Source organism: Lactuca saligna, chromosome 9 (genome assembly GCF_052625555.1).
Source record: "Lactuca saligna cultivar CGN05327 chromosome 9, ASM5262555v1, whole genome shotgun sequence".
In the NCBI taxonomy this organism is placed as follows: Eukaryota; Viridiplantae; Streptophyta; class Magnoliopsida; order Asterales; family Asteraceae; genus Lactuca; species Lactuca saligna.
Window position 1 is genome coordinate 124,383,435 of NC_136425.1, and position 72,089 is coordinate 124,455,523.

The window sequence follows — 72,089 nt, forward strand, 5'->3', positions numbered from 1 at the left end:
GATGCACAAAAACTAGGGTTTATGTGATCATATATAGGGGTGGAGGAGAGGCGGGTGGATAAGAGCCGTTGGATTTGGATTTCAAGTGAAGTAGTGAACGGTGAGATGATTAGTTGAGTTTAATTTTCATTTATGCCACCTAATGTATTAAGGTAATTCTATATATATCCCCATATGTTTTGACTTTTTTTTATAACTATCAACTCCAAATATGGTTTAAAATCACATTGAAATCCACTTTACCCTGTTAACATTCACAAAAAGCAAATGATTGACATGTTGACTAGAATCTTGTATAAGATGTAACGTCTGAATCTTAATTACTTGTGAACTTGGTTTTACCAAAGAATCAAATTGAGTGAAAGGCCACATTTCGTTTTCTTTCCGTGTATACAATGTGGTAAGTTTCTTCTGTGGCATTATCTTACTTTTTTGGAAGTAAAAGTGAATAGATATATAACACTAGAAAATCTTAAAATTAAACTAGAATCTAGTCACTTATTGAGTTATAATCTTCTGTAATGTTGTACATTCCTCTTATGATTTGTTTTCTGTGATTCTAAAAGTAATAATAAAGAACAGATAGCAATGGCAACGTATATAAATATTGGAAAAAGAAAGGAAAATCTTCAATGATACAATTAGAAAGTATCAAGGACTCAAACAGGGTACTAGCACTAAAAGTGACACCTTAAGCAAGGAGGTGTTGTTTCTTTTTTTACTTAATGGAGTTAATGAGGACATGATTTAACTCAGTATGCTATATATGGAACTTTTTTTGCTTAATGCATAAGGAAGAAAACTTAATAGAGAAATTCACGAGACTTTCCTTATTGAGTTCTAAATTAATAGAGTGACCAATCTGAGGCACATTCTAAATTGTCTTCACAATTTCAGTTGATGTGCAACCTTCTACAACTAGCAACCAAAATTCATAAACTCTCTGCTAAAAAGTCACACTTAAAATAAGGAAATTTCTTAAGCAAAACACAAGTAAAACATAGTGCACTCCAATAATGTAACATTGGGATCAAAAAGTACCTCACTGAATGCAAGAACTACAAAACAAGTATATAACTTTCTGATTTGCAAAAGCAGGTAAATCTAGATTCCCAGAAAAGCAATCACTCACCTTCAATCAAGTGCTCTCCAAAATTTATAATCAGGATTGAACATAGAGGAAGAATGTAGACTTTAAAATTAGCTACCTAACTGCTAAAACTCGTATAAGTTATCAATTCCTTTAATATATCATAACCAAATCGTACTTATCAGGTAACTTGCGCTTGATATAGAATCCATATGCAACAATTATGTTATAATTTAAATTATTTAAAATTACATGAACAAAGTATTTTGTTGAGAGTCACTTGAAGACATGATGTTCCTACAAAATCAAACAAATGTTCTCCTCCTTGAGTGACTTTTTCCTGATTGCAGTTTATCCTTGGAAAGTCTACCACAAATGATCACTCAATCTCAGAGTTCATTCCATTTTTAGTGGTAGAAATAAGATGAATCTTCATCAGTATTAACCTCCATTAGCATCATGAAATTCCATGCTTCACAACACTAAACCCTTGTAGTTGCAGATTTGTCTCATTTAGCTGCTCTATATTCAAAGTTTCCAATAGTTAATCTGAAGTATCCGCTGTGTAGCCATGGATCACACCATCCACCCATCGTGATCAGAGCTATGTTGTTGAAGTAACGACGACAGGTGTCCAATTATCAATGCCATTTACCTTACACACTAGATGGAAGGTATGAGGAGGAAACTTCACTTCCCTTTTTTTGTCTTCATATAAGACCCCTCCTTAAGTCCCATCTGCCACCTAACTCTTACTCGTTCTCATGGACGCTATGTTCGGTGCAGCCAGCAACGGCCATATTCGTGGTGGAGGACGCCGCACATAGACACCGCTGGCGCAGCAGCAACAATAGACGGTGGCTTAGATTGGCGGTGATCGCAGATGGATTTCACCGTCATTGAGAAGTTGTTAGGTGAGCCACAAACTAACATATTAATTGTATAGGAATTTGGAGCCAGATTTAGGGTTTGATCGTTTTTATAAAAATATGAATTTTGAATATTGTAACAATACAACTTAAATACAATTTTATTTGTTGGTAGCATTAAATATATTTGATGGGTACCATTTGATAGATAAATACATAAGATGGTACCACTAATTAAAAATTATATATCATCCAATGAAAATGCATGGGTTATTGACTTAAAAGTCGTTAAGTATATCATAAATCTGTGGTTTTGTCGTGAAATAATTTTAGATGTGTTAATGTCTAATACTTGTACTATTTGCATCATAGTTACATTTTCCACTTAGTTTTCTTCCCTAGACCTTCTTCTTGTTCTTATCTTCGCCCTTGCGAATCGAACCCCATAACATTCCTTCCCCATACCTCCACCCTTATATTTCCCCCAACCACCGCCATGAAACACAACTCTCACCTCTGCTTTTACTTGTTTATCACCACCCATGTACCATCCTAAAAATTTCGAGTAAAAAAATCATTTTCAATAAGTCAAAACATTCATTCATTATCCCAAAAAACGATTATAATAAAAGTATTTTCAAAACATCATAGTAAAATCATAAAACAATCAATGCGGAATAAATCTTCAGGAGATGCAGTGCAATCAACTCATTCTTTCCTTTTGAAATCAAAAGTACCTGAAAACATTTTAAGCATAAACTGTAAGCACAAAGTTTAGTGAGTTCCCCAAAAATACCACATATCATACGTACAATGGGCCTCACCCAGCATCAGGCCCCACCCGATACAGATATGTTAGTAACATGCAATTGGCCCCGCCCAACACATTCATCAGGCCTGACATCCCCCCCCCCCCCCCAATCCAATATACATACAAACACATACAATACATGCAAGAGTCAAACAGATAGCTAGCATCCTATAAACAATAATCATTGGGTCGGTATTGGTGCCTTCGAATCGCCAAACACTATGAGAAGACTCACGTAAACTACTCAACATAAGCCCAACTGCTACTTCAACATTAGAATAGCCAACCCAAACTTCCTAAAACCAGACTAAGACCTTAGTCAAATATTCAATTCTATCCAAGTTTGACCAAAAGTCAAACTGATTCAAAAACTTAAAGGATGTCAACACATACTAAGTACGCCAAGCGTACTCAATCACTAGCATAGTACATCCCTTCCTGATTACGGGGCTCCATCCTGTTACGCTCAGCGTACTGCCAGGTACGCCCAGCGTACTCGACCAGTTCCATTTTCCTTCATTAAGTGATTATCCCATTAAGATCTCATGTCCAAAGCTCAAATCTAGTCCCAAATAATATTCTAAGTCATAAAGTTTCCAACTTTATGACTTTCCATGGCTAGAAGGAGTCAACACACCAAAACCATAACTTAATACACAAACTAAAACATCATAACTCTTGCACGGAGGGAAGAAAGGGACCAAGATCACATTTTTATTGTTCCAAATAGCTCCATAAGGGATAAAGTTTCCAACTTTACCCATTAGGATGGTCCAAATAATCGAGATCTAGTATTTAAGTCTCAAAGGGACCAAAAATCCATCTTTCTCAACTTAATCCATTAAGTCCAAATCTCCAACCTACAGATCTGAATCAATATGATGTTTAGATGGATAAAGTTTATCCATAACAAGGTCAAAAACTTTCAAGATCTAAACTTTTTGCACTAAAGTGACAAAAAGTGACAATATGAAAATTAACAAAATCTATGAAACTAATGAGCAAGTTTGAAGTTTTTTACTCACAAAGGTCCAGAAAATGATGTAATCGTGTTGGATTTATGCTTGAATCCTTCTTCCATACACTTTGTCACCACCTTGTTCTTTAAGATCTGTAACATCCGGAATTCCAGGTATCATATTTTAATTATTTAGTTTGTGTCAAGATGAGGGACTCGACGAGTTGGTAGGTTGACTCGACGAGTCCGCATTATGGACAGAAACCCTAAATCCTCGCATATGTACCCTATTTAAGGGACCTTATGGCCCTCATTTGTGGCCACCTTCACCCTTGAGAGCACCAGAGAACCTGAGAGCATTGTGAGTGAGAGAATAAGCCATTTTCATCATTTCTAATGTGATTTTGCACGAAATAAGGAAGGAGGGCAAGCTAGGCAGATTGTGGAGCTCATATCTTCCACCATTTGATTAGAAGAGGTTGTTAGAGGTATAAATCTATGTTCATTCTCATGTATATGGTGACCTACTTGAATCTAGGGTTTTCTTATGCCTTCTTTAGCTTGAATTCAAAGCGTATGAGGTCCCAAAGTGGAATTCTTCTTAGATCTAGACCTTAAGAGGTCCAGAGAGTCATATCTATCCTGCTTTATGTTATTCCTTTGGAGATATGAACCTAGGATTCCATTTTATAAGTTAGTTCACCAAAAGAAGCCCTATGAGTGTTGCATGAGTGTAAAGGTTGGACCTTTACATGATTATTATGTATTGAAAGGTCAGATCTATAGGTTAGGAAAGCAGATCTGACCTCAGAAGTTCTTTTGAGTGTTGTCATGGAGGGAACTCGCCGAGTCCATAAGGGGACTCGACTGTAACATCCGGATTCCCAGGTATATGTTTATTCATATATATTTTTGGGTTTATGAGGGGACTCGGCGAGTTGACGCAAAGACTCGCCGAGTAGGGACGCGGATGTTTATTTTATTTCATGACCGGACTCGGCGAGTCCATTCGTGGACACGGCGAGTCCATGTTGTTTAATGAAACCCTAATATCTCGGGTTTGGGGCCTATTTAAAGGGCCTTATGGCCGTCATTTGTGCTCACCATCGCCCAGAGCGAAACCCTAGTGAACTTGAGCGTTTGGAGTGAGAGAAGGTGCCATTATCAACCTTGGAGGTGTTGTCTAGCAAGGGAAAGGAAGCTTTAGCCAATGGGAAGAAAGAGGGTTAACTTCCTGAAGATCTGAGGTGCAAAACATCACGTTTGAGGTACTATTTTCGAACCATTTTCTGTTGAGGTGATGTTCATGTTGATTTAGGGCTTATTAAGCCCTTTTGTGACAGATCTAGTGCTCCCATGGTCCCCTCAGCGAGTTAGGTTCTGGATTTAGACCCATGGAGGTCCAGAGTGCCTCTTTGTCCAGGATTTTTATGAGTCTATGGAGGTTTTGGTTTGGGATCATTGTATGTGAGGTTAAAACACCATTTATGAGTCAATAGGTTAAAACACATTTCAGGGATTTACAAGTTACCGAGATACGCAAGGTGAGTCTTCTCACTATACTTTACCTTAAGTAGGTAAATAGAGTTATGTGATACAGTCTTTTATTATATATATATATATATATATATATATATATATATATATATATATATATATATATATATATATTGCTTGTTGCACTGCGTTCTTCTATGTGATTTATGATGTACATGCTTGCAGAGTTAGAACATGAGGATTCACAGAGTTTTGGGTGCACGGACCCACAGAGTTAGAGCCTCGAGTGGCTAATATGTGTTATATGTGGTATTTTGGGGAACTCACTAAGGTTTGTTCTTATAGTGTTTTGTGTTATGTGTTTCAGGTACTAGTGAGGATCGCGGGAAGGCGTCGGCTTGATCAGTATACACACGGGATTTTTTATGATATGAGATCTTGGGATTTTTATATGTTATAAATTGAGTTTCAAACAATGATGTTTTTATGATTTACAAATGAATTATGTTTTTATAAATGCGAAACATTGTTTTGGAAATTTACAGTGTTACAAGTTGGTATCAGAGCCTTGGTTTGAGGGATTCGGGTACACCTTCGGGAGTATTTGAACTCAAACTGAGGATTTGGAAAATATTTTCAAAAGAGAACCAAGTTTTCTAAAAGAAGTAAAAGATTTTTAGAGAAACACAGAGCAGAGACGTGTGTACGATCAGTCAGCGCCCGAACGGTGATTTCCCAAAATACCCTTAGGTTATATGTTTATGAGATTGATATGATGTATTCACTTGCTAGAGAGGGCTAGATATTCCTATTAGGACTAGGGTGGCCTGATTTGTGATGCCTTAGCCTAGGGGAAGGTGAGCTGCTATGAGATGCTTGAGAGTGAGTAGGTAGCAATGAGGAGCTATGAGAGATCTATAGAGGGGATTATGCATAATAGAGTACTTGGGACTTGGGATCCTAAGAGGAGGACTTGGAGTGTACACTGATACAGTGTGGACAATGGTATTGGGCCCGTACTACTGAAAACACCGGGGCGGTGTACAATTCATGTAAGAATCTTCGGGGTGTCAGAGATCAAGGAGGGATGAGTTATCGAGTTTGAGTATGCTCGACTGAATTTCTAATATATCTTATGTTGTATTTCAGAGGTAGATCATGGTGAGGACACGACTTATGCCAGGGAGCAGCGAGGCTAGTGATGAGGAGATCCGCCGGATCATCCAAGAGGAGGTGGCTGCGGCCATCAGGGCAGAGATACCAGAGATGTTTGGGTCTATTAAGACCACGCTGATTGAGACTTTTGACGAGCGTTATGCCGCTCTTTCTGAGGCTGCTGTCGCAGCAGCCCCTGCAGCCGTCGCTGCTGCTAGGCCGCAAGGGGGTGACTCGTTGTTGTTTAGGGAGTTCAGCAACACGAAGCCTCCAGAGTTCGATGGGACGCAGGATTCGATTGCAGCGATGAGATGGGTATCTGACATTGAGGGATGTTTCTATACTTGCTCGTGTCCGGAGCACTTGAGGGTTCGGTTTGCGCTGAACCAGCTTCGCCTAGGGGCGCAGGACTGGTGGAAGTTCGCGACAACACATTATTCTCCAGCAGAGCTTGTTGCGGTGACCTGGGAGAGGTTCGCCACCATGTTTTGTGATGAGTACATTCCCTCAGTGGAACGAGATCGGTTGGAACAGGAGTTTTTGACCCTCAAGCAGGGTACGGAGTCTATTACGACTATTACCAGGATGTTTCATGAGAGGGCAGTGTTCTTCCCTGAGCACGTGTCTACTGAGCAGGCACGAATGAGCCGTTACTTGAGTATTTTGAGGAGAGACATTCAGGAGTTCGTGGCAAACTCCTCATATCGGACATTCACCGAGCTTCAGGCAAATGCTTGGAAGAGGGAGATCGAGCTAGAGACTCAAGCAACGGAGGAGGCGGAGTCTCAGGGGAGGGATCAACGACTGGCACAGTCTCAGCCGGCAGCCAAGCGGGCCAATCCCGCTGATCCCAGAGCAGGGATCCAGAAGGGTCGCACTTGTGGGAAGTGCGGCAAGGGTCATGATGGAGTTTGTAGAGCGGGATCTTGCTATAAGTGTGGCAAGGAGGGGCATATGGCCAAGGTTTGCCCAAAGGGGTTTGCAGTATGTTTTCACTACAACCAGACCGGACACCGGAAGGCAGAGTGTCTGCTGTTGCGAGGGACTACCCAGGGAGCATCACAGGGATCTGCCCCTGCTGCTATCAGAGCTACTGAGAGCCGGCCAGTGAAGGCCGAGGTACCGAAGGCGCGAGGGAGAGTCTTTCAGTTATCCGCGGAGGAGGTCCGCGCAGCGCCCGATGTCGTGGATGGTATGTACTCTTTCATTTAATTATTTAATGTTCAAAATTCTATGCTTATATTATAATATGCATAGGTACTTTTCTTGTAAATTTTCTACCTGCTTTGGTGTTATTTGACTCGGGTGCGAGTCCATCTTTTATATCATTGGGTTTCAGTCGGCACATCAGCATTAGTCGAGAGGCATTAAGTCGACCTCTGAGAGTTTCCATCACCAACGAGAGAGCAGTATATGCCACAGAGGTGATTCAATGATGTGTACTCGAGATTTTCAGTGTAGAGTTTCCAATTGATTTGGTCCCGATTGCGATGGGGGACGTTTGTGTCATCATAGGCATGGATTGGTTGAGCAGATTTGGAGCAGTTATCAACTGCGAGCGATAGCTGGTGACTATACGAGACCCAAGTGGGGGAGTTCTTACTGTGTACGGCGAGGGTACCGATCTCGATTCAGCGTTTTGTTCGGCTGCTAGAGCGAGGCAAAGTCTACACCGGGGCTATAGTGGTTTTGTAGCATATGTGATGGATACGAGGGTTGGTGAAGGGAGACCGAGTGCGGTTTAGGAGGTCCCGATAGTGTGTGAATTCCCGGATGTTTTCCCTGAGGAGTTACCGGGTGTGCCTCTCGAGAGGCAGGTGGAGTTTTGCATTGATTGGATTCTAGGGGAAGCGCCTATCGCAAAGGTGCCCTATCACCTTGCACCTCTAGAGATGCAAGAGTTATCCTCGCAGCATCAGGAGCTGCTGGGGAAGGGGTTTATATGGCCGAGCAGCTCGACGTGGGGAGCACCGATCCTATTTGTGAAGAAAAAGGATGGTTCGCACCGAATGTGCATAGATTATTGAGAAATGAATAAGTTAACGGTCAAGAACCGTTATCCTTTGCCGAGGATCGATGATTTGTTTGATCAGCTGCAAGGAGCATCTTGGTTTTCAAAGATTGATCTGAGATCTAGATATCATCAGATGAGGGTGAGCGAGGAGGATATTCGGAAGACTGCGTTCAGCATTCGTTATGGGCATTACGAGTTCGTGGTGATGCCATTCAGGCTCACCAATGCGCCTGCAGCATTCATGGATCTCTTGAACAGGGTATGCAGACCGATGTTGGATCGTTCTGTGATTGTGTTCATTGATGACATTTTGGTGTATTCAAAGTCCAGGGAGCAGCATGAGGAGCATTTGCGGGAGATCCTTAGCGTGCTGAGATCGGAGAGGCTTTACGCCAAATTCTCCAAGTGCAATTTTTGATTACGAGAGGTGCAGTTCCTTGGTCACCTTGTTAACCAGTAGGGGATTTTGGTCGATCCGGCCAAGATCGAGGCGGTAAAGAGTTGGGAGGTGCCGAAATCTCCTTCTGAGATCAGTAGTTTTCTAGGGTTGGCCGGCTATTATCGGAGGTTCATCATGGATTTCTCCAAGATTGCAGTTCCTCTCACCAGATTGACCCGGAAGGGTGTGGTGTTCAGCTAGGGCCCAGAGTAGCAGACCTCATTTAACACTCTTCACCAGAGATTATGCGAAGCCCCGGTGTTGAAACTTCCAGAGGGATGGGAGGACTTCGAGGTGTATTGTGACGCATCGATATCTGGGTTGGGCGCTATGTTGATGCAAAGGGGGCATGTGATCGCATACGCATCGAGGCAGCTGAAGCACCATGAGGCAAGATATCCCACCCACGATCTAGAGTTGGGGGCTGTGGTGTTTGCCCTCAAGATTTGGCGCCATTACTTGTATGGGATTCGGTGTACGATATACACGGATCACAAGAGTTTGAAGTATTTAATGGATCAGCAGAATCTGAACATGCGTCAGAGGAAATGGTTGGACGTGGTAAAGGATTTTGATTGCGAGATCCTGTACCACCCGGGCAAGGCTAATGTGGTGGCCAACGCCCTGAGTCGTAGAGCAGAGAGCGCCCCGATTCGGGATATTTGTATGAGATTGACAGTGATGACTCCGGTATTGGACATCATCATAGGGGCTCAGGCTGAGGTAGTGAGACCGGAGAACCGCTAGAGAGAGCAAGTTATCGGGTAGGTGACAGAGTTTGTGACCGATAGCAGAGGGCTTATGACATTCCAGGGTCGGATTTGGGTACCGTTTGATGGAGGAACGTGTACCATCTTGATGGAGGAGGCACATAAATCGAGATTCTCGATTCATCCCGGAGCCACTAAGATGTTTCTAGATCTTAAAAAGGAGTATTGGTGGCCCTGCATGAAGAGAGATGTAGCATGGTTCGTTGAGAGGTGCTTAACCTGTCGCAAGGTTAAGGCTGAGCACCAGCGTCCGCATGGCAAGTTGCAGCCATTGGAGGTTACTGAGTGGAAGTGGGAACAGATCACCATGTATTTTATCACCAAGTTGCCGAGGACTGCTAGGGGTGTCGATGCAATTTGGGTGATTGTGGACAGGTTGACGAAGAGCGCTCACTTCCTTGCCATCAGTGAGAGCTCTTCTACTAAGAGGTTGGCAGAATTGTACGTGAGAGAGGTGGTATCGCGACATGGGGTGCCAATCTCGATTGTCTCAGATCGAGATGTGCGTTTCACTTCCAGATTTTGGAAGAAATTCCATGAGGAGTTGGGTACGAGGTTGCATTTTAGTACCGCATACCACCCGCAAACTGACGGACAGAGTGAGCGGACGATTCAAACGCTCGAGGACACGCTTCGAGCATGTGTGCTAGATTTCAGCCGAAGCTGGGACACGTATTTTCCCTTAGCAGAGTTTTCCTACAACAACAACCATCGTTTGAGCATTGGTATGCCGCCCTTTGAGTTGTTGTATGGGAGGAGGTGTCGGACCCCCATTTGATGGGGAGAAGTAGGGTAGCGTGTGATGGGAAGTACAGAGATTGTGCTACAGACGATAGAGTAGATACAGCGGGTCAGACATAGATTGTTGACTGCTTAGAGGCGCCAGAAGAGTTATGCGGATAGACGACGATCTGAGCTTGAGTTCCAGGTTGGTGACTATGTTCTCCTGAAGGTATCTCCTTGGAAAGGAGTGATTCGATTCAGGAAGAGGGGCAAGCTAGGGTCGCGGTATATTCGGTCGTTCAGAGTAATCGCGAGGGTGGGCAGGGTAGCGTATCGCTTGGAGCTACCTATGGAGTTGGAGCAGATTCATAATACCTTCCACGTGTCTCAGTTGAGGAAGTGTATAGTCGACGAGTCAGCGGTAGTGCCGCTAGAGGACATTCAGGTGGATGCGAGCCTGAACTACACAGAGAGACCAGTTGTGATTTTGGATTGGAAAATCAAGGTTCTGAGGAACAAGGAGGTGCTCCTGGTACAGGTCCAGTGGCAGCATCGAAAAGGGTCGGAGCTTAATTGAGAACCGGAGCGTGTGATGCGTGTGCAGTATCCGGAGTTGTTTTCAGAGTGAGACTTCGAGGGCGAAGTCTGATTCTAGTGGGGGAGAATTGTAACATCCGTATTCCCAGGTATATTTTTATTCATTTATATTTTTGGGGTTTATGAGGGGACTCGGCGAGTTGGCGCCAAGAATCGCCGAGTAGGGACGCGGATGTTCATTTTATTTCATGACCGGACTCGGCGAGTCCATTTGTGGACTCGGTAAGTCCACTATGTTTAATGAAACCCTAATTTCTCGGGTTTGGGGCCTATTTAAAGGGCCTTATGGCCGTCATTTGTGCTCACCATCCCCTAGAGCGAAACCCTAGTGAACTTGAGCGTTTGGAGTGAGAGAAGGAGCCATTATCAACCTTGGAGTTGTTGTCTAGCAAAGGAAAGGAAGCTTTAGCCAAGAGGAAGCAAGAGGGTTAACTTCCTGAAGTTCTGAGGTGCAGAACATCACGTTTGAGGTACTATTTTCGAACCATTTTCTATTAAGGTGATGTTCATGTTGATTTAGAGCTTATTGAGCCCTTTTGTGACTAGATCTAGTGCTCCCATGGTCCCCTAAGAGAGTTAGGTTATGGATTTAGACCCATGGAGGTCCAGAGTGCCTCTTTGTCCAAGCTTTTTATGAGTCTATGGAGGTTTTGGTTTGGGATCATTGTGTGTGAGGTTAAAACACCATTTATGAGTCAATAGGTGTGATATGAGCGCCAAGACATAAACTTTACGTGATAAATAAGCTTGGAAAGACTGGATCTATAAGCTAGTGGAACAGATCTGACCTCAGAAGGTCGTTTAGGGTTATGCATGGAATGCACTCACCGAGTCCATTGGCAGACTCGGCGAGTTGAAGCGAGTTATTCCGTGTTTTCGAACCAGGGGTTGGGTAACCGAGTTGGGTGAGTGACTCGGTGAGTCGAAAGCGGTTCAGAGGAATTGGGTCCTTGTAGGGACTCGGCGAGTCGACGCCAGAATCGGCAAGTTGGGTTAACTGTTGACCATTAACCAGAGTTGACCGATGTTGACTTGATAAAGTTAGTCAATCCTAGTTGGGAAAGTGTTAATTAGAGATATATTTGTGTATAGGAGGACTATAGCTTGGGAGATCGAGCACTAGTGATTTCAGGGATTTACGAGTTACCGAGATACGCAAGGTGAGTCTTCTCACTATACTTTACCTTGAGTAGGTAAATAGAGTTATGTGATACAATGTTTCATATATATTGCTTGTTGCACTGCATTCTTCTTTGTGATTTATGATGTACATGCTTGCAGAGTTAGAACCTGAGGGTTCACAGAGTTTTGGGTGCACGAAACCACAGAGTTATATCCTCGAGTGGCTAATATGTGTTATATGTGGTATTTTGGGGAACTCACTCAACTTTGTGCTTACAGTGTTTTTTGTTATGTGTTTCAGGTTGTAGTGAGGATCGCGGGAAGGCGCCGGCTTGATCAGTACACACATGATTTTTATGATATGAGATTTTGGGATTTTTATATCTTATAAATTGAGTTTCAAACAATGATATTTTTATGATTTAGAAATGAATTATGTTTTCATCAATGCAAAAAATTGTTTTGGAAATTTACGGTGTTACATCGACGAGTCGAGTCGGGTTGCCCCGTAATTCGTGACAAGTGGTAACCCGTTGAGTGAAAGGTTAATTTGACGAGTCGAGTGATGATTCATGAGGATTAAAGGACACACATGGACTCACCGAGTCACACGAGTGCACTCGAGTTTGGTCAAAGTTGGCCGTTAACTAGAGTTGACTTCAATTGACCTTAGGGTTTTGGTCAAGCTGGTCCAAGAGAGGTCAGGGAGGGGTAGAATGGTCTTCTACCCATTCTTTATAAATGAGGACAAGAGAAAGTATTGATTAGAGATGTTATTATGTTGATAGGAGGAGGCTAGGTCGGGTTATCGAGCGAGAGGTTATCCAACATCGTACGAGGTGAGTCTTCTCACTATACTTTACTTAGTGTGGTAATTATGTGTGACCAGAAGGTCTTATGTGCTATGATGAGTATGTGATGTATGTTGTTATATGATATGTATGTGTTATGTTATGTTATGAGTACTATGATATGGACCGAAAGGTCAACAGTGTATGGGCCGGAAGGTCAAGATGATACGGACCAGAAAGTCAAAGAAGTGGGATCAGAAGGTCTATGGGACGGAAGTCCCCTGAGACACATTGAACGAAAGGTCTTGTAGAGTTGTAGCCTTGAGTGGCGTATGTGTTGTACGTGGTATTTTGGGGGACTCACTAAGCATTTATGCTTATCGTTTACGTGATATGTGTTTCAGGTATCAGTAAGGATTACAGGAAGGTGTCAGCATGATCTCTACACATTGATGGAGTTTTATTTATTTTGAGATTCTTGTATATATGTTTATTTTAGATGACATTTGACACTTGAGTTTTTGGAATGAATTATGTGAATTATGTTTGTTTTAAAAATAAAATTGTTTTAAAAATTCACGTTGTTACAAATTGGTATCAGAGCCTTGCTTTGAGGGATTCGGATGCACCTTCGGGTGTATTTGACTCAAACTGAGGATTTGAGAAAGTTTTTCATTAAAGAAACAGTTTTTCTAAAAAGTAAAGGAATGTGAGGAAAACGGAAAGAAGTAGTGTGTACGATCAGTCAGCGCCCGAACGCTGATTTCCCAAAATACCCTTATATTGTGTGTTATGAGATATGATATGATATTTATCAATGTTGGATTAGCGGCTAAGCCCGTAACTATATTTGGTATGTACTTGACCCGGTTGCACATGGTCCTTTTGGGTTGCCTTCACCAAAGCAACTTGACAAGGTTATTTAGGAGATAGAGAATATATTATGATTTATAAATATATTATAAGAATAATATATTAAATGAGAAATCATATTATTTGATTAATATTAGTCATAAATTAAATAGGAATTAATTTGGTGAGGAAAATAGATTAATTGAATAAAGGGGCATAAATTGTCAAATATGTGATAGTTGAGTTTTGGGCTCGGAAACCTAATGGACTAAAAGGGAATGAAATTATGATGGGGATCCATCATATTTTTGTCCAAAGGCCCTAATCTAGAAGGTTTCATGGCCTGCTTGGTGACTAAGCTGTCCATTAGGGTTTAGACTGAAACTCTAGCAGCCTACACTATAAATAGGGGCCTTTGGATGCCATTTTCGGATGCTTGACTCCAAGTGAAACCCTAGGGCCAAATTTTAGTGTTCTTCCTCCTCTCTCATAATATCCTTCTTGCTTGTGGTGTTTGTGATCCATTAGAGGAGTTACAATTGTGACTCTAAGCTCAAGATCAAGAAGATTCAAAGGATTTCAAGCCAATTGAAAGAGGTAAACACTTAGATCTGTTCTTATAATGTTAATTTTGAATTATACATGCTAGATCTAGGGTTTCAAGTCTTGGATTAATTACATGTATAATAGAGAAGCCTAGATCCAAGCTTTAGGGTTTTGCATGAGCACATAGGATGTTCTTTTGCTTTAAAACCATCAATGCATGCTATAGTAGGCTAGGTATTCCTATTAGGACTAGAGTGACCTGATTTGTGATGCCTTAGCTTAGGAGATTACTGCTGCAATGAGATGCTTCGAGAGTGAGTAGATAGCAGTGAGGAGCTTATGAGAAGTCTACTTGGAATGAATGTTGATGTAGTGTGGAAGGTAGTATAGGGCCCGTACTCCTGAAACACTGGATCAATGCGCAGTCCAAGTAAAAATCATTAGGGTACTAGGGAACACTACTAGAAAACAACCTTTTACGACGCGCAAACCACGACACTCATTGATTTATGTTACGCAAATGAGAGTGACATTAAAAAGTGTCATCTCTTCAGAGAATTTAAGGATTTAGGTCACGCATTATTGCGTGCCTTTAAATAAGTGTCATAAGAAAAAAAATTAAAAACACGGAGGGCGCTGTATCTTAAATGTGCGTCGTCTGTAGCTGTCGCTTTATAATTTTTATGAACGCGCGTTCCATAGTTATAAGCGGGAAAAGAAAAGCTAAAAAATTAGAAAAGCCTGCTACCCTCTTTGCCCTAAGAGTTTTGACGCATCTTTCATTCTCCTCACACTGTTGTGCAACTTCTCAATCAAAGATCCAAGGTTACGATTTCATCTCCATCTCTCGACTTCATCATCTCAATAAAAAAAAGGCTTCTAATTTCCATTCATTTGTTTCATCTCTGCTGTGATTTCACCCACTTCTTCTTTTCTATTCTTGATAATACTCGCCAACAGTGTTCTTGTAGTATTCCTTGACATGCTTCTTTCCGTATTCTTTTCTCCACAATATCTTCAAAGACTTTCTCAAAAAATTATTTGTTCTCATTCAAGAACCCTAGCCTTCACTCACACCGTAGTGTGTTCTGTTCGGATGTATAGGCATCGATGAAACTAGGAACCGTGATATGGAAGGCCACCCAAGTATTAACTCTTCAAGATTCAGATCGCCAAGGGTTCGTTGATTTACATTTCCCATGTTAGAGTTTTTGGCCAATCTTCATCATTTTTGGGTTTCTTAATTACCCAGGTCTGGATACTTTGATATTTCTTTGATTTTATTTTCCTCTTTTCTTGATTTTTATTTATGGGTTATCTCCACCAATTGCGATGGCAGCTCCAACACCAAATACAGTTCCTCCGCTAGCTCCATTGTACATCACCATCCTACTACCATACCAAGACAAAAAAAGACGAAACTGCAAAAACGACGCCGTTGGTGGCAATTGTTATTCCTTTAGCCAAACCTTGCTTTAGCCCTAATTTCACAGTACCTTGAAAAGCAACAGAGTACTCTGTTATTGTCTTGTTTTCACCCACAAAAGAATAAACGGTCCTCACGGATGAAATCGCCTGTCCGCCACTGTACCAACCTTATTGTACTCCTCTCTGATCTTTCGCGACAAGCTCATAATAACCCTTCCGTAAATAAAACCAGGTATAGCTAAAATTATAATAAACGGAAGCCCAAAAATCGCTAGCCTCCATAGTAATATAAACGCCACAACATACCCCCCCCCCCCCAAAAAAAAAAAAAAAAAAAAAATTGACATGTTCATCAAGAGAACAGGTACCTGTATTTTTATTTCCACTTAAAAGTTAAACAATTTTAATGATTTTAGACTCATGGAGTCATGGTCATGAACGCACTCTTCCAATTTCCATTGAACAAGACGGTAGTTTCTCCATTTCTCTTTTATTTCCGTTTTTCTCAAATTAGGGCTTGCCAACTGTATGATGAAATGCCTGAGAGAAAAATTACAACCAAAAGTGCATTTTGATTCCATTTCAAACACTTCAACTAACTGACCATATTACCCTTGTGGTACTTCACTTTTGTATCATTAGTGAACTAAATTTGGTTCTCTATAATGTGCAGTGTAGACAAGGCAAATTGTTCACTTTTCTGCAACTCAACAAAGAAGGTAAAACCTTTTTTCATACACATTTTTATATTTCAACTGTTTATTTCATTGTTTAAATTAAATCATGATAATATTTATTTATTTACTTGTTCAGAACCACTCTAGGCTTTCTCGTTGTGGTAAAAGCTGTCGTTTAAGGTGGGAAAATCACTTAAGACCTGATCTCAAAAAAGGTGCATTTACACCAAAGGAAGAACGCCACATCATTGAACTCCATGCTAAAATGGGGAACAAATGGGCACACATGGCTATTGAGGTCTATTCCTCTACTTTCTTTCCCAATTACATTTTTTTTCTTTCTAATTCCAATCCTTCCTTAGCTGCAATATCCAAGCAAGCTGCATACATTCATATTCTTTTGTGAATGTAAATTGATATTAGTGATCATAAGTTTATGTTTATACATACATACATGCTTTAAAAGTTATAAATGGCGATGAGGACAGGTTGGTCATTTCTATGTAGATAGGACATAACATAATGGTCCTTTAAAACACTCTAAAAAAAGAAATGCACATGGTGTGTTCATTGATGGTGTAAACGAGGGAAAACCGTAAATTAGAGAGTATAAATATGAAGATGATTAAATAAAAACTGATAGTTCTTATTGTTCCCTGCATTTATTTCATCTGTTAATTCCTTTTATCTCTTTAAGAGTATAAAATGTCTCATACTTGAATAGACTTAAAAATGAAGATAACTAAATAAAAAGTGAAATACAACTGTATTATTGTTTGTTTCTCATATTTCCACCACTGATTAGTTTACACAAAACTTTTAAAATTCATCTGCACATCTCATTTCATCATTTATCTTGATTCTTGACAACATTTGATGGAAAAAAGCAAAGAAACAAGCTCTGTTACATATTTTATATGATTGAACCTTAAAACATATCATTTATCTTGATTCTTGACAACACTTAATGGAAAAAAGAAAAGAAACAAGCTCGGTTACATATTTTATATGATTGAACCTTAAAACATAAAACATAATGTTTTTTTTTGGGAGCAGGGCTTGAAGAACAACCATGGTAGCACCATCTTCAGGGTCCAGTTCACTCATGGAGTATTTGAAAAGATACGAAAATAATGAGGAGGAGAAGAAGAAGAAGAAGAAGAAGAAGAAGAAGAAGAAGAAAAAGAAGAAGAAGAAGAAGAAGAAGAAGAAGAAGAAGAAGAAGAAGAAGAAGAAGAAGAAGAAGAAGAAGAAAAAGAAGATGAAAACTAAGCCTGGTATGAATAGTGTTCTTGTTGTTGATGAGGATCCTGTTTGGAAAAGTCCAGTTCAGCTTGAAGAAAAAGATGATGAGTCACAAGGTATGCCAATAAAATTTCTTGTTCAGTAGATTGCTTCACGTTTGATGTTAATGTTCTTTGTTAATGTATTGTACTTTCATGAATTTATCCAATTATAGCAATGCAAATTGCTTTGTATTTAGATGATATTGCTATAAATATAATTGGTAGATTTTCAACGTACAATAATGTAATAGGAAGATGATTTATAAATTTACATTGCTACCCAATTATAATCACCCTTATAATGTACAGATGAAGAGAAGCCACAAGTTGATGAAGATATTGAAGTGAAGTGAATGAAAAGATTAGAGCAACTTAAATGCTTGCGACCTTTTGGTGCTATTTCTGAAGATGGAAGCGGTTGGGTTCGCGTGTCTGCTACTGCTAAAAATTCCGACATCTCTCTGCCACGTAGACGTAGGGCCCAGAATGATACACCAGAACCGAATCAGAATCCAAACATATATCAGAATTGAATTCCGACATGTCCCTACCCTATAAACGAAGGGCACATAATGATACACCAGAATCAAAATCTGATCTTTCTCCTCCTCGAAAGGGCCGAAGTCGAGAGTCTGATATTTCTCCTCCCCGACGGGTGCATAATCGTCCACATGATGATCTTTCTCCCCCGAGAAAACCTATCAAGGAATCGAAGAGGCCAAAACTTGTTTAGTTAGTGGTAAAGATATAAAAGAAGAAATTGCTAAAACAAATAAGGATGATTGGTTGAGGTAATCATATCACTCCTTTGTTATTTGCTAATGGGTTTTTTTTGTCCTCAATAAAGGCGGAATAGCGATTCGCTCTCGTCTCTGCAAAAAGACATTGATACCCTCCGCATCCTTAGTGTTGAAAGTGCGCTTAAAAGATCTGGAAGGGACTAAATAATCTTTTAAGACTATTTTCGATGATGAGAATGTGGAGGGTGTTAACGTCTTTTGCACATATGAGAGATTGTGAGCTTTTATGGATGGGTAAAAAAATTACATTTTTGTCTCAAACTCTTGTCTGAAACCTTGTTGTAGAAGGTCAAGATTACCCCTCTCCACTTACTGATTATATTACTTGCAGGTTTCAAAAAATGTATCTTTCTATAAGTGGGCGAAATGCTGAAGGCGTACGTCGTGATAAGAGAACTGGTCAGTTTTAAATTCCTAAATACTATTTGTATACACTATATAATACAATGTTTTTGACTATTTCTTGTTAAAAATATATTTTTAATTCCACTTGTATTTTTTTTTCTGGGTAATGCCTAACAAAGGTACTCCACTGTTAGTTTTCATATTTAAAGTTTTATGTTTTGAAATGTCTCGATTTTCAAATTGGTATGTGCATTTCTATTCATGTTGTTGTAGAATTATTTTCACGTACTAAACAGATTTAAAATAGTGCAAAGTTAATTTTAATATGTTTAACATTATGTTATTGAAGCATACTAAACTTTTTTTAAGCACTGAAAACAACTGATAAGAAAGTTAATGTTACTACATGAATAGCAATAAAACAATTAGATTGAAAAATTGCAACAAAACAATTAGATTGAAAAATTGCATGATTGAATTTAAATAGTTTGCAAATGTAATTAAATCTTGAAATGTGATCAACATATGGCCCCTTGATTTTGTAGCAAGAAAGTTAATGTTACTACATGATAATAGTATCTTTTAAGGTTTACATCAAGATGTTAATTTATTTAATCGGCTTCCACACACTACTAGAAAAATGACCTTTAATGACGCGCTTTCTACAATTTGACACAACTGCAGGTGAGCTTCCTTTACTTATTAAGGTTAAATTTTGTGATTTTCTTCCAATCTTTTTTATTTTTAATTTTGTATTTGTATTTTTTGACCCATACACACCAGGACTCGCTCATTTCTCTCAGAGTAAATTTTGGGGTAACATTATGCCCGCCAACTATTTGATTGAATGTTTGTTTCTTTTGGCAGTGAAACAAGTCACATTTATATAAGTACTCTTGGTCCATTTTTTCAAGGGGGTTGTTAGCAGCAACTCAAGACATGAATTATGTTCTCAAGGTAGGAATGCATAGTAATTTGGCAATATAGATACTTTATTTTGCCTCCTTTGTGAGTATACATGATTAAATTTAACCTTGCCTTATTAATTGTTTTTAATGCAGTGGATGATCTGAAGGCTAATGTTGAATACACAGGATACAGAGTAGGCTCTAGTGTTGTTGTGTGGTTTTGGGAGGTTGTGAAATCACTTAACAAGGAAGATAGGGCGAATTGCTTCAATTTGTCACTGGTACATCAAAGGTATATTTGAGGATATAATACCTGAATTAATTATTAATGCTTTTATACATATTATATAATCTAACGATAATAGTTGGTCCCTTCACGGTTTGTACGGATACCAATAAGAAGAAACCTGAAAACAACGGGGTTGAATTGATTAATACATGAAGTATTTTCTTGGTCTCTATCTTGACTTAATTGAGAAAGTTGGACTTTTTACGAATTTGCCCTTGTGTAACTTTTGTATGCAGCATTGAAGACAATTCACACAAGAGTAATTGACACCTCTCTTGTATTCAAATATTGGAATGGCTCCAATTTCAGGTGACCATCTTTGAATGATTTGTGTAAGGAAAGTTTCAAATATCTAGTTGTAATATTTTGTTCCACCCAAAAACACGTAAATACCCTCGTCACTTTCATCGTTGAAAATTCCCTTAAAATGCTTATTCAGTTTTATCTATTTCGAGCATTTCCTTAGTTTATAAAAATATTAGATTGTTTCTTCATTATATGAAGAAACTTGCAAAAAGACATAAATACCCTCTTGTCTATTTTGCAGTTCCTCTATCCTGGAAATAGGAAGCGATCCGGTGTACTCAATTGAATGCCTTCGCGAAGAGAATGATGCGGTTATTTTAGTAGTGGGGGCAACAAATCCACGAGACCTCCCTGTTCCTGGATGTGAGCTCTCAGGTGTGCATTTTGCAATGGAATTTCTACATGTGAATACTAAAAGCTTATTGGATAGCAATCTTGAAGACAGAAACTATATGAGAGGAACCAAACGTAGCGCATTGTACTCTCATTTATTTTCTAACTATAACAATATACTTCCATTTTCTTAATAACAATGTACAATCGGATCCCCTTAGTCATTCGAACAATTATTTTTATGACATTAAATTTATGCAATGGATTCTATTTTTTGTATATGATATTTTATTTTCTATTATGAAACATTAAATACAAATTTAATTTGAAAATAAGTAAATCTATAAATAATATTTTTTTTAAAACATCTAAAATTATGATACGCAAAAATGTGTGTCATCCTCATTTATGACATGGCCTTTCTTGACAGTGGCTTTCATGATACGCTATGGGTGTCATTAACACGCGCGTCGTAAGGTTACGACATGCAAATGCGTGTCGTCTTCCTTTATGACAGGGCCTTTCTTGATACGCATTGCGTGTCGTAAACGTGCGTCGTAATTGCGCGTCGTAAATGAGAGTCGTAAATGCGTGTCGTCTCTCTTTATGACAGGGCCTTCCTTGACGCGCATTTGCGCGTCGTAAAAGGATGTTTTTCTAGTAGTGGAATAAGTAGGACTGATTTATCGAGTGCGAGGATACTCGAGCGAGTCTCTGATATCTTTTGTGTTGTGCTTCAGAGACATCATGGTTGGGACACTCCACACACCAAGGGACAGGGACGCTAACGACGAGGAGATTCGTCAGATGATACATGACGAGGTGGCCGCACCGATCTGGGAGGCCATTCCGGAAATATTTGGGTCTATCAAGACCACGCTGATTGAGACGTTCGATGAGAGGTATGCTGATGTTACCGAGGTGGCTGCTGCTGCAGCCACAACAGATGTTGCTGCCGCGATGCCACAGTGGGTGATGCTCATTTCTTTGTGAAATAGATCAATTGAATATATTTTCAATGATGATCATTTCACAAATCCAAATACTTATTGCAAGTGTAAGAATACCAGATTCTTGTCACTGCTAGAATATGTTAGATTCTAAACTATCATGCAATGTACCTTTTGTAATGTCGAGGTAGAAAAGTCATAGAGACTTTGCCAACGATATTACAAAATACTCCTTTGGATATTTTCACAAGAACAATTCCATGGAAGTGAAGTCTCAAATTTAAAGTCCATTCCTTTAAACATCCTTCTTACACAAAAGTTTTTCTATCCTTCACATAGATTCTTAATACCCAACTCCTATTATGGAAACATTTCCATATATTCCATATGGAAATTCATTATAAATAGAATCCTATCTATTCATAATAATGTCAATATGGTCCATTCGTTACTATACTTCCAACTACAAGTGATCTAGCCTTAACGAACCTTTGATTTTCGTTGACAATTGTTTAATAACCTTAGTCATATCTGGTTCTAGTCCTCTTAACGCCCTAGTCATTTATAAAATTAGAACGCATGAGTATTATAGCACATGCAATCGATCCTATACCCGAAGCATATGGGATATGATTCATAATGTCTTACATAAAGACATGATACTTGACTAGTCTTTTGCTATAATAATTCCATATATAGAATTTCCAATGTTGAAATACTTCAAAATGGTATTCATATATGCTCATGACTAATCTTAATTAATACTTCAATCTAAACTTTTAGATTCGAAATAAAGTATAACTATCCTCTCCCTTACTATAGCGAAACAACTTTTCACATTCTACAACTTTGCAAAATTCTTAACCTTTGTTTCTTATAACCAATATTGCTAACTTTCAACACTTCACATGATAATCATGCCCCCACTATCATGATAGATACGTTCCTATTAGCATAACACTTATGCTCCCAATAGCTTTGACATATACCCAAAAATCCAGATTTTTGATACGGGATGTTTCGATAAGTCTTTATCTAAGAACATACACCTTCTATTATAAAGCCCATATGTGTGTCTAAACTATTTCAAACCTTACAACAATAAGTCTCGAATGTTCAAACTATTTTCTATTTTTCACAATTCGAACTATGAAGAGGATGTTGTAATCATAATCGAATTTGAGAATGCAATTAACACAACTGCTATCTTCTCAAAATCTGATGGGTTTTGTGCATTCTAAACACTTCCTAAGTGTACATGCAACCCTAATAACCTTGGATCTATGTTTGTCTAATTATCATGCAAAGTTGAATTCCAAGGCTATATTCCTATCTAGCATACATGGGGAACAATTTTTTAACTTGAATGATAGATAGAATAACTTACCTTGTTGTTGCGTATGTTCCTTGAAACCTTGTGAGCCTAGTGATGGGTTTTGAGCATTCTAACACTTCCTAAGTGTACATGCAACCCTAATAACCTTGGATCTATGTTTGTCTAATTTGTCATGCAAAGCTGATTTCCAAGGTTATATTCCTATCTAGCATACATGGGGAACAATTTTAACATAAAGTATAGATAGAATAACTTACCTTGTTGTTGCTTGTGTTCCTTGAAACCTTGTGAGCCTAGCACCCCAAGTGTGATGCCTCAAATGCTTCACACAACACCAAATGCTCTTGGAAGAACTTATGAGAGAATACACACTCTTCAAAATCGGCCAAGCCCCCTTTTTCCTTAGTGTAACCGATTTGGGAGGAGATCATACTACTTATATAGTGTTGACACATCTAGGGTTAAACCCTAATGTGTCATGACTCTTCATTTCCATGACCCATGGGTTTGTAACTCCCATGGAGCATCCATGGAGCATCCTATGGGTGGAACCCAACTTGATGATCCATGGAGCCTTTTAGCCCACTATACAAGATATGGATGATTTACTTAATCAACCCATATATTTAATTAGTTATCTTTTGATCACTTAATTAATTCTAAATTAATTCTTGATCAAACTAATCAAATAATATTATTAATATATTAGAACTTATAATATATTAATAATCTCCAAGCGTTATTTCTCTCATTTAGTTTATCCAATTGCATGGTGCCATGCAACCCAAATGGACCATGCCGGGTCAGGTCAAGTACATACCAAAAATAGTTATGGACTTAGACACCTTATCCAACAGTCTCCCACTTGGATAAGTCTAGTAACTATTACTGCAAGTATGACTTCAGGAACCGATCGGCAATCGTAGCTCTTTACAAGGTTTCTCGAAACTTGAGAAGATGATGGTACGTCATTTAAGATAAGTGATCATATAATCCTCTGTTCTAGATATCAGTCGGACAAACACATGGAACAATGTCTTACTTATTGTCCAACATTTGTTTCCCGATTTCCGATTTGTTTGACAAAGAACTTTATTGAACACATCAATTTAGTTCTGACCTGGCCCGGTACATAGGTCAAAACAAAATCATCGAGGGGCCCAGATATCAGCTTCTAATCCAAGAAGGAACAGATAAACTTCGACTCATATGTTTGTTCTACTACTCATTGAATTACACATAAGAGCACGATTTTATAACATCGAGTTACCAATGCGTTTTTCGTACAATCAATGTCTAACCAACTTGTAAGTAACAAATCATATCTCTAGGTTTAAAGACTTTTATGATATTACCGTCTCACGATCACTCGAGATAGAATTCCATGAAGTGATTCCAGTGAGCGTGGGTTGAGTCCAATGCTCAGAACTTATGAGCACTCATGATTGTTGTAGCCTTGTCCCAGACCTCTACAATCAAACATGACAGTCTTGATTCATACCTACTTCCGACATATGACCGACTGTGGAGGTTTGAATAATATGTTATACCAAACAAAATTATTCTGGAAGTCAAAACATGCAAAAGAAATATAGTAAACGATCGACAAGAGATAGCAACACTTTACTCATAAATAAAACACTTTTATTCATCATCAAATGTCAATTACACTTTACAAATTTCGAGATTATCTAACTACTAAATCTAATATCATCCTTCAGCCCTATGCTCCGAGCATGCTGGAGATGCTTAACCCGAGTCAGTCCCTTCGTGAGGGGATCTGCCGGATTCTCATCTGATGATACCCTCTTTGCCACGAGGAGTCCTTCTTCGATCCGATGTCTGATGAAATGGTATTTTCTGTCGATGTGTCTGGATCTCCCGTGATCCCTTGGTTCCTTGGCTAAGGCAACAGCACTTTCACTATCACAGAAAATTTCCATCGGCTCTTTAATAGCTGGTACAACTCCAAGGTCTCCAATGAAGTTCCTCAGCCATAACGTCTCCTTTGCCGCTTCGCTAGCTGCAATATACTCGGATTCACAAGTAGAATCTGCCACTGTCTCTTGCTTGGAACTCTTCCAAGAAATTGCTCCTCCATTTAGGGTAAAGACCCAGCCCGACTAAGAGCGGAAGTTATCCCTATCAGTCTGGAAGCTAGCATCACTATACCCTACAACTCTCAAGTCATCACTCCCACCGAGGGTAAGGACCCAGTCCTTAGTCCTTCGTAGGTACTTGAGAATATTCTTTACCGCAATCCAGTGTGCCTTGCCAGGGTTCCCCTGAAACCTGCTAACCATGCTCAAGGCAAAGGCTACATCAGGTCGAGTACACGTCATAGCATACATGATCGAACCTACAGCCGAAGCATAAGGTATTCGACTCATTTCTGCTATCTCAGCCTCAGTACTAGGGCTTTGTGTCTTACTCAGCTTGGCGCTACTCTGGATGGGCAACTCTCCTTTCTTGGAGTCTTGCATTCTGAATCTCTTCAGAATCTTCTCCAAGTAGGTACTTTGACTAAGTCCAATTAGTCTTTTACTCCGATCTCTCAAGATTCTTATCCCCAAAATATAGGCAGCTTCACCAAGGTCCTTCATAGCGAAACACTTTCCAAGCCAGGACTTTACTTCCTGCAGGGTTGGAATGTCGTTTCCTATGAGTAGTATGTCATCCACATACAATACCAAAAAGCTAACTATACTCCCACTAGCCTTGACATATACACAAGATTCATCTTCACTCCTAGAAAAGCCAAATTCCTTGACCTTTTCATCAAAGCAAAGATTCCATCTGCGAGGTGCTTGCTTTAATCCATAAATGGATTTCTCAAGCTTACACACTCTATTAGGGTACTCGTTACTGACAAAACCCTCTAGCTGACTCATGTAAACATCTTCAGCCAACTTTCCATTAAGGAAAGCGGTTTTGACATCCATTTGCCAAATTTCATAGTCATGAAATGCGGCTATGGCTAACAGAACCCGAATAGACTTAATCTTGGCTACCGGAGAAAAGGTCTCATCATAGTCCACTCCAGGAATTTGAGAGAAGCCCTTTGCAACCAGTCTAGCCTTATAAGTGTGTACTTTACCATCCATGTCGGTCTTCTTCTTGAAGACCCATTTGCACCCTACAGTCTTTCGACCTGGTACATTCTCAACCAAGTTCCTAACTTGATTGTCATACATGGATTGTATCTCGCTATCCATAGCCTCTTTCCATTTGGCAGACTCGGGGCCCGCCATGGCTTCCTCGTAGCTGTTAGGGTCATCTTGACTTACTAGTGTCTCATCACTAATAAGTGTCTCACCTTCTGCAGTAATATGGAATCCATAGTAATGCTCAGGTGCACTCCTAACTCTCGTGGAACGCCTCAGAGGTACAGATTCGTCAATTGGCTCAACAGGAGTTTCCTCCTCAAGTTGAGGGCTAGAGTTTGAAGTTCCTTCACCACTTGACTCTTGAATTTCTTCAAGATCAACTTGCCTCCCACTGTCTCCTTGGCTTATAAACTCTCTTTCTCGAAAGACTCCTCTTCTTGCTACAAAGACCACATTGTCACTAGGTCTGTAGAAGAGGTAACCAAAGGATTGATGTGGGTAGCCGATGAAAATACACCTCTCGCTTCGGGGTTCGAGCTTATCATGAGTCTCGCGTCTCACGAAAGCCTCGCAGCCCCAAATCTTGATGTGGTCTAGTTTAGGTACTTTACCAGTCCACATCTCGTGAGGAGTTTTGGCAACTTTCTTTGTAGGGACTAGATTAAGGATATGGGCGGCAGTCTCTAAGGCATACCCCCAGAATGAGATTGGTAGTGAAGCTCGACTCATCATGGAACGAACCATGTCCAACAAGGTTCGATTACGACTCTCAGCCACACCATTCAACTGTGGTGTCCTGGGAGGTGTCAATTGTGAGACAATCCCACATTCCTTTAGATAGTCGAGGAACTCTGAACTAAGATACTCACCACCTCGATCGGATCGAAGCATCTTAATGTTCCTGCCCAATTGATTCTCGACTTCCTGTTTAAATTCCTTAAACCTTTCGAAAGTCTCTGACTTATGCTTGATTAAGTAGACATATCCATATGTACTGTAATCATCAGTAAAAGTCAAATAATAACGATTAGCATCCCTTGTGGCATGTTTGAATGGTCCACACACATCCGTGTGTATAAGGTCCAACAAACCTTCACCCCTTTCACATGAGCCTGTGAAGGGTGACTTTGTCATTTTTCCAAGTAAGCATGATTCGCAACTATCATTTGACTTTAGGTCAAACGACTCCAAGACTCCATCCTTTTGGAGTTGGACTATGCGTTTCTTGCTTATATGTCCATGACGACAATGCCATAATGATGCTTTATCCAAGTTATTATTATTATCAGAATCAATACACAAAACATTATTTCCTAAGTTATCTACAATAGATACAGCTTCATACACACCATCACAAGGTAATGCTTTAAAATAAAGAACATTATTAAAGAAAGCATTAATCGAACCAACTTCATTATCAAACGAAAAGGTGAAACCTTGTTTGTACAATGCATGAAAGGAAATAATATTTCTTGCCATTTCTGGCGAATAACAACATTTATTCAAATCTAAATTTAACCCACTACTTAGCGATAAAGTATAAACTCCAATCTTGGTGACAGGTGTAACTTTCCTATTCCCCATGATTAAGTTTATTCTTCCTTGCTCCACATTCTCACTTCTTCCTAGTCCCCGCAAGTCACAACAAATATGAATTCCGCAACCTGTATCAAGGACCCAAGATTTCGAATGGGGTGAGTTATTAGAAATGATAGTGTAAATACCTGCATGGTTGAGCTTGACTTTCCCATCCTTTACATCTTGCTGGTACTTTGGGCACTTCCGCTTCCAATGAGCTTTTTCATGGTAATAGAAGCATTCAACCTCTTTTGGGTCAGAAGAAGGAGTAATGAAACCTTTCTTGGTTCCACTTGAAGAAGAGCCATCAAGGGTCCGAGCCTTGGTACCCTTTGAAGATCTCTTTCTCTTCCTCCCTCGACTTTGCCCGATTTCCAAGACTGGAGTTGAGTCTGGAGTAGGAGTGATAGCAACCGACTTCCCCTTAAGACCTGTTTCTGCGGTCTTGAGAAGTCCCTGAAGTTTGCTGAGGGTGACTTCTTCCTTGTTCATGTGATATGTCATGCGGAATTGATCATAGCACGATGGTAAGGAGTGCAAAATGATATCTATTGCAAGCTCCTCAGGGAAGTTCACATTAAGCTTCAGCAAACGATCCACATACCTTTGCATTTTCTGCATGTGGCTCGTGACGGACTCTCCGTCCTTCATCATGGTTGTTATCATGGAGCAGATGACTTCGTACCTCTCTTGTCGTGCACTTTGATGGTATCTTTCCATCAAATCTTGGTGCATTTCATAAGGGTAGAAGTCTTCATAAGACTTTTGTAGTTCAGCTGCCATGGTGGCTAACATGATGCAAGCCACCTTGGTTGCATCTCTTTCATGAGTATGAAAGTCAGCGATCTCCTGGGGAGTTGCAGTGGACTCGTCAATTTCCTTAAGCTCCTTGTCAAGGACATATTCTTTGTCCTCGTAGCGGGTAATCATCCTGATGTTTCTGATCCACTTATTGAAGTTGGATCCATCAAAGGTGACTTTCCCACATAGACTCATAAGAGTAAAGGAGCCATTAGGATTCGAGCCAGAAGCATTAGTTGAAGACATCTGAAAAAGAAGAACAAGTTTAGTTTAGATTTAAGAGAGTCCTTAATAAAACACCCAAATGTAATATTAAGGCTAGGATCCAATCACAATATAATATAACTTAGAAGAGGTATGCCGTAATCTAAGCTATACCATATTTGAAAGGTAGGTGAATGACGATTCACCAATTTCCACCACGAAAACCAAAATATTAAATATTTAGTTTTTATTGGTTTTAGAAATTCCTAGATTCTTTGAGATCCAATGAACTTTTCAAAGGCATGTTTCAATCTCGGGAGTGCCCTCCAGGTTTTGTGACTGGGATGCCGAGGATCACAAAACGAGGTGTGAAGTAACCATGCAAATCACTTGGTACCCTTAAAGTTTATCACTCAATCGATGTGCCGGTAAACCACACACGCTCCACTGATACTATAATAAACCTTAAGTCACCCTTTACCTACCTTGTTAAGTCCAAGTTAGTGTGCCAGTTAACCACACACGCTCCACCAACGACTCAGACAAAGTGTAAAGTGTAATTTCATGGATTAGCACCTTATTCACATTTTCCTAAAGTAACTAAGATTGGGAATTTAATAAAACGTTTAGTTACTTTATATATTCCTCATACTTTGAATGAGAATTTATAAGTCCTTGTCTTACCCGTTCGGCTAACGACCCTCCACCAGTCAAGCAAGCGGTGGGTGAGAATATTCACCCATTAAGTCACCATTTTATAGGCAACAACCTTATACCCACCTTATAGACCGGCTTCGTGAATGAGGCGTACTAGCGGTAAGACGACTTTATTCTTATACATATATATATAATTATTAAATTATCATAATATAAGTATAAGGGTTGAATTTTAACTTTTAAAATTCTAGGGGTTGGAACTAAAGTTTTAACTTAACTTTACTTGTTCCAAAACTTGAGGGCAAGTTTTGTAACTTTCAAAACTTTTCATTTCTTGTAACTTATGAGTTTAATAGAGTCATAAAATGAAGACTCTTCATTTTTATAACTCTTGTGTTTTCTTAATGGTTTTAACTCAAGTGTGACTCTTGGTTTTCCATAACTTAAGGATAAGTTATGAACTCCATTAAAACACATTATGATCAAGAATTAAACTACCAAATAGGTTACAAATAATTCCTATGATCATCTAAAACATCATAAGAACAAGAACATGAATATGAACACAATCAAAAAAAATTACATAAAACTTTGTAATTTTTGATAACTAGTTGTTGTAAATGAATTAGCAAGACATTACACCACCAAAAACAAGTTTACATTTACTAAAACAGTTTAGGGTAATGTTTCTAATTCATTTTCCAGCAACTGAATCGAAATTCTGCACTCATTCGACCCTACTCGCCGAGTGCAAGAACATGACTCGCCGAGTTGGTTGAATATACACATGGACTCGACGAGTCCCCCCAATAGACTCGACGAGTCCGATCGCAGACAGCAAATTTTCGATTCTGTTTTCAACTTTTAAGCACAAATAAGAACAAACAAGCCTAGGCTCTGATACCACTGATGGGTTTTGAGCATTCTAACACTTCCTAAGTGTACATGCAACCCTAATAACCTTGGATCTATGTTTGTCTAATTTGTCATGCAAAGTTGATTTCCAAGGTTATATTCCTATCTAGCATACATGGGGAACAATTCTAACATAAAGTATAGATAGAATAACTTACCTTGTTGTTGCTTGTGTTCCTTGAAACCTTGTGAGCCTAGCACCCCAAGTGTGATGCCTCAAATGCTTCACACAACACCAAATGCTCTTGGAAGAACTTATGAGAGAATACACACTCTTCAAAATCGGCCAAGCCCCCTTTTTCCTTAGTGTAACCGATTTGGGAGGAGATCATATTACTTATATAGTGTTGACACATCTAGGGTTAAACCCTAATGTGTCATGACTCTTCATTTCCATGACCCATGGGTTTGTAACTCCCATGGAGCATCCCATGGGTGGAAGCCAACTTGATGATCCATGGAGCCTTTTAGCCCACTATACAAGATATGGATGATTTACTTAATCAACCCATATATTTAATTAGTTATCTTTTGATCACTTAATTAATTCTAAATTAATTCTTGATCAAACTAATCAAATAATATTATTAATATATTAGAAATTATAATATATTAATAATCTCCAAGCGTTATTTCTCTCATTTAGTTTATCCAATTGCATGGTGCCATGCAACCCAAATGGACCATGCCGGGTCGGGTCAAGTACATACCAGAAATAGTTATGGACTTAGACACCTTATCCAACACCAAGCACCCCAAGTGTGATGCCTCAAATGCTTCACACAACACCAAATGCTCATGGAAAGACTTTTGAGAGAATACACACTTCTCGAAATCGACCTAGCCCTCTTGTTTCTTATGTATAGCCGATTTTGGTCGAGAATGGGATCCTTATATAGTGTTGACACATCTAGGGTTACACCATGTAAACCCTAATGTGTCATGACTCTTAATTTCCATGACCCATGGGTTTGTAACTCCCATGGAGCATCCATGGAGCATACTATGGGTGGAACCCAACTTGATAATCCATGGAGCCTCTTAGCCTACTTTACAAGATATGGATGATTTACATAATCAACCAATATATTTAATCAATTATCTTTTGATCATTTAATTAATTCTAAAGTAATTCTTGATCAAACTAATCAAATAATATTATTAATATATTGGAACTTATAATATATTAATAATCTCCAAATGTTATTTCTCTCATTTAATCTATCCAATTGCATGGTGTCGTGCAACCCAAATGGACCATGTCGGGTCGGGTCAAGTACATACCAGAAATAGTTATGGACTTAGACGCCATATCCAACAGTCTCCCACTTGGATAAGTCTAATAACTATTACTGCAAGTATGACTTCAGGAATCGATCGGCAATCGTAGCTCTTTTCAAGGTTTCTTGGAACTGAGAAGATGATGGTACGCCATTTAAGATAAGTGATCATATAATCCTCTGTTCTAGATATCAACCGGACAAATACATGGAACAATGTCTTACTTAATGTCCAACAGTTTGTTTCTCGATCTCCGATTTGTTTGACAAAGAACTTAAGTGAACACATCAACTTAGTTCTGACCGGGCCCGGTACATAGGTCAAAACAAAATCATCGAGGGGCCTAGATATCAGCTTCTAATCCAAGAAGGAACAGATAAACTTCGATTCATATGTTTGTTCTACCACTCGTTGAATTACACACAAAAGCACGTTTTATAACATCGAGTTACCAATGCGTTTTCGTACAATCAATGCATAACCAACTTGTAAGTAACAAATCAAATCTCTAGGTTTGAAGACTTATATGATATTACCGTCTCATGATCACTCGAGATAGAATTCCATGAAGTGATTCTAGTGAGCGTGGGTTGAGTCCAATACCCAGAACTTATGAGCACTCATGATTGTTGTAGCCTTGTCCAACACCTTAGATCTCTGCAACCAATCATGACAGTCTAGATTCATACCTACTTCCTATTGGATAAGGTGTCTAAGTCCATAACTTATTTGGTATATACTTGACCCGACCCGACATGGTCCATTTGGGTTGCATCTCATCCAAACTATTTATGGATAATTTTATGAGAGTTATACACATATGTTTATTAATATATTATAAGTTATAATGTATTAATATGAGATTATGTTATTTAATTAGTTTTAGTCTTAAATTAATTATGAATTAATTTAGAGATTAAAAGGAAGACTAATTAGATTATGGGCTATTGGTTTTTTATAGTGTGGGCTAATGCTCTTTTGTTAATGGGCTAGGCTTATATGGAAGTCCATGGATGATCCATGCAGCTTTTAACCCATGGATCCTTGGAAAGGAAAGGTCATGGGTTATTAGGGTTTCACCCTAACCATGCACACTATATAAGCATGCTTATGGAGCATGAAATGGTGCCTAAGTGTAACTAGTGAACTAGTGTGTGTGAGCTTGTGTGTGGCCGAAATATACAAGTGTATACACTGTCTCAAAGTTTTCCACGAGTTTGTGGTGTTTTGTGATTCCATTTGAGGTATTCACACTATTGGTGCTTGGCCCTCAAACTCCTCAAGAACCAAACTCATCAAAAAGGTATGTAATATCTTCTAACTCTTTATGTTGAAATGTTCCCCATGCCATGTTAGATAGGTTATAAACCTTGGAAAAATTATTATTTTGCATGTATTTAGACAAACATAGATCCAAGGTTTATTAGGGTTGCATGCACACTTAGGAAGTGTTAGATTGCTCAAAACCCAACAGTGGTATCAGAGACTAGGCTTGTTTTCTTAAATACTTGATGCAAATTGCTGAAAAATGTCGAAAAACTGCATTCTGCACAGCAGACTCGCCAAGTCCATTCATCGTACTCGCCGAGTCCATGTGTAGATTCAACCAACTTGCCGAGTCAGTTCATGCACTCGACGAGTTGGCAGGCCTGAGTGTAGATTTTCGAGTTTTGGTGTTGGAATTAGTCTAGAATCATTACCTTAAATTGTTTTGACCTTATAAAACCTGTTTTTTATGTGGTAATGATGATGGTGGACCAATTTCAAAGTTATAATCAAAATTTCAATTTTATATGTGTTCATATGATTCTTGAAATTGTTGATGTGGATTTTCATGTTTATATGAGTTTTGTTAGATCATAGGAATTATTTGCAAATTGTTTGTTAGTTAATTCTTGATCTTAATGTGTTTTAATGGAATTCTTAATTTGTCCTCAAGTTATGGAATTCCAAGAGGTTTTCTTTTAAATGTTTTTTTTAAGAAGTTGTAGGTTACATTTTCTTGAAGAGTTTTTCCCATAAATGTTTTATGGACTCCATAACTTGTCCTCAAGTTATGGATTTCCAAGAGACTCTTCATTAAAAGCTTTAAAACACTTAATTAAAACTCATAAGTTATGAATATCCAAAAGTTTATGAATTGTTCAAAACTTGCCCTCAAGTTTTGGAATTTGGAAAACTTTCACACACTTTAATAAACTTTAATTCCAACACTTAGAATTTTAAAAATTAAAATTCAACACTTATACTATTTATAACATTAATGGTTAATTATTATATATATGCATAAGAATAAGTCGTTTTACCGTTAGTAGGCCTCATTCACGAAGCCGGTCTATAAGGTGGGTATAAGGTTGTTGCCTATAAAATGGCGACCTAATGGGTGTCCACTCTCACCCACCGCTTGCTTGACTAATGGAGCGTCGTTAGCCGAACGGGTAAGACAAGGACTTATAAATTATCATTAAGTATGATGAATATTATAAAGTAACTAAATGTTTTATTTAATTCCCAATCTTAGTTACTTTAGGAAAAATGTGAATTTGGTGCTAGCCCATGGAATTCACACTTTGTACCTTACCAAGTCGTTGGTGGAGCGTGTGTGGTTAACCGGCATACTAACTTGGACTAGTAAGGATCACAAAGGGTGACTTAATGTTTGTCATAGATCAATGGAGCGTGTGTGGGTAACCGACACATTGATTAGGTGATAATATTAAGGGTACCAAGTGAATTGGTATGGTTATTCACACCTTGTTTTGTCATCCTCGGCATCCCAGTCACAAAATTTGAGAGGGCACACTCGAGATTGAAACATTCCGTTGAAAATTTCAATGAATCTCAAAAGATCTAGGAATTTCAAATCCAATTAAAACCTAATAAATTATTTCGTTTTTCATGTTGGAAATTGGTAAATCGTTATTCGCCTACCTTCAAATATTTTATAGCTTGGATTACGGCATCCCTCTTCCAAATTATAAAATATTGTGTTGGGTCCTAGCCTTAATATTTCATATTGGGTGTTATATTAAGGACTTTGAATCAACTAACTTGATTTTCTCCCATTATAGATGTCTGGTTCAGACAACTATGATCTTCCCGAATCTCTTGAAGATGGTGTCTCTCAACATCATGCTTCACTTCCTCCACCTCCTTCAATTATTCTCCCTCACCCACAAGTTCTTAAAAAGTTTAAAGTCACTTAATCCCTATTGGCAAGCATAGTCTATGTGTTCTCACATCTTAGAGATAAAGTCACATATTGACAAGCCGGGAGAGTTGGGTGTTAAAGTCTCGTGAAAGTTGGATGCTCAATCACTTTCTTAGTAACATAGTGAGTCTCTTTGGGACTACTATGAGACAGACTATGACATAACCCTTAATGATGTTATCTATTTGCTTGGTTTCGTGGAATCAGCACGGATTTGGAACACCAGTAAAGCAAATTTGATTAAAAGAACAACTTCCCAAGTCTTAAATGGACATTGACAATGGTAGCATTGGATATCTAGAAAAGCATCTCTCTTCCCAATGGAAAGGGATCGGCCATAGTCAACTCGGTTGACCAAATGGTAAAGAGAAAGGCTAAGTCTGAGATAGTCTCATGTGACATTACCAAAGGGTCCATGTGTTTTGTTGCCAAAGGAAGGGGCATTGGTTGCGAAGCTGCCATATTCACCTGAAAGGTCATAAGATTGATCAAGTCAAAAAGTTTGACTCTACTTCGGTTAAAGTCCACTGACTAACTCTATTAAGTTCCTATTTGGAGATTCTTGTTACATAATGTGAATGGGTCACATGTTGATGTTTTAAGAATCAAAGAAAAGATAGGAAGCTTAAAGTAAGTATATGTTGATTCTGATTGCGAATGTGGGTTTCGATCGCATGGTTCGGTAATCAGAATTTTGAGTTGTTGCTTAAGAGTTATAATATATTGCTTATGAATAGATAAGAACAAGGTTTTCATGTGGATTATAAGGATAAGTTTTTCCGCAAAGTTTTAAAATAAAAGAAAAAAATGGGTTTTAATTTTATTTATTTTAAAAATATCCTTACAATGGCATCTGTGGAAAATTGTTGCTTATATGTTCCCAGTAATAGCAATATTGGAAAGTGGATTTGATTCTTTCATTTGTGGTAGTGTCTGAATTTACCAAATGAAGAAAGCTTTTCATCACCCAAGTTTCAATTGGACAGAAATTTGGAATCATACAAGTTGTATTGTATGATGAATGAGAATTTTCATCTTTGAAAATTAAGACTAATTCTTTGATCACATGTATACGTGAGTCAATTGAAGGACTAAGGAAGTAGGTACACTAGGTGTGCGCTGGTCAAGGTCCACCACAAAGATTGATTTGTCATGATTTACTAAAGATTAGTAAATATGATTATACTTACGAGGTTAAGTATAATTCTGTAACATTGGAAAGGTTACAATGTATGACAAAACAAATGAGAAGAATAAACTTAGGTAGAAAGATAAGAGTTTTCTCAAATCCGAAAGGATGGGAGAGTACTTTAGTATCATATTTCATGATCATCTTAATGATTATGAAACCATATCACAAATTCATACTCTAAGGACGTCTTAGTGCATTGGTATGGCTAAGAAGAGAGGTCATGAATTGTTGGATTGGTTAAAATCAAGAAGATGAGTCATACTTCGTTCCAAAACCATTCTTAGAGTCATTGTAACCTTGAGTGACATAAAGGAAGATTTATTAACACTAGTCAAATGTAAGAGTAAAATGTTTTCTACTCTTGTACATTTCAGATTGGTAAGTTGTGATGTCTTGGATGAGACAAAGACCAACTAAGACCAATTGTGTGAAGTGTTAGTCTTGATAAGAATCCACACTATCCCTTGAATATTTGTTTTGTCAAGGAATGGTTCTTGACTGGGGAAACTTATATGTCAAGGGGACAGTGGGAGCTTTAAAGATCTTGAAAGATTTTCAAGATTTAATCAAGAGTAAAACCTGTAATTTATCACTAGCACACGACTTAAGGTTTGCAACCTATCGTGTTGACATTATTCTTATTTCTGTACCTACTTCAAATAAGTTGAATTTGCATGTGAGTTATCAGAGTTCAACTTGGAAGCATCGGTGGGCCTTATGCTACCAAGGTGACATGAAACTAAGATGGAACAAGTTTAATCCATGTAAGGCTGAATTTGTCACTAACCTTATCTTGTGATTATGGTTTTGACAAATTCACATGGATAGGAACTCATACACTATAAAATCTAAGTGTCATAAGGTTTCTCTCCGATTCATGAAAATGATGGTGAGGAAATGTTTTCACTAAGTAGATTTTACGTAGATATCAATTGTGTAATTTGCATTTTCAAAAGTCGTTAGTGGAGCGCGTGTGGTTAACCGGCACACTAACATGGACTTGTGAGAAGTGGCAAATGCCTAAGCAATTGAGACTATGATTAGGGCATCCCTTTTCATAGTTCTGAAAATTGTTTAGACACACATGTGAGCTATCTAAGAAAAGGGTGTATGAATCTAAATTTCAGAAGTCCAGCAGATTTCTGGAAATATATCAGAGCTAGTGGGAGCATAAGTGTTATGTTGATAATCATCATGTTAGTGGGAGCATGATTATTACATTTAGTGTTGCAAGTTAGCAATGTTAATTATAGAAAACAAAGTTTCAATTCGTGAAGTTGCAGGGGTTGAAAAGTTGTTTTGCTATAATTAAGGGAGAGGAAATTATACTTCATTTCAATTCTAAAGCTTAGATTGAGATTTTAATCATCTTTAGTCAAGAATATATATATATATATATATATATATATATATATATATATAAGAATTTTATGTCTGAATGGTTCGACTTAAGGAAATTCTATATATATTGTGTGCTCAAAATTCGATTATGATTACGGCATCCCTCTTCATAGTTAAATTTTGAAAACATGGCAAATAAAAAAAATATTGTAGCAAAAGACTGGTCTAGTATCATGTCTTTATGTCAAACATCATGAATCGTGTCCCATATGATTCGGATATAGGATCAATTGCATGTGCTATAATATTCATCTTTTCTAAATTTTCCAAATGCTTAAGGCATTGAGAAGGGAAAAGTCTAGAACTGGATATGACTAAAGTGATTAAGCAATTGTCGAGGACAAATCTGAGGTTCGCCAATGATTGGTTGCTCAGGGAAAGTTGGAAGTATGATGTAAGTTGTCGGAAAGGACCGTATTGACATGTTCTGAAAAGAAGTAACTCTTGTTTGGAAGTGATAGTCAAAATGGGACTATGGAAATGTCTCCATAGGTGGAAGTTATTCAATCTATGTAAGATTAGAAAACCATAATGCAAGAAGGATGTTCAAAGCAATGTACTTTGAATATGAGACTTCCGTTCCATAGAAGTTGACCTTCTTTGGAATACTCTGTAATGACTGGTGACAAGGTTTTGGTAACTTTGTGAATAATCATTACAAGAGGAACATTGCATAAAAGTTTAAAATCTAACAAATTTTTTGGTAAATGATAGGAATCGGGGATTCTCACATTTACAATAAGGATTTGGGATTGTGAAATGAGCATCATTGGAATCATGTTCAATTGATCTACATCACAATGTTAGGATCATAGACAAACATAGTGTGCATACTTGGAGTATGGCATAACTATTGTTTAGAAAAACAAAGTGTACATGCTAGGAGCATGGGATGACTGTTGTTTTTTATTCAAGTCTTAAGTTGATTGTTTGAAACATTATACAATGAATAATGTGTAATCAATATGGTGATAAATAAAAGGTGGTTCTATTTATATTCAAAAGGGTTCTGAGACCATATTGGATTCGATTATTATTGTGTTTCACTTTGCATGTTTTGACTTCCAAAATAGCTAGGTTATTCTTTCCAAATAACTAAATTATTTAAACACTCCACAGTCGTTCATATGTTGGAAGTAGGTATGAATCAAGACTGTCATGAATCGAGTTTGTAGATGGCTAAATGGGTTTAGTCATAGCAATGGTTGCTACAACATTCATGAGTGCTCATAAGTTATGAGTATTGGAATAAACCCACGCTCACTTGTATCACTTCATGGAATTTATCTCGAGTGATCGTGAGACGGTAATATCATATAAATCTTCAAACCTAGAGATATGAGTTGTTATCTATGATTTGGTTGTGCATTGATTGCACGTAAACGCATCAGTAACTTGATGTTATAAAACATGCCTTTGTGTACAATTCAACAAGTAGTAGAACAAGTATATGAGTCAAAGTTTATCTGTTCCTTGTAGAAATAGAAGCGATATATGGGCCCCTCGATGATTTTGTTGTGACCTATGTACCGGCCGGTCAGAACTAAATTGATGTGTTCGATTAAGTTCTTTGTCAAACAAATCGGAAAATCGGGAAACAAACTGCTGGATAATAAGTACGACGTTGTTCCATGTATTTGTCCGGCTGATATCATGAGAACAGAGGATTATATGATCACTTATCTAAAATGGCGCTTCATAGTTCAACAGAGTCTTCATAGTTCAATGGAGTTTTCGAGAGGTATGATTGCTGGTTGGTTCCTGAAGTAACATACGCAAATATAGTTATTAGACTTATCCAAGTGGGAGTCTGTTGGATAAGGTGTCTAAGTCCATAACTTATTTGGTATACACTTGACCCGACCCGGCATGGTCCATTTGGGTTGCATCTCATCCAAACTATTTATGGATAATTTTATGAGAGTTATACACATATGTTTATTAATATATTATAAGTTATAATATATTAATATGAGATTATGTTATTTAATTAGTTTTAGTCTTAAATTAATTATGAATTAATTTAGAGATTAAAAGGAAGACTAATTAGATTATGGGCTATTGGTTTTATATAGTGTGGGCTAATGCTCTTTTGTTAATGGGCTAGGCTTATATGGAAGTCCATGGATGATCCATGGAGCTTTTAACCCATGGATCCTTGGAAAGGAAAGGTCATGGGTTACTAGGGTTTCACCCTAACCATGCACACTATATAAGCATGCTTATGGAGCATGAAATGGTGCCTAAGTGTAACTAGTGAACTAGTGTGTGTGAGCTTGTGTGTGGCCGAAATATACAAGTGTATACACTCTCTCAAAGTTTTCCAAGAGTTTGTGGTGTTTTGTGATTCCATTTGAGGCATTCACACTATTGGTGCTTGGCCCTCAAACTCCTCAAGAACCAAACTCATCAAAAAGGAATGTAATCTCTTCTAACTCTTTATGTTGAAATGTTCCCCATGCCATGTTAGATAGGTTATAAACCTTGGAAAAATTATTATTTTGCATGTATTTAGACAAACATAGATCCAAGGTTTATTAGGGTTGCATGCACACTTAGGAAGTGTTAGATTGCTCAAAACCCAACACTTCCAACATATGACCGACTGTGGAGGTTTGGATAATATGTTATACCAAACAAAATTATTCTGGAAGTCAAAACATGCAAAGGAAATATAGTAAACGATTGACAAGAGATAGCAACACTTTACTCATAAATAAAACACCTTTTATTCATCATCTAATGTCAATTACACTTTACAAATTTTGAGGTTATCTAACTACTAAATCTAATATCATCCTTCAGCCCTATGCTCCGAGCATGTTGGATATGCTTAACCCGAGTCAGTCCGTTCGTGAGGGGATCTGCTGGGTTCTCATCCGATGATACCCTCTTTGCCACGAGGAGTCCTTCTTCTATTCGATGTCTAATAAAATGGTATTTTATGTCAATGTGTCAGGATCTCCTGTGATCCCTTCGTTCCTTGGCTAAGGAAACAGCGATTTCACTATCACAAAAAATTTCCATTGGCTCTTTGATGGCTGGTATAACTCCAAGGTCTCCAATGAAGTTCTTTAGCCATATAGCCTCCTTTGCCGCCTCGCTCGCTGCAATATACTCTGATTCACAAGTTGAATCAGCCACTGCCTCTTGCATGGAACTCTTCCAAGAAATTTCTCCTCCGTTTAGGGTAAAGACCCAACCCGACTGAGAGCAGAAATTATCCCTATCAGTCTGGAAGCTAGCATCACTATACCCTACAACTCTCAGGTCATGACTCTCACCGAGGGTAAGGACCCAGTCCTTAGTCCTCCGTAGGTACTTAAGGATATTCTTTACCGCAGTCCAGTGTGCCTTGCCACGGTTCCCCTGATACCTACTAACCATGCTTAGGGCAAAGGCTACATCAGGTCGAGTACACGTCATAGCATACATGATCGATCCTACAGCTGAAGCATAAGGTATTCGACTCATTTCTGCTATCTCAGCCTCAGTGCTAGGGCTTTGTGTCTTACTCAATCTGGCGTTACTCTGGATGGGTAACTCTCCTTTCTTGGAGTCCTGCATGCTGAATCTCTTCAGCACCTTATCCAAGTAGGTACTCTGACTAAGTCCAATTAGTCTTTTACTCCGATCTCTCAAGATCCTTATCCCTAGAATATAGGCAGCTTCACCAAGGTCCTTCATAGTGATACAGTTCCCAAGCCAGGACTTTACTTCTTGCAGAGTTGGGATGTCATTTCCTATGAGTAGTATGTCATTCACATACAATACCAAAAAGCTAACTATACTCCCACTAGCCTTGACATACACACAAGATTCATCTTCACTCCTAGAAAAGACAAATTCCTTTACCTTTTCATCAAAGCAAAGATTCCATCTATGAGGTGCTCGCTTTAATCCATCAATGGATTTCTCAAGCTTACACACTCTATTAGGGTACTCGTTGCTGACAAAACCTTCTGACTGAGTCATGTAAACATCTTCATCCAACTTTCCATTAAGAAAAGCGGTTTTGACATCCATTTTCCAAATTTCATAGTCATGAAATGCAGCTATGGCTAACATAACCCTAATAGATTTAATCTTGGCTATTGGAGAAAAGGTCTCATCATAATCCACTCCAGGAATTTGAGAGAAGCCCTTTGCGACCAGTCGAGCCTTATAAGTGTGTACTTTACCATCCATGTTGGTCTTCTTCTTGAAGATCCATTTGCACCCTATTGTCTTACGACCTGGTACATTCTCAACCAAGTTCCAAACTTGATTGTCATACATGGATTGTATCTCGCTATCCATAGCTTCTTTCCATTTAGCAGACTCGGGGCCTGTCATGGCTTCCTCGTAGCTGTTAGGGTCATCCAGACCTACTAGTGTCCCATCACTAATACTCACCTTCTGCAATAATATGGAAACCATAGTAATGCTCAGGTGCACTCCTAACTCTCGTGGAATGCCTCAGAGGTACAAATTCGTCAATTGGCTCAACAGGAGTTTCCTCCTCAAGTTGAGGGCTAGTGTTTGAAGTTCATTCACCACTTGACTCTTGAATTTCTTCAAGATCAATTTGCCTCCTACTGTCTCCTTGGCTTATAAACTCTCTTTCTCGAAAGACACCTCTTCTTGCTACAAAGACCACATTATCACTAGGTCTGTAGAACAGGTAACCAAAGGATTGATGTGGGTAGCCGATGAAAATACACCTCTTGCTTCGAGGTTCAAGCTTATCATGAGTCTCGCGTCTCAAGAAAGCCTCGCAACCCCAAATCGTGATGTGGTCTAGTTTGGGTACTTTACCAGTCCACATCTCGTGAGGAGTTTAGGCAACTTTCTTTGTAGGGAATAGATTAAGGATATGGGCGGCAGTCTCTAAGGCATACCCCCAGAATGAGATTGGTAGCGAAGCTCGACTCATCATCGAAGGAACCATGTCTAACAAGGTTCGATTACGCCTCTCAGCCACACCATTCAACTGCGGTGTCCTGGGAGGTGCCAATTGTGAGACAATCCCACATTCCCTTAGATAGTCGAGGAACTCTGAACTAAGATACTTACCACCTCGATCGGATCGAAGCATCTTAATGTTCCTGCCCAATTGATTCTCGACTTCCTGTTTAAATTCCTTAAACCTTTCGAAAGTCTCTGACTTATGCTTGATTAAGTAGACATATCCATATCTACTGTAATCATTAGTAAAAGTCAAATAATAACGATTAGCATCCCTTGTGGTATGTTTGAATGGTCCACACACATCTGTGTGTACAAGGTCCAACAAACCTTGACCCCTCTCACACGAGCATGTGAAGGGTGACTTTGTCATTTTTCCAGGTAAGCATGATTCGCAACTATCATCTGACTTTAGGTCAAATGACTCCAAGACTCCATGCTTTTGGAGTTGGCCTATGCGTTTCTTGCTTATATGTCCAAGACGACAATGCCATAATGATGCTTTATCCAAGTTATTATTATTAAGAGAATCAATACACAAAACATTATTTCCTAAGTTATCTACAACATATACAACTTCATACACACCATCACAAGGTAATGCTTTAAAATAAAGAACATTATTAAAGAAAGCATTAATCGAACCAACTTCATTATCAAATGAAAAGGTGAAACCTTGTTTGTACAATGCATGAAAGGAAATAATATTTATTGTCAATTCTGGCGAATAAAAACATTTATTCAAATCTAAATTTAACCCACTACCTAGCGATAAAGTATAAACTCCAATCTTGGTGACAGGTGTAACTTTCCTATTCCCCATGATTAAGTTTATTCTTCCTTGCTCCACATTCTCACATCTTCTTAGTCCCTGCAAGTCACAGCAAATGTGAATACCACAACCGGTATCAAGGATGCAAGATTTAGAATAGGGTGAGTTATTAGAAATGATAGTGTAAATACCTGCATGGTTGGGTTTAACTTTCCCATCCTTCACATCTTGCTGGTATTTTGGGCAGTTTCGCTTCCAATGTGATTTTTCATGGCAATAGAAGCATTCAGCCTATTTTGGGTCAGAAGAAGGAGTGACGAAACCTGTCTTGGTTCCACTTGAAGAAGAGCCATCAAGGGTCCTAACCTTGGTACCCTTCGAAGAACTCTTTCTCTTCTTCCCTCGACTTTTCCCGATTGCCAAAACCGGAGTGGAGTTTGGAATAGGAGTGTTAACAACCGACTTCCCCTTAAGACCTGATTTAGCGGTCTTGAGAAGGCCCTGAAGTTTGCTGAGTGTGACCTCTTCCTTATTCATGTGATATGTCATGCGGAATTAATCATAGCACGATGGTAAGGAGCGCAAAATGATATCTATTGCTAGCTCCTCAGGGATGTTCACATTAAGCTTCGGTAATCGATCCACATACCTTTGCATTTTCTGCATGTGGCTCGTGACGGAATTCCCATCCTTCATCATGTTTGTTATCATAGAGCAGATGATTTCATACCTCTCTTGTGTCGGTAAACCACACACGCTCCACCGATACTATAATAAGCCTTAAGTCACCCTTTACCTACCTTGTTCAGTCCAAGTTAGTGTGCCGGTTAACCACACATGCTCCACCAACGACTTAAACAAAGTGTAAAGTGTAATTTCATGGATTAGCACCTTATTCACATTTTTCCTAAAGTAACTAAGATTGGGAAGTTAATAAACATATAGTTACTTTATAATATTCATCATACTTTTAATGAGAATTTATAAGTCCTAGTCTTACCCATTCGGCTAACGACCCTCCACCAGTCAAGCAAGCAGTGGGTGAGAGTGGACACCCATTAAGTTTCCATTTTATAGGCAACAACCTTATACCCACCTTATAGACCGACTTCGTGAATGACGCGTACTAGCGGTAAGACGTCTTTGTTCTTATACATACATACATATATATATATATATATATATATATATATATATATATATATATATATATATAACTTGAGGACAAGTTATGGACTCCATTAACACTTATTATGATCAAGAATTAATCTACCACATAGGTTACAAATAATTCCTATGATCATCTAAACATCATAAGAATAAGAACATGAATATGAACACTTTCATAAATCAAAATTACACTTAAAACTTTGTAATTTTGATAACTAGTTGGTGTAAATGAATTAGGAAAGACATTACACCATCTAAAACAAGTTTTCAAGTACCAAAACAGTTTAGGGTAATGTTTCTAGTCCATTTCCAGCAACTAAAGTCGAAAATCTGCACTCTGTCGACCCTACTCACCGAGTGCATGAACCTACTCGACGAGTAGGTTGAAGATACAAGTGAGCTCGACGAGTCCCCCCATGGAATCGACGAGTCCAGCAGTCAGACAGCAAGTTTTTCGACTTTTTTCAACTTTTTAGCACAAATAACAAACAAACAAGCCTAGGCTCTGATACCGCTGATGGGTTTTGAGCATTCTAAACACTTCCTAAGTGTACATGCAACCCTAATAACCTTGGATCTATGTTTGTCTAATTATCATGCAACGTTGAATTCCAAGGCTATATTCCTATCTAGCATACATGGGGATCAATTTTCTAACTTGAATGATAGATAGAATAACTTACCTTGTTGTTGCTTATGTTCCTTGAAACCTTGTGAGCCTAGCACCCCAAGTGTGATGCCTCAAATGCTTCACACAACACCAAATGCTCTTGGAAAGACTTTTGAGAGAATACACACTTCTTGAAATCGACCTAGCCCTCTTGTTTCTTATGTATAGCCAATTTTGGTGGAGAATGGGATCCTTATATAGTGTTGACACATCTAGGGTTACACCATGTAAACCCTAATGTGTCATGACTCTTCATTTCCATGACCCATGGGTTTGTAACTGCCATGGAGCATCCTATGGGTGGTACCCAACTTGATAATCCATGGAGCCTCTTAGCCCACTATACAAGATATGGATGATTTACTTAATCAACCCATATGTTTAATTAGTTATCTTTTGATCACTTAATTAATTCTAAATTAATTCTTGATCAAACTAATCAAATAATATTATTAATATATTGGAACTTATAATATATTAATAATCTCCAAAATGTTATTTCTCTCATTTAATTTATCCAATTGCATGGTACCATGCAACCCAAATGGACCATGCCGGGTCGGGTCAAGTACATACCAGAAATAGTTATGGACTTAGACACCTTATCCAACACAACTGCTATCTTCTCAAAATCTTCTAAGTGAAAGTGATTCCTCACGATCAGAAACCTTTGTCACTTAGATTTTATGGTGTATGTGCTCCTATCCATGTGAAAATTTCATTTCCAAAAATTATCATAAGACAAGGTCTATGAAAAAATCAAACTCATATGGATTGAACTTACTCAATCTTAATTTCTTGCCAATTGGTTGCACAATGACCTACCATGTCTTCCAAGTTGTTGAGTAGCTAACCCATAATGATCAATGAACTTTCACTAATCCAATGCTTTGCCTTATGAAAATAATTGAGAACTTGCAGAACTCACATGCATAGTCAACTTTAACTGGAAAGAGCATAGAAACAAGAATGTGTCAACACGATAGGTTAAAAACCTCAAGTCGTGTGCTAGTGATAAACAATATGTTTATTCTCGATTAGTTCTTGAAGCTTTTCAAGGTCTTTAAGACTACCACTGACCTCTTGAAATATAAGATTCTATGTCAAGAAACTTTCCTTGACAAACAAATATCCAAGAGTGCAGATTCTTATCAAGAATAACACTTCATATAATTGGTCTTAGTTGCTCTTGTTTTATCCAAAACATCACAAGTACTAATTTCAAATGTGCATGAGCAAGAACCATTTCTTACTCAGCATTTCATGATGTCTTCTAAACCTACTTAAGATATGTCACTCAAGGCACAATCTTAGAGTATGACTCTAAGACTTGATTTTGAAATAAGGTATGACTAACCTAAATTGATTTAACCATTTCAATAATTCCTAATTACTCTTCTTAGCCATACAAGTGCACTAAGGTGTCCTTAGAGGATCAATTATGATATGCTTTTCATAATCATTAAGATTGTGAGAACCATCAATTTTCGGTCAAGTCAAAGTCAACAAATCAAACCGTTCGACTAAATTTGCATGTGAGTACTAGAGTTTACATTATGTAAATACTATACCACTCGCTATTCTAATGGGAGATCATAAATCAAAAAGTGAGAACATCTAGATCTCCTTAACCTAAAAATGTGGTACGTGGCGAGCCAAACCGATAAAACAATGTTGCATATGATGGGTTTTGAGCATTCTAACACTTCCTAAGTGTACATGCAACTCTAATAAACTTGGATCTATGTTTGTCTAATTTGTCATTCAAAGTTGATTTTCAAGGTTATATTCCTATCTAGCATACATGGGGAACAATTTTAACATAAAGTATAGATAGAATAACTTACCTTGTTGTTGCTTGTGTTCCTTGAAACCTTGTGAGCCTAGCACCCCAAGTGTGATGCCTCAAATGCTTCACACAACACCAAATGCTCTTGGAAGAACATATGAGAGAATACTCACTTCACAAAATCGGTCAAGCCCTCTATTTCTTTTGTGTAACCGATTTGGGAGGAGATCATATTACTTATATAGTGTTGACACATCTAGGGTTAAAACCTAATGTGTCATGACTCTTCATTTCCATGACCCATGGGTTTGTAACTCCCATGGAGCATCCGTGGAGCATCCTATGGGTGGAACCCAACTTGATGATCCATGGAGCCTTTTAGCCCACTATACAAGATATGGATGATTTACTTAATCAACCCATATATTTAATTAGTTATCTTTTGATCACTTAATTAATTCTAAATTAATTCTTGATCAAACTAATCAAATAATATTATTAATATATTAGAACTTATAATATATTAATAATCTCCAAGCGTTATTTCTCTCATTTAGTCTATCCAATTGCATGGTGCCATGCAACCCAAATGGACCATGTCGGGTCGAGTCAAGTACATACCAGAAATAGTTATGGACTTAGACACCTTATCCAACAGTCTCCCACTTGGATAAGTCTAGTAACTATTACTGCAAGTATAACTTCAGGAACCGATCGGCAATCGTAGCTCTTTACAAGGTTTCTCGAAACTTGAGAAGATGATGGTACGCCATTTAAGATAAGTGATCATATAATCCTCTGTTCTAGATATCAGTTGGACAAATACATGGAACAATGTCTTACTTATTGTCCAACATTTGTTTCCCGATTTCCGATTTGTTTGACAAAGAACTTTATTGAACACATCAATTTAGTTCTGACCGGGCCCGGTACATAGGTCAAAACAAAATCATTGAGGGGCCCAGATATCAGCTTCTAATCCAAGAAGGAACAGATAAACTTCGACTCATATGTTTGTTCTACTACTCATTGAATTACACATAAGAGCACGATTTTATAACATCGAGTTACCAATGCGTTTTTCGTACAATCAATGCATAATCAACTCGTAAGTAACAAATCATATCTCTAGGTTTAACGACTTATATGATATTACCGTCTCACGATCACTCGAGATAGAATTCCATGAAGTGATTCCAGTGAGCGTGGGTTGAGTCCAATGCTCAGAACTTATGAGCACTCATGATTGTTGTAGCCTTGTCCCAGACCTCTACAATCAAACATGACAGTCTTGATTCATACCTACTTCCGACATATGACCGACTGTGGAGGTTTGAATAATATGTTATACCAAACAAAATTATTCTGGAAGTCAAAACATGCAAAAGAAATATAGTAAACGATCAACAAGAGATAGCAACACTTTACTCATAAATAAAACACTTTTATTCATCATCAAATGTCAATTACACTTTACAAATTTCGTGATTATCTAACTACTAAATCTAATATCATCCTTCAGCCCTATGCTCCGAGCATGCTGGAGATGCTTAACCCGAGTCAGTCCCTTCGTGAGGGGATCTGCCGGATTCTCATCTGATGATACCCTCTTTGCCACGAGGAGTCCTTCTTCGATCGGATGTCTGATGAAATGGTATTTTCTGTCGATGTGTCTGGATCTCCCGTGATCCCTTGGTTCCTTAGCTAAGGTAACAGCACTTTCACTATCACAGAAAATTTCCATCGGCTCTTTAATAGCTGGTACAACTCCAAGGTCTCCAATGAAGTTCCTCAGCCATAACGCCTCCTTTGCCGCTTCGCTAGCTTCAATATACTCTGATTCACAAGTAGAATCTGCCACTGTCTCTTGCTTGGAACTCTTCCAAGAAATTGCTCCTCCATTTAGGGTAAAGACCCAGCCCGACTGAGAGCGGAAGTTATCCCTATCAGTCTGGAAGCTAGCATCACTATACCCTACTACTCTCAAGTCATCACTCCTACCGAGGGTAAGGACCCAGTCCTTAGTCCTTCGTAGGTACTTGAGAATATTCTTTACCGCAATCCAGTGTGCCTTGCCAGGGTTCCCCTGAAACCTGCTAACCATGCTCAAGGCAAAGGCTACATCAGGTCGAGTACACGTCATAGCATACATGATCGAACCTACCGCCGAAGCATAAGGTATTCGACTCATTTCTGCTATCTCAGCCTCAGTGCTAGGGCTTTGTGTCTTACTCAGCTTGGCGCTACTCTGGATGGGCAACTCTCCTTTCTTGGAGTCTTGCATTCTGAATCTCTTCAGAATCTTCTCCAAGTAGGTACTTTGACTAAGTCCAATTAGTCTTTTACTCCGATCTCTCAAAATCCTTATCCCCAGAATATAGGCAGCTTCACCAAGGTCCTTCATAACGAAACACTTTCCAAGCCAGGACTTTACTTCCTGCAAGGTTGGAATGTCGTTTCCTATGAGTAGTATGTCATCCACATACAATACCAAAAAGCTAACTATACTCCCACTAGCCTTGACATATACACAAGATTCATCTTCACTCCTAGAAAAGCCAAATTCCTTGACCTTTTCATCAAAGAAAAGATTCCATCTGCGAGGTGCTTGCTTTAATCCATAAATGGATTTCTCAAGCTTACACACTCTATTAGGGTACTCGTTACTGACAAAACCCTCTGGCTGATTCATGTAAACATCTTCAGCCAACTATCCATTAAGGAAAGCGGTTTTGACATCCATTTGCCAAATTTCATAGTCATGAAATGCGGCTATGGCTAACAGAACCCGAATAGACTTAATCTTGGCTACCGGAGAAAAGGTCTCATCATAGTCCACTCCAGGAATTTGAGAGAAGCCCTTTGCAACCAGTCTAGCCTTATAAGTGTGTAGTTTACCATCCATGTCGGTCTTCTTCTTGAAGACCCATTTGCACCCTACAATCTTTCAACCTGGTACATTCTCAACCAAGTTCCAAACTTGATTGTCATACATGGATTGTATCTCGCTATCCATAGCCTCTTTCCATTTAGCAGACTCGGGGCCTGCCATGGCTTCCTCGTAGCTGTTAGGGTCATCTTGACTTACTAGTGTCTCATCACTAATAAGTGTCTCACCTTCTGCAGTAATATGGAATCCATAGTAATGCTCAGGTGCACTCCTAACTCTCGTGGAACGCCTCAGAGGTACAGATTCGTCAATTGGCTCAACAGGAGTTTCCTCCTCAAGTTGAGGGCTAGAGTTTGAAGTTCCTTCACCACTTGACTCTTGAATTTCTTCAAGATCAACTTGCCTCCCACTGTCTCCTTGGCTTATAAACTCTCTTTCTCGAAAGACTCCTCTTCTTGCTACAAAGACCACATTGTCACTAGGTCTGTAGAAGAAGTAACCAAAGGATTGTTGTGGGTAGCCGATGAAAATACACCTCTCGCTTCGGGGTTCGAGCTTATCATGAGTCTCGCGTCCCACGAAAGCCTCGCATCCCCAAATCTTGATGTGGTCTAGTTTAGGTACTTTACCAGTCCACATCTCATGAGGAGTTTTGGCAACTTTCTTTGTAGGGACTAGATTAAGGATATGGGCGGTAGTCTCTAAGGCATACCCCCAGAATGATATTGGTAGCGAAGCTTGACTCATCATGGAACGAACCATGTCCAACAAGGTTCGATTACGCCTCTCAGCCACACCATTCAACTGCGGTGTCCTGGGAGGTGTCAATTGTGAGACAATCCCACATTCCTTTAGATAGTCGAGGAACACTGAACTAAGATACTCACCACCTCGATCGGATCGAAGCATCTTAATGTTCCTGCCCAATTGATTCTCGACTTCCTGTTTAAATTCCTTAAACTTCTCGAAAGTCTCTGACTTATGCTTGATTAAGTAGACATATCCATATCTACTGTAATCATCAGTAAAAGTCAAATAGTAACGATTAGCATCCCTTGTGGCATGTATGAATGGTCCACACACATCCGTGTGTATAAAGTCCAACAAACCTTCACCCCTTTCACACGAGCCTGTGAAGGGTGACTTTGTCATTTTTCCAAGTAAGCATGATTCGCAACTATCATTTAACTTTAGGTCAAACGACTCCAAGACTCCATCCTTTTGGAGTTGGCCTATGCGTTTCTTGCTTATATGTCCAAGACGACAATGCCATAATGATGCTTTATCCAAGTTATTATTATTAGTAGAATCAATACACAAAACATTATTTCCTAAGTTATCTACAATAGATACAGCTTCATACACACCATCACAAGGTAATGCTTTAAAATAAAGTACATTATTAAAGAAAGCATTAATCGAACCAACTTCATTATCAAACGAAAAGGTGAAACCTTGTTTGTACAATGCATGAAAGGAAATAATATTTCTTGCCATTTCTGGCGAATAACAACATTTATTCAAATCTAAATTTAACCCACTACTTAGCGATAAAGTATAAACTCCAATCTTGGTGACATGTGTAACTTTCCTATTCCCCATGATTAAGTTTATTCTTCCTTGCTCCACATTCTCACTTTTTCCTAGTCCCTGCAAGTCACAACAAATATGAATACCGCAACCTGTATCAAGGACCCAAGATTTCGAATGGGGTGAGTTATTAGAAATGATAGTGTAAATACCTGCATGGTTGGGTTTGACTTTCCCATCCTTCACATCTTGCTGGTACTTTGGGCAGTTCCGCTTCCAGTGAGCTTTTTCATGGCAATAGAAGCATTCAGCCTCTTTTGGGTCAGAAGAAGGAGTAATGAAACCTTTCTTGGTTCCACTTGAAGAAGAGCCATTAAGGGTCCGAGCCTTGGTACCCTTTGAAGATCTCTTTCTCTTCCTCCCTCGACTTTTCCCGATTGCCAAGACCGGAGTTGAGTCTGGAGTAGGAGTGATAGCAACCGACTTCCCCTTAAGACCTGTTTCTGCGGTCTTGAGAAGTCCCTGAAGTTTGCTGAGGGTGACCTCTTCCTTGTTCATGTGATATGTCATGCGGAATTGATCATAGCACGATGGTAAGGAGTGCAAAATGATATCTATTGCAAGCTCCTCAGGGAAGTTCACATTGAGCTTCAGCAAACGATCCACATACCTTTGCATTTTCTGCATGTGGCTCGTGACGGACTCTCCGTCCTTCATCATGGTTGTTATCATGGAGCAGATGACTTCGTACCTCTCTTGTCGTGCACTTTGATGGTATCTTTCCATCAAATCTTGGTGCATTTCATAAGGGTAGAAGTCTTCATAAGACTTTTGGAGTTCAGCTGTCATGGTGGCTAACATGATGCAAGCCACCTTGGTTGCATCTCTTTCATGAGTATGAAAGTCAACGATCTCCTGGGGAGTTGCAGTGGACTCGTCAATTTCCTTAAGCTCCTTGTCAAGGACATATTCTTTGTCCTCGTAGCGGGTAATCATCCTGATGTTTCTGATCCACTTATTGAAGTTGGATCCATCAAAGGTGACTTTCCCACATAGACTCATAAGAGTAAAGGAGCCATTAGGATTCGAGCCAGAAGCATTAGTTGAAGACATCTGAAAAAGAAGAACAAGTTTAGTTTAGATTTAAGAGAGTCCTTAATAAAACACCCGAATGCAATATTAAGGCTAGGATCTAATCACAATATAATATAACTTAGAAGAGGTATGCCGTAATCTAAGCTATACCATATTTGAAAGGTAGGTGAATGACGATTCACCAATTTCCACCACGAAAACCGAAATAATAAATATTTAGTTTTTATTGGTTTTAGAAATTCCTAGATTCTTTGAGATCCAATGAACTTTTCAAAGGCATGTTTCAATCTCGGGAGTGCCCTCCAGGTTTTGTGACTGGGATGCCGAGGATCACAAAACGAGGTGTGAAGTAACCATGCAAATCACTTGGTACCCTTAAAGTTATCACTCAATCGATGTGCCGGTAAACCACACACGCTCCACCGATACTATAATAAACCTTAAGTCACCCTTTACCTACCTTGTTAAGTCCAAGTTAGTGTGCCGGTTAACCACACACGCTCCACCAACGACTCAGACAAAGTGTAAAGTGTAATTTCATGGATTAGCACCTTATTCACATTTTTCCTAAAGTAACTAAGATTGGGAATTTAATAAACATTTAGGTACTTTATTATATTCATCATACTTTGAATGAGAATTTATAAGTCCTTGTCTTACCCGTTCGGCTAACGACCCTCCACCAGTCAAGCAAGCGGTGGGTGAGAATATTCACCCATTAAGTCACCATTTTATAGGCAACAACCTTATACCCACCTTATAGACCGGCTTCGTGAATAAGGCGTACTAGCGGTAAGACGACTTGTTCTTATACATATATATATAATTATTAAATCATCATAATATAAGTATAAGGGTTGAATTTTAACTTTTAAAATTCTAGGGGTTGGAACTAAAGTTTTAACTTAACTTTACTTGTTCCAAAACTTGAGGGCAAGTTTTGTAACTTTCAAAACTTTTCATTTCTTGTAACTTATGAGTTTAATAGAGTCATAAAATGAAGACTCTTCATTTTTTATAACTCTTGTGTTTTCTTAATGGTTTTAACTCAAGTGTGACTCTTGGTTTTCCATAACTTAAGGATAAGTTATGCACTCCATTAAAACACATTATGATCAAGAATTAAACTACCAAATAGGTTACAAATAATTCCTATGATCATCTAAAACATCATAAGAACAAGAACATGAATATGAACACAATCAAAAATTACATAAAACTTTGTAATTTTGATAACTAGTTGTTGTAAATGAATTAGCAAAAACATTACACCACCAAAAACAAGTTTACATTTACTAAAACAGTTTAGGGTAATGTTTCTAATTCATTTTCCAGCAACTGAATCGAAATTCTGCACTCATTCGACCCTACTCGCCGAGTGCATGAACATGACTCGCCGAGTTGGTTGAAGATACACATGGACTCGACGAGTCCCCCCTATAGACTCGACGAGTCCATTCGCAGACAACAAATTTCCGATTCTGTTTTCAACTTTTAAGCACAAATAAGAACAAACAAGCCTAGGCTCTGATACCACTGATGGGTTTTGAGCATTCTAACACTTCCTAAGTGTACATGCAACCCTAATAACCTTGGATCTATGTTTGTCTAATTTGTCATTCAAAGTTGATTTCCAAGGTTATATTCCTATCTAGCATACATGGGGAACAATTTTAACATAAAGTATAGATAGAATAACTTACCTTGTTGTTGCTTGTGTTCCTTGAAACCTTGTGAGCCTAGCACCCCAAGTGTGATGCCTCAAATGCTTCACACAACACCAAATGCTCTTGGAAGAACTTATGAGAGAATACTCACTTCACAAAATCGGTCAAGCCCTCTATTTCTTTTGTGTAACCGATTTGGGAGGAGATCATATTACTTATATAGTGTTGACACATCTAGGGTTAAACCCTAATGTGTCATGACTCTTCATTTCCATGACCCATGGGTTTGTAACTCCCATGGAGCATCCATGGAGCATCCTATGGGTGGAACCCAACTTGATGATCCATGGAGCCTTTTAGCCCACTATACAAGATATGGATGATTTACTTAATCAACCCATATATTTAATTAGTTATCTTTTGATCACTTAATTAATTCTAAATTAATTCTTGATCAAACTAATCAAATAATATTATTAATATATTAGAACTTATAATATATTAATAATCTCCAAGCGTTATTTCTCTCATTTAGTCTATCCAATTGCATGGTGCCATGCAACCCAAATGGACCATGCCGGGTCGGGTCAAGTACATACCAGAAATAGTTATGGACTTAGACACCTTATCCAACAGCATACTCATTGGGAGTGTGTAAGATCCTTAAACAAGGCTTAACAGGGTTTACGGACCTTGCGTGGCGAAGCCGGACACTCACAAATGCCACACACGAAACCTCTCTCAATCGTATTCACTCTATCTCTCTTTATTTAGAATCTCTCCCAAATCTATCTTTGTATGAGAAATCTCTCCAAGAATGTCAAATCCCTCCCCAATCTCTCTAAGTATGTGAAATCTCTCCCAAAACTCTCTTTGTATCAGAAATCTCTCCAAGAATGTGAAATCTCTCCCAAATCTCTCTTTGTATGAGAAATCTCTCCAAGAATGTGAAATCTCTCCAAAAACTCTCTTTGTATGAGAAATCTCTCCAAGAATGTGAAATCTCTCCCAAATCTCTCTTTGTATGAGAAATCTCTCCAAGAATGTCAAATCTCTCCCAAATCTCTCTAAGTATGTGAAATCTCTCCGAAAACACTCTTTGTATGAGAAATCTCTCCAAGAATGTGAAATCTCTCCCAAAACTCTCTTTGTATGAGAAATCTCTCCAAGAATGTGAAATCTCTCCTAAATCTCTCTTTGTATGAGAAATCTCTCCAAGAATGTGAAATCTCTCCCATAACTCTTTGTATGAGAAATCTCTCCAAGAATGTGAAATCTCTCCCAAATCTTTCTTTGTATGAGAAATCTCTCCAAGAATGTGAAATCTTTCCCAAATCTCTCTCAAAAGTTCCTTAAACTTTTTATAGTCTTTCGGGCCATCCTGACCCTTAAATGGGTCAAAAACGGCTTAAAACAGGGTGAAAACGAGAAAAATGGACTTAAGGAGCCGAAACCCCTCTCAAGGAGCCGAAGCCCTAAGCCGAAGCCTCTTAGGGCCGAACTCCTTGGACTGAAAGTAGCAATGAACCGAAACCGGGACCAGCAGCTGAGATCCGAGACTTGAAACTAAGACCTGTAGCCGAACTTGAGAGCTGAGACCTAGAACCGAACCTGAGAGCCGAACCCGCCAAGAACAGAGACCAAGTCTCGGTCTTCCTTCCCCTTCTCTTGGTCCTCTTTCCGCCTCTCGGTCCTCCCTTCGCCTCTCGGTCCTCTCTCTTCTCCTCTCGGTCTTGTTTCTCTCCTCTCGGTTCTTTACCCTCTCTCGGTCCTTCTTTCTCCCCTCTCGGTTCTTTGCATCAGAGGACCGAACCTCGGCCAGACTTCGGAAATGCGACACTTTTCACCCATTTTTGATATTTTTAGCATTTTAAGCTCGTTTCTCGAGATTTTAACGCGGGATTTTCACCCAAACTCGATTTTAACATAATAAACCCTAAATATTCATAATTTAAACATACTTTCATGAAAATCCTTATTTAAATAATAAAATCTAGTGGATGAATAATTGAGGTGGAGTGTTGACTTTGCTTTACCTTATGACACAAGGAACCACTCCCATACCCACTCCATGTCACTATTCACCATCAGCCCTTACCTAGTCACTTCATTGTACTTTTCCCACCTTTTTCCAACTTCACATTTGGTCAAAGGCTAGAAAAGTCTCTTCTCTCCTCACACTTCATTCATTCTCTCATTTTTCCACCAGGAACCACACTCCAAACTCTCTCATGTTTCTCTCTCCAATTTGAGAACTTCAAGGCATACTCCAAGACTTTTCTCCTTCATTTAGTAAGTGTCATCATCTTTCTTATGATTATTACACATCCTCCTACTCAAAATCATAGATTGCTTACACAAACATCATCACATTCTTGTTAGATCTTCGAATCTTCAAGTGATTCTTCAAGTCTTCTAAAGTTGAACACTTGTCTTCTTCAACACTCATCTACTGAAATCACTCAAGGTGAGTTCATACCCCTACATTTTCATGTTTTCTCAAGTTTTCAGGGGGGGGGGGGGGGAATACAAGTTAAAACACCAAGAACATAACTAAACTTTTCTAATAGCCTTCATCAGAAAATTTCAACTCCATTCACGGACTGTTTTCGGAAACTTAAACACTTTTGTTTTCAAAACTGTACAATGTTCAAGTAGTTCAAGTTCTTAGATTTAAAATGACTAGTTGCACATCTCCATACAATTTTTCTACAATTTATGGTGATTTTTACAAAACTGTCTATCATTTCAAACACCAATCCGCACCTGTCTGTGATTATGGAATTTTTCACCCAAGTTGGAGGTCATTAAAAATCATGATAAAAATTATGAGTAAACTAGACACATTTTGGGAACTCTCAGAATTTACGAATTTAGTTTTCGACTTCGTATGATTTTTCTATGACTTTTCTAAAACAACGCAGAAGGGTTAAAGTTAGTTAACAGCATATAAATTTCATAACGCTTTGTATTATATTGAGCAAAGTGTATAACAATAAGTTCTAAATATTGAATGTGTTTCCTTGTTAGTTAATCATCATAAACTGAAACTTAGTTATTCATGATAAGATTATTTATTCATTTAGAACACGAATATTAAGCTATCATAAGCATAGTTTAATGGATTCATAACACTAATGCATTTTCATAAATGAGTTCTTATATATTACGAACGTTTTGGATAAACTATAACAGGTATAGTTTATGATTCATCACATAACACACTCGCACAAAAAGGGTACATTCATACAAAAAGGTTTCACACTCAAGCACACCACACGTAAACTTGTTAACCAAAAATTGTGAGATAATCTATTTCCGTACGTGCGAGTGCGGGATCTAATTCCTGGTAGTTATAATCAGAGTCTCTTGGAGGGAGAACGTGATAGTTGTGTATAGATCTATATCAGGTTTGACACCCCACACCTTGCTACTGGCTACAGTGGGACCTGCAGGTCTACGGGTGACAAATGTCATTTCAGTTTGGCGACACCTGCGAAACGTCGTGGCAGGTTCATTCAGTCATAGTATGATTATAGCGACTTAAATAGGGAGATAACAACACATAAAGTTTACGGGATTTTTATAAAACCTAAATGGGTTTTATGTCAATTTAAAAACACTTATTATGTCAATAAGTACAGATATTACTGTACACTTTCGGTTTTGGTATTTATGACTACACATCATTTGAAACCACATTTATATCTCTAAGTATGGCCAATACTTGTTATTTTCTCGGTCCTGGGATTTAGGACTACATATACATAAAGTATTAACATACATAAGAATTTACGGGAATTTCATTTAATTCAAGCGTGTTTATGTCGATTTAAAACCATATCATTTTCTATTAGTAAGAGAGGTTACTTATACATTTTGGTTTTCGGTTATAAGACTACATTACATAGATTTTAAAGAAAATATCGGATTTTCTGGATACATATTCTAACGCTTTCACAAGGAAAACAATTTAATTCTCTAACGAAATCTCTTATGAACTCACCAACCTTTGTGTTGACACTTTTTCAAAACTACTTGTGTTCTCAGGAATTCAGTGAAACAGGAAATCAACAACGTTTTGAGGATGGGACGATAATTCGTCAAACAGTTCATTTTGTATCATAATGTAATTGATGTGAATCATGTAAACATATACTTTGATGTGACCTTTTCAATTATATTTGTGATGGTTGTATTTACTTTGAGCACTATTATACTCGTTGTTGTGATACTCTACATGAAGTCCTCCACCGCCGGACGTTTCCGCCATCCTCGGTATGGGGGTGTGACAGATTGGTATCAGAGCATTGTTTATAGTGAACTCAGTATATCGAACCACATAAGATATAGAAACTATAAATACATTGGTACTAAGGTCTTTGATTTAAAGATTTCAAAAACAATTATACTTTTAGAAATAAATAGTTTCTTGTTAAAAGTATACATGCGTTCATACATATTGAGGTCAGTGTCAATCTAAAGCAAAACAAAAGTAATGATTATTGAATATCCCAGGTAAGTTCGGGGATGTATGGTCAGTCTTGGGAGTGGCATAGCCTGATCAACTATGCTGGTCCGAGGAATGATTAACACATGCCCAAGAAAAGTTGTGATATGGAAACAAGTCTAAAAACTTACCAACACAACCACAATGAGAACATTAGAATAGAACATGAGTTTAAAATACTATAGGAGTATTTTGTAATATCATAACTTATCTAAAAACTAAATAGATCCTTAATATTAGGTCTATAGTCCCTAAGTGGTCATTACCTTAGAAATCATAGACTTAGAAATTGTGGTCATTACCTTACTTCCTTTTCCTTGTTTGGATGTGGATCTAGGGTGGGATCACTTATTCGAAGGTCTATCGTATCTTGATATATGTAATTAGTAAGCACTATGACATTATAGAAGTAACTGATAAGGATTACCCCTTATAAGTAATTGATTATAGAGTTAGACGCCTAGTAATTATCTCTTCCACTCCTATTCTCGCAAGTACAGCATATCAAGATCCTACTTACCGGATGACCCTTACTTTCCTAATCCGAACTCGAGGAATGGTGAATGCTTACGAGAAGAATCAGAAGCGGAACCGGAGATAATTGATCCTCCATGCATAGCAAGGGTTCCGTGAACCGTTTCGACTATATCGAACCCGTGCCCCGTTGGGCAATCGTGATCGAGGGTTGAATGTCCACAACAATGACAATAACCACCATGTGGAGACCAACGAGGGTGTTATGACCTCAACTACGGAGGACCGACTGACAGAGCCCTCCCGACGAAGACCCGACGGATTGCGAGCATCGGGGATTAATACAGGAAGACTACAATCCGAGTTTAGAAAACTGCACGCTACTACGGACCCTACCATCTCATGTACCCGTGACTCAGAATTAGACTACTATTCCTAAGACCAACTCTCTTTTTAGGACCTTATCGCCGTTCGTGAAGAGGAAAGAGAGTAACAGGGTAGACACACAGCATTCAAAGAAAGGATGATTGCAGCCAAGCATTGATTAGCAAAGCTACAAGACTGCATCGACCTTGCCTCATGCATCACAAGGGATGGATCGTCGTAAGTAGAGTTCATACCGCTCACCAGACCTGGTAAATTAGCTTCATAAGTATGCGTTGGTGCTACTCTATTGTAGGTAAAATCACGACACTGCAAATTAAGTGGTCATACTAATCGAGAGATCTAGTTACTATCAAAACCCGCCCATGCACAAATGTGAGGTAGACCTACATCGAGGTCAAAATTTTCACTGAAACCATGATTACTAGAGTATTATTAACAAGATGGGCTTAGGATGTACCTAACAGACCCGAAGGTCTATTTAGCCTTAATTATATAACTAAGCATACATCGATAGGCCATGATAAGGACCTAGCTTGGGTCAAGTATAACGTTTCACTTGGATACAGAACTACTAAAATACATGAGTTTACCATATGAAGAACCTCATTATAAATTGTTTTCAGAACACCCTCAAGAACCGAATTACGTTACAAATCTATATGAGATAAACTTAGTTAGAAAACTCGGGACATATAGCCATTCTAAAAACTCATTATCGTCTCACCTTTAAACATTTTGTTGAGAAGTTTCCTCTTCATAGACCTATGGAGTGCGAACGTTTAGGCACTAATACACCGGTCCCATCAAAATTCCTTACCCAAGTGTGTTCGGACAAACATGATTTTAAGATGAATAAAGCTTAACGACCGTATCAAACCTACTCCTACCTACTGCCATAACTCCATCTCAGGAGCGATAGCGGAAACACTACGAATAGTTCAATAATGTGCAAAAATTTATATGCGTAAATATAAATTTTAAGGATGCACTTAAGATAATCATTTCCACTAACAAAGTCATTTTTCTTCATGAAACAGAGCTATGTCTTTGCCAAGTGGCAACCAACCAACTAGCAAGGCGCCAACACTGCAGATAGATGCTGCTACTTTTCAGGCAGCTGTGACAGCCGTCATGGTGCAATTCAACGCTAACAACGTCAGTAGGGGTGGAAGCAGTACTAACAATACAAATTGTGGTAACAATCAGGAACACCAATGGGTGTCTACCAACGAAAATACCTCAGGCCACAAACCTACGAACAAGAAGAGAAAGCTTTGGAACATGAAAGAGCCCCACCAATCTCAAAGATCCACTAAAAGACAACAACCTATGGCCACCCCTACCATTACAACAGCAGTCACGACACATGCCTCGACACTAGCCATGGGGTATGCCACCCAAACGCCAAGCAAACCATATGAGGGATCACTCCTAAAGTGCAACCAATGTGGCTTTCATCACTATGGGGCTTGCCAGGAGATGCACTATAAAAACTGCAACAGGAAAGGGCATACCATCTGTTTCTGTAAGGCCCCAACCCAACACCTCCGTTCAATCCATGCACCAAGGTAGACCCAGTATGCTACCTATGCAGTGAAACGGGACACTTCAAGAGAGAATGTCTAACTGAGAAGAATGACGAAGGAGCAGGAGGAGTGTTATGAACACATCAACAGAAGCAGCAGGGGAACCATGTTAAGACTTTTGTAATGTTTCCAACAACAAGAACGTTTAAGTACCATATGTTTTTAATGAATTTGGTGCACTTATTAAAGTAATCGTCTTTCTTAAAAAAGTAGTTAAAATACTCTCTCTCATACAAATCAAACCAAAGACATTCATATATGACCTTAGGATCATTACCTGTAAGATGTGATGACTTCGTACATACATCGGGGTTAATTATAATCAAAATACTGAAGTCTTGAAACAAATAATTCCATCCTGACACCTATTCCATGTCTAGTAGTATGAATTGAGTGGGGCCACCCACTCGACGATTTCACCAACATCAACTTATATACGACGTTCATATACCGCTCGATCGTAAGGAGACCTATCAGGGATCATGATATCAAGTATCATTATTGGCTATCAAAACACACCCACTGCCAGGGCTAGACACTGTGGTATGAATCATCTACAGTAATCATGACATCAAACAAAACGGAACACACGGAAAAGAAATACAAGGCACTCTATCACTCTAGTGATCTCTTCTTACGAATACAACTTATCTCATGTTATCTAAACAGATATTGTTGTCGTTATCAATTTTGATTGATATATCCCTCCTCTTCCCGATTTAACGACTACAAAAGGACCCTTTGCCTAACCCCCCCCCCCCCCCCCCCCCGAATAGCGAAACCTTCGTCTCTCATAAACATCTAGCACAAACCTCTGGGTCATCTCTCGCTATGAAACTCCAAAACACACACCAGAGGAGTGTTATACTTCCCGAAACCTTATCACAAGTATTTACAGGAGACCTTTCGGGAATGTCATGCATACAACAAGCACGGAAGCTTGGGATGGATACAACCAGGTGCGAGTCCTGCCATGAACTTCGGGCCAAGGTTGCTCAAGAGAACGAGTGAATGTCCTACCATCCGAAAAGGCCTAGTCGCATAAACCAAACCTACATGCTTCCTACCGACCTACAAGAACTGTCAGGTCAAACCTGTCGAACAACTCAACAATGAAATTGAAGAACCAAGCTTCTCACCCTGGAAAGCTCTGGTCTAATTCTTCGAATAGAATGGCAAATTGCTCGTAATTCCATCAACTTCAGAGGCCTCGACAATATCTCCAGTAGAAACCTTTACTATCTACCTCGCATAGACGAATAGGCCGACCAACCACAAGGAACAATGTACCCTTCAAGAATTGGACCTGAGATCTGAATATCACCAGTCGCGAGAAGGATGTCCAAGGATAATCCTCCAATTTCGATGCGGACGCTGAATGTTCGTAGTGATACCCCTCGGATAGGACCAACCCACTCGTAGAATTCATGAATGTGATAAATAGGATATGCCATTCTTACTAGGATCAGTTCGTTATTGTCATTATAAATGATAGGAATGGCAATGGGGTGGGTTCGGGGCGGGGCATGGATTCCCAAACCCGCCCCGAGAACTTTCGGGTATCTTATCGGGGCGCCCCATTGGGTTTCGGGTTTCCCCGTCGGGTTTCGGGTATCTTATCGGGTTTACAACAACTGATAACGAAATCTTTATTCTCTTTTAGGGTACCCCAATGTCTTATAAAATATACATGTTCTAGCAACTCTTTTAAATTAAAAACATGATGCATCACTTTAATAAAATAAATTGGACGTTATATAAAAAATTATTTGATTTAAGTTTTGTTTAATACGTCAAAACACATAAAAATGATCATTAACACCAGATTGTTAATAACTAAAAAAATTGTCCACGATAAGTATTTTATATTTGAACGTGTACAATTAACAGCAAATTTTTTTGAACATATTATATATATATATATATATATATATATATATATATATATATATATATATATATATATATATAATCAGGGCGGGGCAATGATAACCCACTCCCTGCCCCGAACCCGATAAAAAACCCGATAACGACCCGTTACCCGACCCGAAATGATCGGGTTTCGGGTTTCCCCATCGGGTTCGGGTTTTTTTGCCATCCCTAATAAATGACTTGCTTATCTACCCTCGTAGTAAGAAGGAAACCAAGGAGAGCAACTACAAAAAACCAAGGAAGCAATACGATCAGACAAGCATTACCCAATGTTCTCTAGATACGAGTTTTGGAATTGAGGAGTCCAATTCCTAAGACACATCATTATCAAGGTGGAAACTCATAAGGACCCTTTCAATTGGTCAAAACCATTGAGAAACAGTCGGCACCAAAGATGTTAGCAAGAATACGCCAAAATTCTGGGTCTCGCTGACCTACCGTCTTAGTTCCTTCGGAACTTCTCGTAAAATACGAAACTCCCTCCCAACTTTGACCCTGAAGGGAGCAACCCTTGACCGGGAAGAGAAGCAAGAGGGAGAAACCTTTAGAACTCCAAATTAAGAAACCAAATTCCTCTGGAAGCCTCACTCTTGGAAGGCTTAGTACGCTTCAGAAAGCAACGAAAGCCAATACCCCAAATATTTATGCCTTTCGAGATTCTTATTAGAATCAGCCCTGGAACTCGCTACTTCAATCTACTCCTGCGAGCTTAGTAAAGTATATCCTACCCGACACGTCCCAAACTCACAAAAGTATCTATCCGATGAGACTCTTGCAATTCCCCTCGACGAGATCGAGTTCCACAAGAGCCTCACCTTCTTGGAAGAACCGTAGTGACCATGGACCGAGGTCAAGCGGATGAAACAATGCCGCTTCCCATTAGTGAAAGCTCACTGGAATACTAACCAAGGACTTGGAGTCACTTGGGAGCGCGAGAATCAGTCGATTAGGAAGTATCCCCACTCCTTCACTCGATTATTCGTGCCTACTCCTTGCCTAACTTCAAATTTCGGGACGAAATTCCCTCTAACGGGGGGAAGATGTGACAACCGTCAATTTTCGGTCAGGTCAAAGCCAACTAAAGTCAACAAATCAAACCGTTCGACTCAATTTTCCTATAAGTACTAAAGTTTACATTATGTAAATACTATACCACTCGCTATTCTAATGGGTGATCATAAATCAAAAAGTGCGAACATCTAGATCTCCTTAACCTAAAACTGTGGTACGTGGCGAGCCAAACCGATAAAACAATGTTGCATACTCATCGGGAGTGTGTAAGATCCTTAAACAAGGCTTAACAGGGTTTACAGACCTTGTGTGGTGAAGCCGGACACTCACAAATGCCACACACGAAACCTCTCTCAATCGTATTCACTCTATCTCTCTCTATTTAGAATCTCTCCCAAATCTCTCACTGTATGAGAAATCTCTCCAAGAATGTCAAATCTCTCCCAAATCTCTCTAAGTATGTGAAATCTCTCCCAAAACTCTCTTTGTATGAGAAATCTCTCCAAGAATGTGAAATCTCACCCAAATCTCTCTTTGTATGAGAAATCTCTCCAAGAATGTGAAATCTCTCGCAAAACTCTCTTTGTATGAAAAATCTCTCCAAGAATGTGAAATCTCTCCCAAATCTCTCTTTGTATGAGAAATTTCTCCAAGAATGTCAAATCTCTCCCAAATCTCTCTAAGTATGTGAAATCTCTCCCAAAAACTCTCTTTGTATGAGAAATCTCTCCAAGAATGTGAAATCTCTCCCAAAACTCTCTTTGTATGAGAAATCTCTCCAAGAATGTGAAATCTCTCCCCAATTTCTCTTTGTATGAGAAATCTCTACAAGAATGTGAAATCTCTCCCAAAACTCTCTTTGTATGAGAAATCTCTCCAAGAATGTGAAATCTCTCCCAAATCTCTCTTTGTATGAGATATCTCTCCAAGAATGTGAAATCTCTCCCAAATCTCTCTCAAAAGTTCATTACACTTTTTATAGTCTTTCGGGCCATCGTGACCTTTAACCGGGTCAAAAACGGCTTAAAACGGGGTGAAAATGAGAAAAATTGACTTAAGGAGCCGAAACCCCACTCAATGAGCCGAAGCCTCTTAGGGTCGAACTCCTTGGACCGAAAGCAGCAATGAACTGAAAGCGGGACCAACAACTGAGAGCTGAGACTTGAAACCGAGACCTGTAGCCGAACCTGAGAGGCGAGACCTGGAACCGAACCTGCCAAGAACAGAGACCGAGTCTCGGTCTTCCTTCCCCTTCTCTCGGTCCTCTTTCCGCCTCTCGGTCCTCCCTTCGCCTCTCGGTCCTTTCTCTTCTTCTCTTGGTTTTCTTTCTCTCCTCTCGGTTCTTTGCCCTCTCTCGATCCTTCTTTCTCCCCTCTCGGTTCTTTGCATCAGAGGACCGAACCTCGGCCAGACTTCGGAAATGCGACACTTTTCACCCATTTTTGATATTTTTAGCATTTTAAACTCGTTTCTCGAGATTTTAACGCGGGATTTTCACCCAAACTCGATTTTAACATAATAAACCCTAAATATTCATAATTTAAACATACTTTCATGAAAATCCTTATTTAAATAATAAAATCTAGTGGATGAATAATTGAGGTGGAGTGTTGACTTTGCTTTACCTTATGACACAAGGAACCACTCCCATACCCACTCCATGTCACTATTCACCATCAGCCCTTACCTAGTCACTTCATTGTACTTTTCCCACCTTTTTCCAACTTCACATTTGGTCAAAGGCTAGAAAAGTCTCTTCTCTCCTCACACTTCATTCATTCTCTCATTTTTCCACCAGGAACCACACTCCAAACTCTCTCATGTTTCTCTCTCCAATTTGAGAACTTCAAGGCATACTCCAAGACTTTTCTCCTTCATTTAGTAAGTGTCATCATCTTTCTTATGATTATTACACATCCTCCTACTCAAAATCATAGATTGCTTACACAAACATCATCACATTCTTGTTAGATCTTCGAATCTTCAAGTGATTCTTCAAGTGTTCTAAAGTTGAACACTTGTCTTCTTCAACACTCATCTACTGAAATCACTCAAGGTGAGTTCATACCCCTACATTTTCATGTTTTCTCAAGTTTTCAGGGGGGGGGGGTGGAATACAAGTTAAAACACCAAGAACATAATTAAACTTTTCTAATAGCCTTCATCAGAAAATTTCAACTCCATTCACGGACTGTTTTGGGAAACTTAAACACTTTTGTTTTCAAAACTGTACAAGGTTCAAGTAGTTCAAGTTATTAGATTTAAAATGACTACTTGCACATCTCCATACGATTTTTCTACAATTTATGGTGATTTTTACAAAATTGTCTATCATTTCTAACACCAATCCGGACCAGTCTGTGATTATGGACTTTTTCACCCAAGTTGGAGGTCATTAAAAATCATGATAAAAATTATGAGTAAACTAGACACATTTTGGGAACTCTAATAATTTACGGATTTAGTTTTCGACTTCGTATGATTTTTCTATGACTTTTCTAAAACAGCGCAGAAGGGTTAAAGTTAGTTAACAGCATATAAATTTCATAAGGCTTTGTATTATATTGAGCAAAGTGTATAACAATAAGTTCTAAATATTGAATGTGTTTCCTTGTTAGTTTATTATCATAAACTGAAACTTAGTCATTCATGATAAGATTATTTATTCATTTAGAACACGAATATTAAGCTATAATAAGCATATTTTAATTGATTCATAACACTAATGCATTTTCATAAAAGAGTTCTTATATATTACGAACGTTTTGGATAAACTATAATAGGTATAGTTTATGATTCATCACATAACACCTTCACACAAAAAGGGTACTTTCATACAAAAAGGTTTCACACTCAAGCACACCACACGTAAACTTGTTAACCCAAAATTGTGAGATAATCTATTTCCGTACGTGCGAGTGCGGGATCTAATTCCTGGTAGTTATAATCAGAGTCTCCTGGAGGGAGAATGTGATAGTTGTGTATAGATCTATATTGGGTTTGACACCCCACACCTTGCTACTGGATACAGTGGGACCTGCAGGTCTACGGGTGACAAATGTCATTTCAGTTTGGCGACGCCTGAGAAACGTCGTGGCAGGTTCATTCAGTCATAGTATGATTATAGCGACTCACATAGGGAGATAACAACACATAAAGTTTACGGGATTTTTATAAAACCTAAATGGGTTTTATGTCGATTTAAAAACACTTTTTATGTCAATAAGTACAGATATTACTGTACACTTTCGGTTTTGGTATTTATGACTACACATCATTTGAAACCACATTTATATCTCTAAGTATGACCAATACTTGTTATTTCTCGGTCCTGGGATTTAGGACTACATATACATAAAGTATTAACGAACAAAAGAATTTACGGGAATTTCATTTAATTCAAGCGTGTTTATGTCGATTTAAACACATATCATTTTCTATTAGTAAGAGAAGTTACTTATACATTTTGGTCTTCGGTTATAAGACTAAATTACATAGATTTTAAAAAAAATATCGGATTTTCTGGATACATATTCTAACGCTTTTACAAGGAATACGGTTTTCTTCTCTAACGAAATCTCTTATGAACTCACCAACCTTTGTGTTGACACTTTTTCAAAACTACTTGTATTCTCAGGAATTCAGTGAAACGGGAAATCAACAATGTTTTGAGGATGGGATGATAATTCGTCAAACAGATCAATTTGTATCATAATGTAATTGATGTGAATCATGTAAACATATACTTTGATGTAACTTTTTCAATTATATTTGTGATGGTTGTATTTACTTTGAGCACTATTATACTCGTTGTTGTGATACTCTACATGAAGTCCTCCACCCCTGGACGTTTCCACCATCCTTGGTTTGGGGGTGTGACAAAGATGATCATAAAACATGATACTAAAGTACTTTCCTTTCCTTTCAGATTGGAGAAACTTTTTTCTTTCTGCCTAATTGATTCTTCTTATTCGTTCTACTATACATTGAAACTTTTTCAATGATTCAGAATTACACTTAATCTTGTAAGCATAATCATATTCACTAAACTCTTAGTAAATCATGACGAATAGTCTTATTGTTCTTTGTGGTGGACCTGGACCAGTTCAAAACAATTTGTACCAGATTCCTTAGTCCTTCACTTGGCTCACATATGCATGTGAACAAGGAACTAGTCTTAATTTCCCAGAGACGAAAATTATCATTCATCATGCAATACAAGTTGCATGATTCTATGTTTCTGTCTAATTGAAACTTGGGTGATGAAAGTATTTCCTTATTTGCTAAATCTTGACACCACCACAAACGAAAGAAATAAATTAATTTTCAACATTGCTAACAATAGAAACGTACAAACATCAATTTTGACAAATGCCATTGCAAGGAAATATAAAATAAGATAAACTTCAAAAAAAAAGTTTCTTTATTTATAAAAATTACGGAAAATATTGTCCTTACAATGCAATTACAAATGAAAACTATGTTACTACATATTTCTAAACAATCTATCATAACTCCTAAGTAGCAGCTCAAAAATCCGATCATCGAACCATGTGATCGAAATCCATCTCTTCGCGATCAGATTCAACTTACTCTTCCTTTACTCTTTCTTTCTTTTCTTCGATCCTACAATACACCAAAATGTAATTACATTACATCATGTATTAAGAATCTCCAAATAGGAACTTAATAAACTTAGATAGTGGACTTACCTGAAGCAGAGTCAAACACTTTGACTTTACCAACCTGGTGATCCTTCAGGTAGGTACGATGACTCCGCAACTAATGCCCCTTCTCTTGGTAGTAGAAGCAAACAAATTCTTTTGGAATGGCATACAGGACAATCTTAGACTTAGTCTTTCCCTTTCCATTGGGAAGAGAAGACCTTTCTGGACTACCAATGTTTCCATTATTAATGTCCATGGCAGTTTGGGAGGTAGATCTTCCAATCAAATTTGCTTGCCCAGTGCGCCAAATCATTTATGATTCATCAGCAATTACCAAATAGGTAAGCTCAATAATGTTCACATCGCGATCTGTCATATAGTAGTCTTTAACAAACTGACTATACGACTCGGGAAGTAACTGAAGAACCAAGTCAACAACTAACTTCCTCGACACAACGACTCCTAACATTCCCACCCTATCAATGTGTGACTTCATCTCCAAGACATGTGCACACAGACCTTCCATCTTGGTGTTTGCAAGCCAATAGGGTTTGAGTGACCTTGAACTTTTCAAGTCGACGAACATGTGGGTTAGGGAGAACTATTAAAAGAGGTAGAGGAAGTGAAGTATGGTTTCTGGAAACATCATCTTCATGAGGAAAGCTTTTTCCAAAACATTCGGGAATACCATAGTTGTCACAACTAGACATCTACAAGGGAGAAATTCAAGTTAAGTTGATTTAAGTCATTAATATAACACCCAAATGAAATATTAAGGCTAGGAATCAACACAATAATTTACAATCCGGAAGAGGGATGTCGTAATCCAATTTGTAAACTATTTGTCGGTAGGTAGATGACGATTTACCAATTCCACCATGGAAACGGAATTTTAAACGAATTTAGTTTTAAATGAAACTCCTATATATTTTGAGATTCATTGAACTTTTCAATGGCATGTTTAATCTCGATCTTGCCCTTCAATTTTGTGACTGGGATACCGAGGATCATAAACAAGGTGTGAATAACCATGCAAATTAGCTTGGTACTCTCGAAGTCATTTATCACGTAATAAATGTGTCGATTAACCACATGCGCTCCATTGATCTATGACAAACTACGAGCTACCCTTTTCCACCCTTACTAGTCCGAGTTAGTGTGCCGGTTAATCACACGCTCCACTAACGACTTGGCAAGGTGCAAAGTGCAATTTCATGGAATAGCATCAAATTCACATTTTTCCTAAAGTAACTAAGATTTAGGAATTTATAAAAGTATTTAGTTATGTGATATTTCATTATTCTTTTAATGAGAGCTTGTGTCCTATCCTACCCGTTCGGCTAACGACCCTCCACTAGTCAAGAGTGCGGTAGGTAAGAGTGGATACCCATTCAATCGTCATTTTATAGGCAATTCCTTAAACACCCCTTATAGACTAGCTTTGTGAATAAGGCCTACTAATGGTAAGACTGGCCTTTTACTTATACATATATAATATATTAAACTTTTAGTTTTATATAGTATAAGGGTGTATTTTAAACTTTTAAAACACTTGATGGTTTAATTAAAAAATTATACTCTTAATTTAATTAAACTTAAACCATGTTACTATGGATTTATGGATCTTCTCTTTTAATTAAAGACTCTAATTAATTTAATACAATCCATAACAGGCAATTTGAACTATTCAAAAACATCAAGGTTCTAAATATAAAAAATCAAAATTAAAAACTATTTAATTAATATTTAAGTGATAACCAAAAGAGTTGCATCTTTTGAAACCTTTCAATTACCAGAGTTAATGTTTCATAAAAAAGACTTTTTAAGTTCCAAAACTTGAGGGCAAGTTTTGTAACTCTTGAAAAACTTTTTGATTCCAAACTTGATGACATGTTTTGTAACTCCTTAAAAAAACTTTTGAGTTCCAAAACTTGATAGCAAGTTTTGTAACATCTCAAAAATATTTAGATTAAATTTAAACCAATAAAATAATCATCTTATTTATCTTTTACCAATTTGATCCAATGCAACTCTTGTAGCAAGATAATTACAAATCAAGAAATTACTAATAAATAGCTTTATCATATAAACTAATAATCATCTTAAAATTTTGATAATTATCTTTTAATTGGATGGAGATAATCATTACCATATCAAGACAAAAAAACAGACTTAAAGATATAAAACAGTTTGTGGTAATGATCCTAATCCAATTCAGGCAAAAAAAAACCCGAAAATATGCAATCTGATGATCCAACTCGCCGAGTCAAGCAATGGACTCGTCGAGTTGGCCCAACTCATCGAGTCCCCTTATGGACTCGTCGAGTTCATCATGCAGAGAGCAGTTTTCAATTTTCTTCAACTTTAAACAATTAGCCATGCATGAATATAACAGAAAACAACCCATGGCTATGATACCACTGTTGGATTTTATGTACTCTAACATCCCTATGGTGCACATACAACCCTAATGCTTTGGATCTAAGTTTTCTCTAGTGATACATGCAATAAAATTATCCAAAGTATAAAGCCAACAACTAGCATACAATTTGATATTTAGATCATAAAACTAGCAAGAAGATTACCTCCTCTTTGTTGTACCTTATTGTATTTGGCCTTTAAGAACTTAGCACCTCAAGTGTGATGCCTAAAATGGTTCACAAAATGTGACATCCCCAAAATCACGGCCAGAAAAGACCGGTTTTGTTTATACTTTATATCAAAATCAGAGTAATCTTTTAATAAAATAGTTGCGGAATTTGTCCCAAAGAAATATTATGATGAAGATTTATCAAAACCATTTCCATAGAAATATATTTCATTAAAAAAACTCGGGATGTCATGTTCGATACACTACATAAGTATAAACAATACAACATAGGCCCTACTACATTATTACGTATTTACAGGCCTAAAATCCATTAATATCTTATCCCAAGACATCACATCTATGCTCATGCGCCACTACTTGTAATACAAGAAACTGAGTGGGTCAGGCTTGGGAGCCTGGTGAGCACATAGGGTTTTCAACCCACAATAAATAAGTTTATTAACTTTATCAAACCAAATAAACCCTATTACTCATTCCCGTTATCCTCACTTTACGTCCCTAAGACATCTAACACAAGGGACCTAGTCTAAGGACTATCATCGGGATGGACACTACTGCTAGGGGGATTCCTCAGCTGTAAATGTCCTTAAGGAAACCATGTGGGGGATGGAGTACATCTGGTGAGCACACAGTTCCAATACACACACAGTTCAAATAAACACCTACAGGTTGCGAGCCTGCTAGTGTTCCACTGGACTGTCTAGAATAGTCCGTGGTCGTCATCTATACTCTGCTAGGTGACAGGATCATCAGTAACATCTATAACGAGGCCTCTCATTATTTTATTTTGTCATACAACAATTATTACATCTACCCATATTTTACCCAACACATTTTGTAGATATAAAATACATATACAGTTTAAATCATTGAAAATATGTATAAAACGTTCATCCAGCATAGATAGCAAGTATTCAGATAATATGCACACATAGCAGGTAAATTATATAAAATACTTCATATCTATGTGTAAGCTGAAAGTAATTATGCACTCACTTGAGAATGTGGTTACTCGGTACTCGGACAGCGTTTCGTTTACTATAAAATAATTTCCTTCGACGAAACCTAGTATTATCACCACTAGATTTTAGTCTAATATTACCCTGACTTATTATTATTATTATTATTATTATTATTATTAT